Genomic DNA, 70,397 nt, shown 5'->3' with positions numbered 1-70,397 from the left:
TCCCTTCAATACGAGCTTCGGTATGCTGGGAAGAGAGGTCTAAGGAAAGAGTCCTTTTTTAGTTCCCAAGCCAGCGGGTTCCACATACCTGGGCGTGTTCTTGGTGAGGGTGGAGCGCACTCTCTGCGACAGGGAACTAGATGAAGGAGTCTTGAGAAGCTGATGCTCAGGAGTGGTCACAGGCCCCAGTAAACTCACTTCAATCAAAGTTAAGACATATTTTTAAAGGAAGGGCAAAAAGAAAAGCACCCTTGTGGGTGACCAGTTTTCAGCTGAATACCCTATGAAGCACTTAAGAGCTAAGGTTAGAGACCCAAGCAAAGTCCCAGAGATCATTTTTGTCATCGTCTGTAACACACCAGTCTATCTTCTGAACTATGTAGGCAACTGCTCAATGAATAGCTGACATTCACTTCCTGATTTAGGCCATTCTCAAACTCCAACATTCACAAACCTAATGTTTGACCACTTGATTCTTACCTATATTAGAAAAAACAACGGTCTTTCTTAAAAAGGATCTTGTAAAAATGAGAGGTCAAGTCTCCAATGCCAGTAAAGTTGGAAGAAACCAAACTCAAACATTTTTGGTGGCAATACAAATTGGCAAAAGCCTTTAAGAAATCAAGTTGGTGAAACATAAAAATGTTCAAGCCCTTTAATTCAGCGATCCCCACTCCTGGGAATTTAGTATTAGGGGAAACAGAGGTATATACATATAATGCTGATATCAGCACTATTAGTAACTATGGAAAATTCAAAAATAACATCAATTCCTAATAGAATGTGTTAAGTAAATTACTATTTACAACCATAAAAATGATAAAATTATATAGGAACAAAAAACATTCTCACAATATGCTAAGTGAAATAAGATCAAATTCTATCTGAATTGTTATTATATTTCTAAAATATCCATATGTATAAGGAAAAGAAGGAGAACCACGTTCCATAAAAGTGAAAAAAGAAGTTAGGATGGTAGAACTGTACAAATTTTCTTTTAATGTTAGAATCCTCATAACAAACTTAATTTTATTGAAGAATATGAATTCTAAATAGCTCTAGCAAAGGCAGGGAGAGGGTACATGGCCAAAACCAGAGAGGGAGTCAGACCGGGCCTTACCTTTAATATCTGGGGTCTGTGGTGTTGAAAAGGCATTTGAGTTTTCAATGACATGCATGGGGTCAATGTTCTCTTGTTCCACCATCATGAACTGACTCCAGTATTCCAGGGGCAGTGAAAGCAGGCGTTCTACCACCTAAACAGCCACCAAACAGGTTAGCACACTTCCAAAGCTTAGGGCCTACCTCTCACCACTCTCTCATGTTATCATGTCAAACAGGTTTATATATATATTTTTTATATATACAGTGCACTTGCCTACCTTGGGCTGACGCTTGATGTCCTGTAACATTACCACTGGATCTGGATTGGGCACAGCATGGGCAACTATGGTAGGCCCAAAGACTTTAGCCAGATTGGCCACATCCATTTTAGTGTTTGGGCTCTGAGCCACTCTAAAGCAAGAGAACACTCAATTAGAAGACTTGCTCTTCTGCTTAAACACAGACCAAAAGATAAGATCTACCAGAAAACAATTCACCCTTCACATTCCCTCCCTAACACCCAACCCACATTATGTTCCCCTTGGCAAATTCCCAAGCTCCCAGAAGCAAGTTTCTGCTGTACTCACCTCTGCAAGTGAATCATGAGGAAAGCTAATGTGTCTCTGTTGGCCTGGGGCAGTTCACCAACAGCCTGGTACATGGCAGCTATGCTGTTGTCCTCATCTGTGAGTTCTGCAAATGAAAAGAGAACACCAAGAGCCCTAGACTTCTTTCCCTTGACAGCGTGCTTCCAAGTGATCGACCACAAAGTCTCATCTATACAGTAAGCTTCTGAAACTTCTGATTAGGTTCATGACTGCATCAAACTCCAGTTTCATTAACAAGCAGGACATTGGCCAACAGCTCAATATTAGAAATCAGAACCTTTAAAAAAAAAATCGGCTCCTGCAGTTAGGGAAAGCAGCTAGCAACCCACAACTGCAGTGACTACAATTACCAAGAAGGTGTTCGTTTATAAACCATGGTCAGGGGCCTAGAATGGACCAGGTACTATTCTAGGTGCTCAGGTAAAGCAGAATTAAACAAAGACCTTGCCTCATGGAACTCACATTCTATTGGAGGAGTGAGTCAAAAAGCAGGTATCTATCAGTTAGTGCTATATAGTAGAAGCTAGAAAGTAATGGGCGCAGTTATTTTGGACAAGGTGGTCAGGAAAGGTATTTCTGAGGACAAGATACCCACAAAGAAACCTGAAAGAAATAAAGGAGCAAATCATGCAAATACATTCCAGGCTGAGACAATAACGAATGCAACGGCCTCAAGAGGGGAGTAAGCTTGGTTATGTGCTAAGAACTGCAAGCATCCCGGCGTATCGGGAGAAGAAAGAAGGGAAGGTTGTTGAGATAAATGATTCTAGAGACGTAACCAGGAGCCGAATCCTACAGGTGGAGTCTTTGGGGCCATGTGAAGGACTGTGGATTTGATTTTGAGAGCAATGGGAAGTCACTGGAGAAAACTAAGGACAGAAGAGACATCATCTAATTTAAATTTTGGAAAGACCCCTCTAGATACTGTTTGAGGATCATACAGAGGGCCGAGAATAGAAAGAGGAAAATCAGTAAGTTCTTTTGCCACTCCAGGATGACAGATGTCAAGAGTGGTAGCAGTAGGAGTGGCAAATTTCAATTTTAAGATAAATTTTACAAGACCTTTGCTGACAAGATCCACAGTCCTTCACATGGCCCCCCTGTCAGTACCTTATATAGTTTAGAGAAGAAGAGGACAGGCACCAAGAACACTGATATAGTTCTTCTTCCATCAAAGCATGTGTGCATCCACAATGTTGCAGGCATTGTACTGAGTGGTACAAGAAGAGTCAAAATTTCCTGCCCCTATGGGACTCACATTCTAGTAGTAAGAGCTCCTCTTACCTGCCGCCTCCATGAAAGTCTTGTTTAGCCGAAAAGTCAGAAGGGGTTCTTTGAGGTTTCGGAGGAAGTCCTTCAGGAGGCTACAGATAGCGTGGATATCATCCACTTTGCTGAGGAGGGGTACAGTTTTCACTCTGAGGAATTTCTCTTTCAGCTCTTTTACTGTCCGGTCACAGCCAGAGATCCGATACAGGCCTGTCTATTATCAAGGTGACACTTTCAGTTAAGAACTCCTAATCATTAACACAAATAACAAATTCACACTCTCTGAAGGTAGATTTTTTTTTTTTTTTTTTTTAAGAGGGGGGGGGGGGGGGGGGGGGGCGGGAGTGGGAAAGAGGGAGAGGGAGAGAGAATCTTAAGCAGACTCCATGCCCAGCTCGGAGCCTGACACAGGCCCAGTCTCACAACCCTGAGACCATGACCTGAGCGGATATCAAGAGTTGGTGGCTTAACTGAGCCACCCAGGAACCCCTGAAGGTCGACTCTTACCTCAGTCAGCCCTCTCTGCTCAATCTCATTTACGCAATGGACAACAATGGAGGGGATCATTGGAGAAGTCTGGGACACATAATCTGCCAGCATTCCCTGAAAAGAGAGAGTTTTAAATTATTATTTATACCACTTAGACCAGCAAGTCAAGACTAGTAGGAAGAACCATCTCCAAACTAATACTCAGGCTGGGACATCAGGTTATTCCCAAACCATATATTAGAACAGAGACTCTCAGCTGTATTTTTCCTACAACCCCAACAGGACTGATCTATGGTCACATATACCACACTCTTGCATGAACAAGTAATAAGACCACTAGCTACAACTCTGTCCCTGCTTCTCCTCTCCTCAAGGGCCTCAGAAAGCAAGCAATAATGAGATTACAGGTATGGTCTTTAATATGAACTAATTTATTATTCTAAAAAAGAAAACCTTTTTTACCCTTTAATTTTTCTTAGAAAAATTATTTAACACAACTCACAGGTGATCGGGACACAAATCTATCTGTAGAGGAGAACTCCATGGTTCTCTATCAGAGTAGAAAAAATTTGTAACCAATTACATGCACGAATAAGAACTGTTAAGATTAAAGAAAAGTAACATTTGATTTGCTAGGGGCTGGGTAGCAGCATAATCATTTTGTTCTGAATCTTGTTAATGTTATTCATACAATAAATAATTTCTTAATAGATTGAATCAGTTTTTAAAAATAAGCAATTGAATCTTAATAGCTTAGTATGGGATACCTCTAACATAAGAGGAAGTACATTCACAGATGAAATTATATGATGGCTGGGATTTGTTTCAAGGTAATTCACTGGACAGGGCCAGGAGGAGGACATGGGGGTACCGATAAATCAAGACTGGACATGAACTAGTAATCACAGAAGTTGAGTGATAGGAACCAGAGGTTAGTTATCCTAATCTACTTCTGTATATGTTTGGAATTTTACAAAACAAGAATAGGATGTGGAGCAGAAGGAAGAAAAGAGGAAGAAAGGAAGGGGAAGGGGGCGGGAGGAAGAAGGAAGGAAAGAAGGAAAGGGAGGGAGGGAGGATGAGTAGGGAAGAGGGGAGAGGATGGAAGGAGGGAAGGGAAGAGAAGTCTGGTATAAAAAAGTTACTAAACAGACAAACCCAAGCAGGACTCGGCTGCAAATTAACATTTTATCATTTCTCTTCATCATTTGTGGGAAAAACTATGCTTGGCATCACTAATTTTAGGATAAAAACTGACATTAAGCTTTGAAAAAGCTAAAGAAGCGGTAACACGAGGACGGCCCCCATAGGTTCTACCTCTCCAATCTTGACAGGCGTTCCTATTAGGGTAGGAATGCAGGGAAGGGGACAGCGGTCCCGACATTCTGGATGAGAGACCACACGACAGTCTCGACACTTCAGAGACAGCTTGCCAAATTTTATCCGCTTTCCACATGGAACACAAGATTCAGGTTTAATAACCTGAGGACAAAAGAGGACAGAAATAACAGAGGGGTCTGAATTAGAAAATTATCATCATCAACAACCAGCATTTAGTAAGCACTTAGGATGTGCCAAACAACTTCCTAATCTCTTTACAAATACTTGTATAATTCTCACAATAGTCCTACAACACAGGTTTTGTTCAGAAACAGAAGCCAACAAGGCTGTGTAATTTGCACAAGGTCATCCAGCTGGAAGGGGGCAGTGTGCAGTAGTGGAAAGAACCTGTTGACAAAATCTCCATGTTAACTCTGCCACTTGCTGTCCTGTGGCTCAAACAAAGCAGTTAACTCTTCTGAGCCTCAGGTTGCTTGGCTTTTTATGAGGAAATCCAATGGGACAAAGGTAAAGTGTGCTATATTCAAGCATACTATGTAAATACATATCACTAAAAAGCATAAACAACTGCTTCTGCAAAGCTGCTTTAATGTACTCACAGAATGGAAATATATAGACCCTCTGTAACCAGCAGTCAGCCCTGAAGAGTAGAACTGAAAGGAGATCTGACATTTAACTTTCTAACACTAAGTTATTTAAATCTGTTCCCAGTATATATTACTTTCACAATAAAAAAATTAAGTGTGCCCAAAAGAAGAAAGAGCGATCACATCTACCGTCTTAGAGACAAAGTCATGCAGGCGCATCCCTCCATTACTCTGTGGAGTGCTGGAACTGTCTGTCTCAGTTCTTGGCTCCAGCTGCCTATTGCTCAAGGTGGAGTCACTATTCCAAGGTTGCAAAGTACCTAGAAAACAAGCAACTTTAAGCTTCTTAATATTTTGTTCCTTGTGAATTTTAACCCCGATTTTAATATAACTAGTAGACAACCAGTAATTTGTAACCATAATCAGAAGCGACAACAATGGCTATGCAGAAAAAATCATTTCAAGAATAATGAGTTATGAGGCACCTGGGTGGCTTAGTCGGTTGAGCATCCGACTCTTGGTTTCGGCTCAGGTCATGATCTCATGGGTCCTGGGATCAAGGCCCATATGGGCCCATGCTCATCGGGGAGTCTGCTTGAAGATCCTCTCCCTCTGCCCCTCCCTCTCTCTCCAATAAATAAATAAAATTAATAAATTAATAAATAATAAATATTAAAAAAAAAAAAGAAAGAAAGAACATATTATGTGTGAGTGGCACAGGCCAGGCTAGCAATCCAAAGGTAGAGTATAACACAGTGCTCGGGCCTTCGGAAAGCAGGAGCAAGAAACTACCCACAATATCCAATCCCTGCCTCAAAGGGTTCTAAAAAGCCAAGTCTCCCGAAATTTCACCAGCTGTTTTACACAGGCGATTTAGCTACAAACCCAGTGGACCTGTTTTCCTTCGGCTTCTTGTCCAGTATGGCACAGTCTCAATTGTGGACACAGCTTCGATGGGCCCGCCATCATTGGGAACTGTCACTGTAGTTTTTGCAACTATGGATTCATTCCCCTGAAACAAAAGTAGAAATGAGGGAAGGACAAACATGTGAAACTAATTTCCCCTCCACTATAGGGTAATTTTGGAGTGGCTGAAAAATTCCTGAATCTTGGTCAGGAACTACAGACCCAGCTCAAAAACACTCCGTTGAAACCTCATACTTTCGAACAGAAATATAGGTCACAGAGGCATACATACAAGCAACTAAGAAACAAATACAAAGCTGACAGTTGTTTACTCAGTCAGAGTGATTCCATTCATATGGATGATAAGGATCCTATTATTACATAGAAAAACTCACCAAATCTCTCTCTCAAAATAACGTTGCAGGGTTGACTCAGGATTCTATTTATTTAATTATTTATTTGAGACAGAGAGACAGAGAGAGGGCAAACAGGGGGAGGGGCAGAAGGGGAGGGAGAGGGACAAGGAGACTCCCCACTGAGCAAGGAGCCCAACGTCGGGCTTGACCCCAGAACCCCGAGATCATGACCTGAGCCAAAGTCAAATGCTTAACCGACTGAACCACCCAAGCACCCCTTGACTCGGGATTCTTCATGGCTGGGGCCACTAACCTCTGATGTGTTCACAACCACAATTCTCTTGGCCTGACTATTCTTACCTGGTCTACTGTGGAGCCAATGGAACGAGTCTTCTTTACAGGTCCAGGGGGACCATCAATGAACTGTCGGCTACTAGAGCGCTGGAAAGGAGACAAAGACCAAGGAGTTCAGTGCGAAACAGAAGTTCTGAAGCACGGAAAATAAAATTATTCCATTAGACAACTTGGGTGAAAGTCCTAGGTACCACGGCTATGGTAAATAACAATATCCTCTCTCTCATTCTATTTCCACATGAAGCTTAAGTTGTACCAACACAAAAATGCCCTCAGTGCCCTAAAAGAAACAAACAAGCTTTGGAAAAATTTAGATGACAGCACCAGAAAAAGTCGAGCTGTAGTCCTATTTAAGGACATAAAGTCTTTGGAAACATATTAAGTACCCTAAACAAGCACACACAGAGCTCTGCATATCCCATTATACACACATTTCATCTGAAAATTCTATTAGAGTACAAAAGTCCTGCGTAAAAATTCCTATGACAACTCAAAACAAACTCAAGTATATCCTTTTCCACTCCATGAATGAACTAAGGCAGCCAGAACAGTGAAATAGGAAAGGTTCTGTCCTGAGTTACTACCCTGAGGATCATCCATACCACCCCCCAGCATGAATTCATTTGTAATGGGTGTTTAACTATGGTTAGAGCAACATGTCAGGAATGCTGTATCATGGAAAATTTTCTAAAGAAAACTCCTTTATTGTAATTTTGTAAAAACAACAACAAAAACTAAACAAAACCATACGTACCCTCTTTTCTCTCTTCTTCAGTTTGAAAGTCTTTACCAAAGAAGAATCCCAATCCTGTTGACAATTACACTGCATTAATTTCTTTCTGTTATTAGGCCTCCCCTAAACCCTGTGCAAATAAATTTACAGAGAACTTTAAAGGCTTTTTGAGTCAGACTGCCTAACTTACAATTTGGGCAAAGGGGAAGGGAGGGTCTCAGGTGCTGTAGCTACAGAGCTATGGTAAGTTAACTTGCTTTCTTTCCAAAATTGAAGCTATTATAATAGAGTCAGGAGTCAATACCACAGAGGCAAGAAAAGGTTAGAGAATCAACTTCTGTCGTGATTATCTTCAGTGCCTGGTCCTTTATTTCTGACTATTTCTGTAATTAGTTGTAGAACTCACAGAATCTCAGGCACTATACTGATCGGGTTAGATGTCCTTCTTACTCTTAAGGGATTGCTATCTAATCAGACGTTCTGTACAATGTAGCCACTTAAAAAGTTCTAGTTCAGGTTTTACATTTCCCAAACATCCCTCTTCCTTGGGCCCCAACAAAGACATTCACCACTGGAGAATTATGTTTTTTACCGTGGTCTAGTTTCACTTCACTTAGTTTAACCATTTACATTCATGTGATTTCCTTACTCCTAATAATCCCTGAAAACACAAAACCCAGAAACAGAAGTACATAGCAACTGGTAGCTTAGCTAAATGAAATCTAATCTCTCCAATTCCTGGTCACGTAATTTAATTTAGCTACTGATTATTTGATTCAGTTTGGGTTACAACAGATACACCCTAAGTAGGTCTAGCTCCAAAATCAGCTATTAATATAGCTGTTTTTAGATAGTTTTATTATATATCCCAGACCTATTCATATCATTCCTTATTATTTATCTATAAAATGGCAATGATTTCCCCAAACACTGATTTAGGACAGAACACTCCTAGCCCATATAACAAGTAGTCATCACTTCTTTCACTATCAGAAAACCAACCACAAATAACCTCCTGATTTATTGCTTTGTTTGCTAGTTTTCGGCCAGTAAAACAGGCAAGATATACAAACCAATAAACCACCAGTCTCTGAACATCAAAGACTGAAATATCAAGAGATGACCTTTTATGCACAAACACCACCATAAGTTAAGAAAAGGGTGCTGTCCGACAAAAGCAGGGTAACAAAGAGTTTAGACCAGTTAATCACAGTTGAACAAAGCATTACAGAGTGCCTGGAAACTTTGTCAGTCTTCTGGCTGAAGCTCCAGAGCACTGGTTTCCTTCTAATTGTGAAGTATGACTAAGTTTTCTTCAAGAACCAAACTAATTCTGAATAAGGCACAAGTCTATTCTCTCCAAGAGCAGCAAATAAACCCTGCCTGGGTAGAATCTTACTAAATTTTTTTTTTTATTGCTAGCTGGGGCTTTTGAATAAGCCAAGATACAGTCAATTAGTACATGTAGCTCACAGATCCATTAAATAAATTTAACCTCATACCAAATCCTGAATTCTATATTCTCACTTCCAGAAACTAAATATATAAGCCAGTCTCTTATAGCCTGTGTGGATTTTTATTTTAAAATGCTAGCACAGGGGCGCCTGAGTGGTGCAGTTGGTTAAGTGTTTGACTCTTGGTTTTGGCTCAGGTCGTGATCTCAGGGTCTGAGATCGAGCCCTGCTGCATCCAGTTCCACTCTCAGTGCAGAGTCTGCTTAAAGACACTTTCTCCCTCTCCCTCTGCCCCTCCCCTACACCATGCGTTCTCTTTCTCTCTCTCTCTCATAAATAAGTAAAATCTTTAAAGAAATTAATCAATAAAATAAAATAAAATAAAATGCTAGCTCAGTATCTCTAACACATCAACTAATAAAACAGTAATAAAGGAATTCCAGAAGAGAGGACAAGAGAGATTCCTGAGGGAGCAGGGGTAAGAAAAATAGACAATTCTCAGAGATCAAATGTTTATTACCAGCGATTCGTCAGTCTTGTCAAAGCTGATATCTGATAAAATGGAACCAGATTCGTCAATAGTTGACAATCTAGATGAGAGAAACAACACAGTATTAGATACAGAAGACTCTGGAAAATAAAATGCATGAACGCTCAGAACGAGTCACAGTGGTCAGGTAACACCAGCAATTTCATAGCAGTGCCTTCCTATGGCGACAACTACAAGTTCAAAGCCTAGTTGTGGTGGCTGCTTGCTATGGTTTCCATGGGAGAGCGTGGCTGTGCATGCATGAGGACACACGCAGCACAGCTGCTTTTTCGGCAAAGACCTCACAACAGCAGTTGAAAGTTACAGTCAGGGCGCCTGGGTGGCTCAGTTGGTTAAGCGACTGCCTTCGGCTCAGGTCATGATCCTGGAGTCCCGGGATCGAGTCCCGCATCGGGGGGTCCCTGCTCAGCAGGGGGTCTGCTTCTCCCTCTGACCCTCTCCCGTCTCATGCTCTTTCTCACTCTCTCTCTCTCTCAAATAAATAAATAAAAAAGAAAGTTACAATAGCATGGGTGCTACTCCCTGCTGAACAGGCTACTAAAAATTCATAGGCAGAAGAGTGAAGTTTAATCTGATCCCAATTGTGGGTGCTTTCTACAAGAAAGAGTATTACCCAGCATTAGCTTTTGAAGAAATTAAGCCCATATATCCTCTCAGTTATAAAGATTCCCCATAAAACAACCAGGCAACAAAATAAATAGCTCGAAGAGTGCTGACCTTTCCCTACGTATTGTATTGGGGGTGTTAAATTCTAAGCCTGGTTGAGACTATTTTAAATAGTGATGCAGTGGAACCAAAATTATTGTCTGGTCTTGGCTCACAGAAGGCCTTCTAAACCAGAAGAGCTACAAGAGCTCTCTGGAGAGTAAACACTGAAAGTACTGCTGAACTGCCACTTTCACCTTTAGGTTTCTTAGCAATGAGTGGGATTAGTGATTGATGTGCAGTTTAGCACCAACATCAAAATTTTACCCATGGTGAAACAACATCCTAAGGAAAGATCAAAAACAAAAGAAGATAAAAGAAATTGGGAGGCCCCTGTGCCTTTATTTCCCACCCACCCTTCCTCCAAAGTCGTCTTCTGCTTTATTCAGCACACATTCCAGAAGCAGCCTATTTAAGAGTTCAGATAGCAAGAACTTGTGACAGCAGCGTTGCTCGTGATCAGATAACAACAGATGCGGTTTCCCCACCTTTTGTTCCCAGCATTGCCGCTGGACGGCTGGCCTCTGTTGAGAAAAGCCAGAGCTGATTTTTGCTCCTCACTTAGTTGAATGCTGCCAGATGTGTCACACATGAGCATCTCTCGAATCAGCTGAATCTGTCTTTCCTGCAGACCAAAGCAGAGTAAAACATCCTAACTAACCAGGAGAGAAACTTCACCTCAAATTTATGGGACGGGCAGACCAGAAGACATTAAAATACAGCATTATGCAAATGAGCCTTCAGGAAAGCTGCTACAGCAATAGCATATTAATTCACATCAAGCCCAGATTGGGTCTCTGATTTCTGACTGGTAAAATGAACTCCATCCAGAATACTGGGCTTTCTGCTACAAGACTTTTGGGTCAAGCTGGAAATCCAAGACAGTATTGCAAAATGAGAGTCCCAAAATAGATTTCGCTAGCAAAAACAATTTAGTGTCATTTTATCAGGACAACTATTGGCTTCCTCTATGGATCAAAGCAGCCACCCACCTTTCTAAATGGTGGAGCAAAATGCATTAAAATGGATACAAAGCTGTGACACACTGGAACCAGTCAATTTGAGCTTACTGAGGCATTTAACACTGTACCAAGATGGATTAGTGCCTCTTCATGAAGGCCTTCCTTTGTACCATGACCCATCCTGGTACATCAAAATGACAGTGTTCCACGTTAGTCACATTGCTCAACTGACTGAATACATCTAGCCCCTTACCCTGAATTAGGAGCAGTAATGATGGAAAACCTTAGAGTTGTCTTGCCTGTATCAATAACAAAGTACTAGCTATTGACAAAAGGATGAGGCTATTCTGGGCAGCATGAGACATAGCCAACATCTTGTGACAGACCAAGCATGCTAGGAATTCCCTGCCTAATTTTAATTCTTTAAATTCTCATCTGAAATCTAGTAAGTAATAGTTTCAAGTCTAAAAGAGAAAAAAAAATTTAAATTTCAGCCTATGAAGAGCAGGGTTCCTACGCTGCAATTTCAGCTCCAATCAAGGCCAACTTGTCAATGGATGGGTTGCTTTTAGTTCTTTAATGTGGAAGAAGAAACTGAGTATAACTGGCAGGTGGAAACATGACCAAATGATGCCGCCCCCTCCCCCCACTGCCACAGTTCTGGTGTAGAGAACAATACACACCAGCTTTTCGCAGTCAGCCTCAGCTCGCTGTCTCCGTTTGATCTCGACATCCACCTGATTGCGTGCGTGCTTCAGTTTAACATCCAGAGCACTACGCTCAGTCTCTGCTTTCATCAAAAGATCCTTGTACTTCCCCAGCTCGTGGTCTGTTCTCTGCCACTTTTTACGGAAATCCTCAAAGTCCTTTGCCAACTGGATGAATTCTAAGGAAAGAGGGAAACTTCAATAATTTGAGCTCCAAACACAGTACTAATGCTCTAATGACTGAGTCCTCTAGTCAGTTTTCCTCCAAATATATAATGAAGGGACCAGCTAAACTCTAGACAAAGCCAGCTGAAAATAACCAGGAGCAGATCCTGGATATATGTTCATCACCCTGCATGACAGCTTTGTGGAGAGCAATTCCTGTTTCAATTGGCCACTTACTTTGGCTTAGCCAGTGGCATCTGCTATGGAATAAGTAACTCATTAGTCACCTGGTTCCAGATGTAATACCAACACTGAAAGCTCCTGAACAGAAGGCAATCAAAGGGGGATACCTTTGGGGCAGCTGTCGCGCACCAGGACAGTTACAGCTATAAAACAAAAACAGCCTCCTTTAGAGTCATGCATTGCTGCATCAGAGAGACGTTAAACAGCAAATTCAAATGTAACTGCTGTAATATGCTCCAGTAGATGTAGATTAATATTATAGATGTCTAGGCCTGCAATTCCATTCAACTATATAATTATACAAATATTGATTTGAAAGTAAAGAGCCAATTTGCTTGTGCTGTTTAACACTGCCCTGAAGGGTGTATAAACGTTTCAGTGGGAAAGACACAAGAAGAACAGATTATACTAACTTTGGGTGAGTCACTGAAGGCGGAATGTGGACTCTTTCCACATGTCTGCAGAGAGAGCACAGTGCCTCAAAGCATGATAACCCTGGTGGCATTCACGCTTGCCACCTGCTATTGGCAAAGACTGTTCTACACTGCCTTCCTATTTTCTTGTTACCCTCGATCTATCTCTAGGCATCACTCCCCACCACCTTCATGGAGGAAGTTCCCAAGGTGTACATCTGCTGCTGGCCAAATTAACCCAGTTTACAGCTGAAACTAGGCCACAGGCACACAAAGCTAGCAGATTCTTGGGTAGTAAGGGCACCTTTCCTGTTTGAATTTAACCTAAGAGCATAGAAACAATGAACATAGTGCCCTTTTCAGTCTTAATAATTGGACTAAATTTCAAACTTACAAATTAGACTGCCAATTCAATCTAGAGAAAGCGTCTTACACAAAGGACACTTCAGTTTGTAACAAACAACAGGTTTTAGCAGAACAGGATATTATGACCTAGTTATCTTAGACAATGCAACTATCAAAGATAAATATATGGGGCGCCTGGGTGGCTCAGTTGGTTGGGCGACTGCCTTCGGCTCAGGTCATGATCCTGGAGTCCCAGGATCGAGTCCCGCATCGGGCTCCCTGCTCAGCAGGGAGTCTGCTTCTCCCTCTGACTCTCCCCCTCTCATGTGCTCTCTCTCTCTCATTCTCTCTCTCAAATAAATAAAATCTTAAAAAAAAAAAAAGATAAATATATGTACACATATACATACATATATATATATATAGCTACAATTCAAATAGCTTTAAATAGTATGTTGGTTTTGTTAAGTTTAGAACACATAACTAAATTTTTTTCCTTCTTAATTTAAAGAAAAAGAAAATACATCCTTTTGCCAATTTAACTATTTCAACAATGTAGATTCACAAAAAATTTTTTTAAAGAGCTAGTTCTTAGCCATGTTCACTCTGGCAATTCTTCAAGTACTACACTTATGATTTGTGTACTTTTCTGATGTATGTAATAGTACTTCAATTTCAAAAAAATAAAGAACAAGAAATATACTTTTCAACTACACGTCTAAAAACTTTCTAGCTCCACACTGTGGTCCATTAAATGTTTCTAAATATAGTGCTCCATACACACTCAAATACCTACTGAATTAAAAAACAATTTTGAAAATGAAAAGATTTCCACTTGGGGCGCCTGGGTGGCTCAGTTGGTTAAGCGACTGCCTTCGGCTCAGGTCATGATCCTGGAGTCCCGGGATCGAGTCCCACATCGGGCTCCCTGCTCGGCGAGGAGCCTGCTTCTCCCTCTGACCCTCCTTTCTCTCATGCTTTCTGTCTCTCATTCTCTCTCTCTCAAATAAATAAAATCTTAAAAAAAAAAGAAAAGAAAAGAAAAGATTTCCACTGGACCTAATTTTGCTCATTTGTTTGTTCTTTAGGACACTCCTTTTTTAAAAAAAAGATTTTATTTATTTATTTGAGAGAGAGAGAGAATGAGTGGGGGGAGGGGCAGAGGGAGAAGCAGACTCCATCCCAGGACCCTGAGATCATGACCTGAGCCACCCAGGCACCCCAAAGACACTCCTTCTTGATAAACCTTATTAAATTTGGGGTTTAATCCCTACTCATTGTTAATTGGCATATATTATAAGTCTAAGTGAATTGGACAATGGAACTCAAACCAAATAAACTATCAGTTCATTTCCAGGAAATAGTTCCTATTTTAATAGTATGAATGATTCAATTACTAGTTCAACTTGGTTTGTGTTAGACCAAAACCAGAACATTTGCATACCTAAGATATTACTTAGGTACATTTCTGTTATGAACTAAGTTTGCCAGGATGGGTCAAAATGGCACGTTAGATCACAGATCAGGAAAAATTCTGATATTGGAGATCAATAAACATGGTATTTTTTGGGTCAGTTTGTGAATCACAATTCCAACTTGGTACTAGCCCCTGTCATGAAGTACACGTTCAAAAGATGTATTAACTTCCTTTAAAGAGTTATGTATATATTAAACTATGAAATGCATCTATCAAAAAGGAATTAAGGAAAATTTCCTTAAAACAAATTGAGGATAATCTCTGATTCATTAAAAACAAAAGAGCAACAACAACAACAAAAAAAAGGATTTGATTCATTGTTCAGCAAATAGATTAAAACCGTCCCAGAGGGGCGCCTGGGTGGCTCAGTTGGTTAAGCGACTGCCTTCAGCTCAGGTCATGATCCTGGAGTCCCGGGATCGAGTCCCGCATCGGGCTCCCTGCTCGGCGGGGAGCCTGCTTCTCCCTCTGACCCTCCCCCATCTCGTGCTCTCTCTCTCTGTCCTTGTCTCTCTCTAATAAATAAATAAATAAAAATCTTAAAAAAAAAAAAACCGTCCCAGAGATCTTGTTTTCTCAGCTCACTCTTCCTGGTGCCTTTGCACAGGCTCTTCCTTGGTTTTCCCCATCACTCTCTAAACTTCTTAAGGGTAAGGGTGCTGTGTCTCTTTTATCTCCAGTGCCTTGTAGCACACAGTAGGCACTTAAATATTCATTGAACAAATAAATGAAGAATTGCTGTTCAGATCAAATTTAAACTCCAGGCATCCAAGCCCACCTCACCAGTCTATTCAAACTTACCTCCCACCACTACACAATACCCCTTCTTGTCCCTGCTCCCAGAACAGACCCATGCTTATTTCTGCCTTCTCCCTTGTGATCAAGCTGTGTACTCCAAACAGAATGCTCTACCTACACTCTTCTTTATGTATCCATTCTAGTCCCATCTGTTCTATGAATCCTTTCCTAATCCGTTTGTTCCACATTACATTTTTCTATACTTCCCAAAAGCATATATTCTGACACTTGTTTATCTTCTGTTTCATAAGAAACCTATCTCTGAAACTTAAATACCATAATCTCCTGGAAGATAGGCACCAAGTCATATACACTGTAGTATCACCTACTGTACACGGCGCTGCACCTACACCCACTAGCATTGTGTTGGTACAAAATAGGTACCTGATAAATATTAAGTTCTATTTATTCCCAATTTACACACCAACGACATGAAAAAAAATTCAGGCAGCTCATGATAAAATAAGAATAGAAGATAAAAACAATGTAGACCAGGGAAATCAAAGATAAGTAGGTTATTACAGTCATTTTATTTGAATATTAACCTTCACTCTGATCTTTCAGGAATCTTGGACTTAGCTAAAAACAACAACAACATGAACAAACCTATACAAGGAGAGAGAAAAATGAAGTGACCGATGAAAGACAAGAATAAAGAGTCAGGATACTTAACCATGGGAGGAATTCCTAGGATCAAAGAAGAGGACAGAGACTGAGGTGGTTGTATAAAGGAGATTCTAGAGTCTAGAAAAGATGAAGCCACCCTATTTACTCAAAAGCCAACATTCCAAGTTAGGGACTTGGAGAAGGAGGCAAAACATACCTCTATTTTAGAACAGGAATCAATGGGAAGATAGAAATGTTTTTATAAAACAAGGATACCTGTAAAAATAAATATCTAACTTTTTCGGCATAATCACTTCCAAAGTATTTTCACAACTAACTAGTCTCTCATTTTTTATCCACAAATGCTCACAGCACTCCCACAAAGATAAAGACATTTGAATTCCTATTTTACAGATGGAGACAAAGACACAGAAATGAGTTAAAAGCCAGCCCGAGTTATTGGGACTCCAAACCGTAGATTCCTTCCTCTGCTCCCATATCCTATCAGCTGCCTCCTCATAGAGATCTTATTATCACAGTCTCTTCTACCCATTTCCCCTTATTTCCCTCTTCACAAACACCATTCTACTTAGGGCTCCTTCTGCCTCTTCCCTGAGCTATGGCAACCACATCCTCATCGGTCTCCTGGACTCCCCCTCTGCCAGAGTCATCTTCCGAAAGCTCTGCTCTGATTATGCCACTCCCCCCTTACTCCTATTCCCCTCAAGCCCCACACCCGCTTGCCTCCACCCTAAATGCCCTCCTTCGTCTGTGTCTGTTGGGATCCTGCCCTACATCTACGGCTCCACCCCACTTTCATCCATGAAGCCATTTAGTCAGTCATCCCTTTCCCTCAACTCAACATGTGCTAGAAGCTGTTTTAGGTTCTTGCTAAATATTTGCTGAATGAGCCTGAATTTTAAGATCTCTTATTCAATACTCTTCCCCACTGGGCTCCAAAGTAATCCATCTTCTAAGATGATGTGACCTCAAAGAGAAGCCTAATTAGTATGCCATCATGGTTACTGAGCTGGTTATCAGATGATAGGGTCATGCAACAGCTATTAAGAGAGAGAAAATAGAATATTGTTTTAAAAGGTCTGTAAGTGGATAAGAACTACTAAAAACATCAAATAAAGAAAATGCTGAATGGCATAAGCAGGACACCATACTAAGTACTGTGAAGATCAATCAATCAATCAATCAATCAATCAATAAATAAAGGTTAGAGACACAGTTCTTACATTACTTTTTTTTTTTTTTAAAGATTTTATTTATTTATTTGAGAGAGAGAGAATGAGAGAGAGCACATGAGAGGGGGGAGGGCCAGAGGGAGAAGCAGACTCCCTGCCGAGCAGGGAGCCCGATGGGGGACTCGATCCCGGGACTCCAGGATCATGACCTGAGCCGAAGGCAGTCGCTTAACCAACTGAGCCACCCAGGCGCCCTTACATTACTTTTATACCAATGAGACTGACTTAAGAGCAACACTTACTAAATTAGGTATTAATGAAAATCTGAAATGGAAGATGACAGCAACCCAAAGAAAAGCTGATAAAAAATAATTCCTTAGATCACTTAAGTCAGGGCCATCAGTCCCCCTCCTTCTGCACTAATCTACTTCCCAGACCATCGTTCTATCACCACCTCCTTTTTCTCCCCAACTCTCTACCCAATTTCAATCCTTTCTTCCTAAGAATCAAATACGTGAAATAGGTGAAAGCAGATGAACAGTCCCTTCTTCAAATAGAAATTATGACATTTTTCTCCTCTTCAATTGAAAATGTTTTATAGCACAGAGGGAAAGCCCAGGATAAAAAATATAGACAACAACTACTCTAAAGAAATAAGCAACATCCTTGGAACTTCAGATTTTACCCAGTTCTTGGTATGAAAGTGAAATTGGCAACTAATGCCAAGTATTCAATGGAAAGAGACTCTTGATAATGAAAGAAATCTGGGTACACCCACTTAAGAACAACTATAGGAAAAAAGCGACCAGTTAGAATGAGTGTCCATTAAGCTCTGACCATGGATAAGTGACCATCATTTTCCTTTTAGGAAGCCCAAATGAAAAACAATTTTTAAGATTGGAACACACTTCAGCTTTGCAGAAAACCCAAATCTGAAATCTGTTTTTTCTCTTCACACAGGCCAGCTCAGGATGACTTACGGAGTTCATTTCCTTCACTGAGAATCTCCACCCGGCGTGCAAGCTGCTCAAACAGATTCCGCAAATTCAGCATCGTCGTATCCATCTTTCTGCCAAGAAATCAAATATACATTAGGGGTCCTGCCTTCTCCCCCAGACAAAAGATTCGGTAGCAATCCAATATAGCCATCAGTGACTAACATCTGGACTCTTCCATTTGTAGCTACCATTATAAGGATTTCAAGCCAACAATCAGTGTTTTGTATGATCTTTATTATAAAAACAAAGTTGGAATGTTTAACACTCATTTGAAAATCAGAAAAGCACTTCAGACCTCCAAATATAACATCCCCTTCCTGCCTACTTCTTTTCCTCCACTCTGCAATCACTCTGGAGCTGTGAGGAAAGCAATTAAGGACAAGCATGTCAGTTGATTACTAGGTGACCAACTATAAAATGTGGCTCTTAGTCTATTGATTAATATGCTTTTGCCACTTTAATCCTTCTGGACTTTGAAGACCTTCAACGTTAACTTAAAAGGTTTATTTTTAATTTCATTTTTAGCTAGTACCCCTATTGCAACTGCCTTTTAAAACGCAGGACATGGTCAGCACATTTCCTACCAACGGCTCAGATGACGTCACACGAGTGATTAAGTGAAGAAATAGCCAGCTCAGCAGCACAAGAATTATTTCTGTAATGCAGGGCTCTCTGTTGGGACTGTGTGCAGGGACTATGTCTAATAAATTTATACTAAGTATAGGCAAAGGATTATGTTGTACCACATTCTGGCGTCAAGGAGACAATACACCACCTTCACAGTTAGAATGGCAAAGTAAAAAAATCATTTGCTACTGTGTTCTGTGAAGTGAATTTCAGGCTTCATATTTCCCCCCAAAGACCTGCTGATATTACATTAAAAACGGTGTCCTTACAGACAGTTCTGTTCTGAATAGACTTTAACTGGAAACACTTTGAGGAAATAAGATCTTCATTTAACAATCAAGAAAAAAAGACATCAACTGGACGTTACAAAAATTATCAAGGAAATGAAATAAAAAATAAATTTCATTTGAAAATTGAACGTCCTTAGAAATACCATTAAAGGATTCTTGTGTTTCTCCAAATCACCCTTCAACATTCTGGTCTAGGTCCTTATTTCATGCATCTAAATAAAATTTTAAGAACTCTTTTATGGGGGCACCTGGGTGGCTCAGGTCATGATCCCAGGGTCCGTCCGGGGATGGAGCCCAGCATCAGGCTCCCTGCTCAGCAGGGAGTCTGCTTCTCCCTCTCCCTCTGCCCGCAGCTCTGCCTGTTTGTGTGCTCTCTCTCTGTCAAATAAATAAAATCTTAAAAAAAAAAAGAAAGAAAGAAAGAAAGAAAAAATAACTCTTTTATGAAGGTTTAGTGATTTTACAATGTCTGTAAGATTGTGCCATAAGCTATGAGGGTAAAAAACGAAAAACAGAAAAACCCACAAAGGACAAAGGGATATATAAACAAAGATATTTTCTACTAAAGGCTACAGAGTTATTCATTTGTACTCAAATGATGGTTGGTCTAATAGCCAAAAAGCTTTCAATTCCAAGCTTGGAGGCAACATATACCTGAATCAGAGCTGGAAACCAAGATTTTCAAATGGCAATGTATCTGTTCCAAGCTACATAATCACAGCAAGCTGCTAAGCAACCAGACTAACAAATTTATTACAAAGATCTTTCTCTAAACTAAGAACAAAACTAAAAGAATAGCATGAAAACTGGCAGGAAGAGATCTGGAAGCCGTGGAGATGCCCATGGATTTAACAGTATGACAAAACAGGCACATATACCCAGTGCTACAGGGCAGGAGCAGGGCATTCAGTAGTTTATTCAAATGATGATTTCCTTTGGCTCCAGTAAAAATGGGAAGAGACTGATCAAGTTTAATGTAGGGCACTGATTTCCATTATCTCAGCAGTCATCTATACATTCTGAGACTAAGACAGTGAACTCTGCACATAGGAAAACTTCTAACTGCCCAAGAATGCAGAAAAGGAAGATTTCACAATGCAACTAGAGTATTAAAAACTGGTTGTTAAAAAAAAAAAAAAAAATCAGGTTTGTTTTAAATGACAATACAACAACCTGATCCTTTGTCCCCTTTAAAAGAAATCCTCACGGGCGCCTGGGTGGCTCAGTTGGTTAAGCGACTGCCTTCGGCTCAGGTCATGATCCTGGAGTCCCGGGATCGAGTCCCGCATCGGGCTCCTTGCTCAGCGAGGAGTCTGCTTCTCCCTCTGACCCTCCCCACCTCATGCTTTCTCTCTCTCTCAAATAAATAAATAAAATCTTAAAAAAAATAAAAATAAAAAATAAAATAAATCCTCACATTTTCTCAAGTTCCTCTAGCCCACTATTCTTCTCGCCTATGTTCTTTGTGTATATCACTCCCTAGAGTGAGGGTTGGGAGGTATGCTCTTGAAAACACAACCAGATTCCTAAAAAGACTAAAGACACAGAGAACCTACCTGGGGACATCTCCTCATCGTAGTAACGGTTATCTCATACAACTACCTCCATCTACGTAATTGTCCAAACATGCCTGGTACCCAGGAGGCAGCTGTTTAACTGAACTGCCAGTGCTCTGCTATAAAACAACAGAGGTAACCTTCAACTGTCAGACCATCAGACTCTCCAGATTTAGAGTTTTAGGAAGGGTTTATGGATTTTTTTCTATTCTTCCCTCTCGACACCAGATATTCCCTAAAATTCAATCCTCCAATCTCTCGAAGAACTTATCAAACTATCCCATGTTAGTCATTACAGCTCTCCAGATGATCACCCATCCTTCTCCAGCCTCTCTCCTAACTGCAGTCCTATAGCTCTTAATTTGCTGGGGATGCCCTGGAGGTGAAGCTTGATTCAGAGACTTTGTTCTATATCAGCAACTACTCTACCCACTGACCTACTCCACCAACTCTCAATTTTGATTTCCTTATTATTCACTCAGTTCCAAACCTCAGAACCACCTTAAGTTACTCCCTTTCTGACAAGTATGATCACCATACCCGTGGACTCTTCTCTCATGTTCTCTACCCAACCACTAAAGGAGTGTTCATGTGGGTGAAAATGTGACCCAACAGAAAAATTAGGCTGTCCTCATTCACTTCAACTGACCTTTTCCCCACTGCTTTGCTCAGTTGGCATTCAGACACATACAACTTGCACTCTTAATTTCACTTTACCACATTTCTACCCTATATCCCAGGTAGACTGTACATGTGAGAGGAGAAACCTTACCTTTGGCACTACTGTATTACACACACACATACACACACACTCAATATTTAAAAATAAATAATTGACAGGGGTGCCTGGCTGGCTCAGTCAGTAAATGATCTCAGGGTCATGAGTGGGAGCCCTATGTTGGGCGTAGAGTTTACTAAATAAATAAATAAATAAATAAATAAATAAATAAATAAATAAGAAAAGAAAATCAGAGAACACATACACACACCCATGAGTCTACTGTCAAAAGAATTTCCATTCTTCCTGAACATCCATGTGTAATATAGATGAAAACTGAAACAAGAGTTTAAAAAAGGCGTGGCTTGGACAGAAGCCCTGGGATAAAGTTTTAGTTCTTCTATTTGCTAGTATAACCTGGGGTAAGTCAAACTCTGAGACTCATTTAGAAGTGGGAACAATAACATTTGGCCTATTGACCTCACAGAATAGCATCAATTCACTTAGGTAAGTTTTATAATGTATAAATTGAACCTTACTATAGGGTATTATAGTGGGTATGACATTTTTTTTGGTTTTTGTTTTGGTCTGATAGTTGTTATTTACATCCTACCATAGTGATTACCAAATCATAGCTGGAACCCAGACCAAGAAGAATGGAGAAGACAGCAAAATTTGACCAGGTCTAGGCTCTTTAGCAAGCTGTCTTACATTGAGGCTTGTAGCATCTGAAAATAGCTTTTCCTCTAACACAGGTTTACTTAGGGTAATCCAAAAACGGCACTAGCAAAATATAATCCTCTTCTCTTTATATGCCAGGGGACCATGTATTTTTATTAATGTTCTATAGAAGTGACATTCAGGAATTATTTATAGATGACAAAAATATCTTTCTGCATCAGTACTAACTCTGATATCTCTGCCAAATTGTAACTCAAAAAGCTAAAATTTACTCATCCTATTCAATGTCAATTAAAAATGATGTTAATTTTCCTGTTGGGTCACATTTTCACCCACATGAACACTCCTTTATTTCTCCCCCTTTATTATTTAGCTCCGTAGCTAGGAGATACACTTATGTGAAAGGAAACAAAAACAAAGTCATATTGTAGTACATTGCTTTGTAGCTGTAAAACAGCTGTCACTTTTCACTATAGAGGCAGCTGCCTTTTGGGAAAGCTGAAATGATCCCTGTGTATAGCAAGGAAATCAGTTTGTGGAGCACTTTAAACAAAAAGGTGCTAGAGAATCTCAGCTGTTATTGATGAGAAGCCCCAGAGGTGGAGAAGTCACTATGTTACAGATTCCCAATCTGTGAGTATCCCTGAGGGAGCAATTTCACTTCACCAGGAAAGAGTCTCAGCTTGATGTGATTGCTTTGAGTCCCCAATTTAATTTCAATCACCCAGCCAAGAGACAGACATCGTCCTTCAGAATAACAGATTATTACAGATCTTAACTGCAGAGTATCCTGGGAAAAGTCTCTATCCTCTTCTTCCTCCTAGAAACAACATTATTAAGAGACCTATACATCACATTTTAGATCCATCAAGGGTGTTAAATATTGTAAGACAAAGCAATGGAAGGTTGTCTGAGTTTTTCAGGAAAGAGTTTTAATGAAAAACATTCTCACAAACATTACTAAATCTGGAGATTCCCAAGAATTCAGCAATACAGGTTTCCCACTGCCAAAGAAAACCATTTCCTAAGAAAGTCTCAATACTATAAGATTCTTTCATATGAAAGCATTTCAGAGCAATTCTTTTTCCCAAATGTCCAGCTTCTGCTTTACTGTATAAGAAGACTCTATACAACTGGCAGACAGAAGGAATATCTTGAAACCTAATGTTCTTATGAACAAATGAATTGCAGAAAGAGTAAACAGAATGTTCTCAGTCCAACGTGAATGAAGACTAAAATAAAAAGATGAGTTGAATTATTATTTCTCAGAAAATTATTACCAGTTTAGTATACTAAGGTCTCTTTTTTTCCTTCCTATTCTGTGGATTCTTCCCATTCTGCAGTGTTCCATTCTTCAAGGTCTGGTGTCTTACCAATTCACTAAAACATTCCCTAACAGTTTCAGTCCAAAATTATTATCTCTATTATTGATAACATTCATTTGGCAGATATAAAACACTGCTTCAACTGTGACTTTTCTAAGTTCAAAAAAATTAATTTTTTAATCGTGAAAGTTACATGCATCTCCTTAACTAATCTTTGCCCATTATATACTCATATCTCATAATATTGCAATCATAGATTGATATAACTTTGTGTTTTGCTTTTCTCCATCACGTTTCCATTAAGTTACAAAAAGTTGATTAGCGGTTATTTAACGATCCTCTTCTTTGGATATTAAAGTAATTTTCAGTTTTTCAGTTACATCTACCTGGAATCTCCTGCATGGTCACTCCCTCACCTCCTTCAGGGATTTATTCAAATGTCGTTTTCTCATTGATGTCTTTCCTAACTACCCAATTTCCAATTGCAGCCTTTACCCCCTACACTTCTCTGCTTTATTTTCCTCCAAAGCACTTGTCTTCACCTAACATACTTTCATATTAAATTGTTTATTGTCTGTCTCCCCAACAGTTTAAGTTCCAAGAATGCAGATTTTTGTCTGTTTTGTTCACTGCTGAGCCCCTGTACCCAGAATAGGGCCTGACATTTGGCAAATGATTAATAGACATTCACTGAATGAATTAATTGAACATCACTGTGAACAGGTTTTTTTCTTTAGGTGGCTGTATTCCTTAGAATAGATTTCCAAGGCTGGGATTACTATATCATAGGGTAAAAACCTCTTATAGCTCTTGATAAATATTGCCAAAATATTTTCTAAAAGGGCTATACTAATGTACAGTATACTCAATAGGGTAGAGGCCTACTAGATTCACCACAGTTATCTTCAGTTCTGTCAGCCCAAATAAAGTGCAAGCTCCTTTAAGGCTAAATAAGATTGTATTGTACTTACATTATGCACTGATTAAATACCTGTTGAATGATTAAGCTATAAGAAAGGCGCCTTTTCTAAGCACTTTCAATAACTCGAAAAGCTCACCCCACACATTCAAAAGAATGATAATGACATTTCTTAAAAAAAAGCCTTATCTTCTCACCCACCCTACGCTGCTAAACACTCCCTCCGCCTACGAATGAAATCCAGGGAAGAGAAACGTACGTGAAATTGTAAAAGTAAGGCCTCGTTTTTCCTAAAGCTAAGAATTCGGACGGGACAGGCAAGATGTCATTGCTTCAGCCAGCCTACCTGGATACACACAGCCCACAAGGGAGAGAGGCTCCACTTCAAGCCGCCCCCGCCTCTCAAACACCAGGGCTTCTCCCTTCCAAAACTCCTTGCTCCTCTGAAGAGAATGGGGGTATTACCCCACCCACTCTCAAACTCTGTATGTAACTTAAAGTCACTTCTTGGGGGCGGTTCCTGCCCTGTTCAAGCCACCACCTCAAAAAGACGCCCCCAGCTTTCCGCAAAACACAGCTAGGAGAAAGAAGCCCCCCACTCCCAGCCACCCATTCGGGCCGCAGCCTCCCCGACCCGTGGAGAGCCCCAGAGGAGGGGCTGTAGGGGCCGGTCTTCTCCCTGAACCCGCGGTGGCCACGGCTCACCACCTCGCACACCCTCCCTCCTACCACACACCCAGAGTCAGACGCACCTGTTCCCGCAGCCTCTAGCGCCCACCTGGCCGGGTCCGCCTGGCCCCACTTGGGCCGCCTTCCTCTTACTTCCCTCCGCACCTCACCCAACGGCAGAGCGGCACCGCGCCTCCAGCTGGGGTTTGAAATCCTGCACCAACCAATCACAGAGAAATTTATTCCTCCCGCGCTGCCCCTCGACGCTGCGACGCACGCAAAAACGCCAAGGGGTAAGGAGGGGCGGGGCCAGGGCCGGGCATGCGCTTGCTGATAAAAACGACGCCAAAGGCAGCCATTTTGACTAAGGTCAGCAGATGGGCGGGGGCGTTGTCTGTTTTCAGGGTCTCTCCTCCCCAGACCCCTTTCCTGAAGCCGTTCAGGATACCATGTTGACTAAGGGCAAGTGATACTTCCTGAATGGCCTTGCTGTTTTTTTCCCCCCAGGCAGGAAAATAGAGCTTTTGGAAATTATCAATTGAACAGTGTCAAGTCCCGCTGTTGAATAGGAAGAATTCTGGAAGGAGATAGAACAGTTATTTGTAACCATATTTATTGAGGTATACAATACCTTAATTCATTAGTACATTCATCCAGGTTTTCACTTGACACACATTTATTGAGTCCAAGCATAACTAAGCGCTATACTAGGTATCAGAAAAATAAAGATGAGGGGTGCCTGGGTGGCTCCCTGACTTAAGGGTCTACCTTCGGCTCAGGTCATGATCCCGGGGTCCAGGGACCTAGCCCCACATAGGGTTCCCTGCTCATTGGGGAATGTGCTTTTCCCTCTCCCTGTGCCCCTGCCCCCAGGGCGCGCGCGCGCGCGCGCGCGCGCGCTCTCTCTCTCTCTCTCTCAAATAAATACATAAAATCTTAAAAAAAAATTATATGATCTTTGCTTTCCAGTAGCCAAGAATGGAAGAGACAGCCCAAGGGAAAAAAATAAATGCAAAAATAAAAGTGCTATAATTCCATTTAATAAGTGTTCACTTAGAACTTGGCATTGTGCTAAGCACAGAGCTTTCTTACTTTTTCATGCAGACTCACAGTGAGAAATACATTTTACATTACAACCAAGTATCACAGAAATCTGCTCATCCTTACTACAATGTAACGTGCTCTGAACTTTTCTATTCTCCCCCACCCCCACCTCCATGTTGGTTGTCTCTACATCATTGAATTCATTACTCAATAATGAGTGGCTACCTGCAATTTTAAAAAATACTGGCTAACACATACAAGCAGTGTGGTCTATCTAAAAGAAAGGTCACAGGTTTTATAACCAGAAAACTTGACTCCATTTAAACATTTTCAGCAAATACTGTTGGAGCCCTTCTGTGCAGGAGGCATACCACCGAACCAGTGGCATTATCACTTTGTAACCCTTCTGTACTTCATGTTCTCCAACTATAAAACAGAAATAATAGTACTATCCCTATCTCACACGTTTAGTCCTAGATCAAACAAAAGAGTGTGTGGAACACGATCAAAGTTTACACTTTGTAAACTGTAATACAGATTGTTGTTAATATTATTAGGGAAGATATGAAGAAAGTAAATATTAACTGTATACCTATTATCCCACTTAATCCTCCCCACAACCGTTAAGATCAGGAGCACTCATTGATTGCATTAGTCTGTGCCTCCTTAGATACCTATCATATGATAAGTTTGAGGACACAATATGTGTAAAGTGCTTTAGAAGTACAGATGAGGAAGCAGTTAATCCTATCTGGGGAGTGGGAGTGTTAGTAAAGCCTACAGAGACTTCATGTCAGTTGGGACTTGAAATGTAATAGGAATTTGCCAGATTGAAGGGGGTGGCACCTTCCTAGCAATGTGAGGATCCTGTGACCTCTCAGGAATGAGTCATGTGTATATTTAATAAATACACAAGCAGGGGCGCCTGGGTGACTCAGTTGTTAAGCGTCTGCCTTCGACTCAGGTCATGATTCCAGGTCCTGGGATCGAGCCCCGCATCGGGCTCCCTGCTCAGCGGGAAGCCTGCTTCTCCCTCTCCCACTCCCCCTGCTTGTGTTCCCTCTCTCGCTGTGTCTCTCTCTGTCAAATAAATAAATAAAATCTTTTAATAAATAAATAAATAAATACACAAGCAAACAATTTATGAAGGTTTAGGGTTGTGAAGGAACATTTACCTCAACCCTCAGGTGATGTTGGGGGTTCAGTGACTGTGATGCCTTCTTAAGCAGCTTTGGCTTGAGGAAGGGAAGAAGCAGCTAGAAAATATGTAGAGACCACACTAGGAAGGAATTGGACTTTGTCCTGTAATAGACACAATGACAAGACAATGGGGTTCGGAGGACTTTGACTAGGTTTGCCTTTTACATGGGTCATATGCTCAGCTGGCATGGAGGATTGTCTGGAGAGGGAAAAACCTGAAAGTAGAAAGACTCTTCCTGTGTCCTTAGGGAAAAAAAGACATGGCCAAATTAGGCCAGTGGCAGGAGGGATGGAAAGGAGGGGCAGATGGGAAAGATATTCATGAAATGAAGTGCATTTATTAAACGATTGGACCTAATGATTAGAAAGAGAGAAGAGGGCGCGAAATGACTCAGTTTTCTCTCTCTCCCTTTCACCTCTTGTCCAGTTACTGAGCGCAACTGTTAAGTATCTCCTGTGTGCACACTTGTCTCCTCCCTACCGCCACCACCCTAGTCCAATTCAGTAGTCCTAGCCACCAATGAAATTGTTTACCCCTCTCTTACATTCTTTACACCCCAAGTGATCTTTTAAAAAATGCAACTCTGATCATGTCTCTGTCTTGTTTAAAATCATTAATGATTTCAACTTCCTCCTCAGGAAAGACCAAAATCCCTACCAAGGCTCCCCTAACCTGGCCTGGCTTGCCCCTGGAGCTGCACTTGCTGACCCTTCTAGCATTTCTTTGCACTTCTCCCTCCCCACCCCCACTGCCTTTTCAACTGGCTAAGTGCTACTCACCCTTCCAGGGCAGCTTAAGAGTTTTCTGTCTGTTTGAGAGGTCTCTGAGGCCTGGAGCCATGGCTTTGTTAGAAGCTCCCTTAGCACCCTGCCCCTCCACACATGTCACCTCATTTGTACTGGGGTTCTTCCAGTTACCAGTTATATGGCCTTTCACAAGTCATCTGTGCCTTTGCTCACTCGTCTATAAATGGAAATCATAATAGTACCTATTTCATAGGGTTGTTGAGAGGAATAAATGAGATACCATGTAAAGCACTTAGCATAGTGCCTGGTACACAGTAAGTGCTCAGTAAATATTCCTTATCTTCCCTACTAAACTATAAACTCCCAGCGAACTGAAGATGGTATTCCTCTCATTTACTGCTATATTCTCTTGCTTTTGCAGCTCCAGTAGCCATCTGAGTGAGCAGAAGTGAGTTCAGTGGGATGGTGGTAGCCATGAGGGTTGGACACACTGTCTGCCCGCCTACACCTCCCTCCACCCAAGACACCACCACACCCCTCCTGTTCCACTCAAGCCCCTTTCCTGTTGCACAAGCCCGGGGAGAAGACACGGAAAAGGTAAGGTTGTGTGTGTGTGTGTTGGTGGGGCGGGGGGCGGGGAGGAAGGTTCTTAACCCCCTTTCTTCCCAAACTACAGTTCTCTGGTGCGGGAGGCATCCTGGGGCTGCACCTGTTAAGGGAAAATGTGAAAGCTGGTGCCAAAAAGCATGGGTTTGATTCCCGGCCCTGCCACTTATTGGAGGCGAGATCTGGGCTTGGTTACTTAATCTCCTGCTTCTCGAGTCTCACTCGCCGGGTAGTTCTGCGGTGCCAGCGAGGTAATGGCTGTAAAAGGGCCTTCTGCCTCCTAACGCGCCGTCGGAGGACGCGGGAGCACCGGGACGCGCCGCCCTCGCAGCCGGCGGAGGGAGGGCGGTCACCTGAGCCCGCTCCCCCCCCCGCCCCGCCCCAGCCGCCCGCGCCGCCGCCTCCCGCCGGGAGCCGCTAATGGGATTTATGCTAATGACGAGGACGCGGGTGACCGCCCGAGCGCGCCCGCGCCCCGCCGCCCCCGCGCCCCACCTCTGCAGGGCCGGGCCGCCTGCCCCGAAGTCGCGACAGAGGAACTGTCACCGTGGGTCCCCGGGCGGTGGGAAGAGGCCTGGCGGGGCGAGGGGAGACCTGCTCCCCTCTCTGCGGTCCGTCTAATCACGCCCGGGTGTGCGCCTTCATCCTTTCTGCCCGTCTCGGTTTCTTGCCGCCCCGTTCCTTCTCTGATCTCCATCTCTAGAGGTCTCACTCGCTACCTCCATTCGAGAATTGTTCTCCCTGTCAATTAAACCGAGATTTGTGGGCACTTTGCGTTCCAGGCAGTGCGCTAGGCAGGGAGGTGGGGGTGCGGTGGGGTACAAAGCGCGCAGAGTGCAGAGGTGGATTGTGTTCTGGCGTTCAGGGAGAGCCAGCCGCACTTCTGGCTGAGGATCAGGGAAGTCTGCCCGGAAGAAGAGGCATTTGAACTGAGCTTTGAAGTTTGGATAGGATCCAACGGGGAAGGGAGTAGGAAGTGAAGTGGTCCGAAGTTCTAAGAGAAAACGGAGAAGTTAGTTGATCCAGTGTAGCGGAAGTGCAAGGATCCTGACTGGTGAGTAGGGGTAAAACTGGTAAAAATTTTGACTTCACAGTGTTAGGGGCCTTGAATACCGCGCCAAATAAGTTCAATTTCATTCTCGAGGCACTAGTGAGTCATTGAAGGTTTCTGAGCAAATAACAGGACTGCCTTTTTTTTTTTTTTAAGATTTTATTTATTTATTTATTTATTTGAGAATGAGAGAGCAGGGAGGTGGGGGAGTGGGGGAGGGGCAGAGGGAGAAGCAGACTCTCCGCTGAGTGGGGAGCCCCACCCATCCCAGGACCTTGAGATCAGGACCTGAGCTGAAGTTAGACGCTTAACCGTAAGCGACTGAGCCACCCAGGCGCCCTGTCAGCCTTATTTCTTCCAGTTTCTCTAAAAGAAGCAGCAAAGTAGAGTGGTTAAATGGGTGAGCTCTGGGTTATACTGGCCCTGGTTCAAAGTCTACTTCCATCACTTACGACTTTATGGGCAACTTGACTTCTTTGTGCCTCTATTTCCCTATCTATTAAATGGGGATGAGATGATAGCGTGAAGGGCTGTTGGGAGGATTCAATGAAACAGTGTTTGCAAAACTCTCGGTACATTGCCTGGCACATAGTGCTCCAAAGGATCAGTTACTATTATTTTGTGTGTCTCCCTGTCCTCCTGTCTCTTTCGTCTCTTTTGTCTCTTTCTTCTTTTCTTTAAACAATTTTTAAAAATATTTTATTTATTTATTTGAGAGAGAGAGAGCACACAAGGGAGAGGGAAAAGCAGACTCCCTGCTGAGCAGGGAGCCCAGGGAGCCCAACGACACAGGGCTCTATCCTAGGACCCTGGGATCAACCTGAGCGGAAAGCAGATGCTTAACTGACTGAGCCACCCAGGCATCCCTCTTCTCTTTCTTTTGATGACCCTTCTCCCTCTCATCAAAACAAAAACAAATCTTCCCCAATCCATGGTTTCCCCACTTCCTGCCTAGGAACCACCTTCTCACAATGAATAAATTCAGTCGAACTAAAAATTTAGTCGAGGGCGCCTGGGTGGCTCAGTTGGTTAAGCGACTGCCTTCGGCTCAGGTCATGATCCTGGAGTCCCTGGATCGAGTCCCGCATCGGGCTCCCTGCTCGGCAGGGAGCCTGCTTCTCCCTCTGACCCTCCCCACTCTCATGTGCGCTCTCTCTCATTCTCTCTCTGTCAAATAAATAAATAAAATCTTAAAAAAAAATAAAAAATAAAAATAAAAATTTAGTCGAACTAAATCAGACTGTAATAGAACCAAGGCCCCTTCAGAAACACCAGAGCCTCTCCCAAGCACCCAGAAGCCTTGCTTAGGGGAGGGGTGTGGTTATTGTACTGAACTCAACTCCCCCCAATTCCAGTCTCTTTAAAAAACAGAGACTGGAGCTCCTGGGTGGCTCAGTCGTTGGGCGTCTGCCTTCGGCTCAAGTCATGATCCCGGGGTCCTGGGATCGAGCCCCGCATCGGGCTCCCTGCTCTTCGGGAAGCCTGCTTCTCCCTCTCCCACTCCCCCTGTTTATGTTTCCTCTCTGGTTGTCTTTCTCTCTGTGTCAAATAAATAAAATCTTTAGAAATAAAATAAAAATAAAAAACAGAAACCACAGCTCATTTAACCCCAATTTGTCCCATCTCTGACAACATGCCTGACCTTCAGTAGGTCCCTGCTCTATACGGGTGGTTCTCAGATGTTGGTGTGCATTAGAATCCCTTCCAGAGTTCTTGTTAAAACACAGATTGTTGGGTCCCACCATTAGAATTTTTTTTTTCCCCACCATTAGAATTTCTAATTCAGTGGGTCTTTGGTGGGGCTTGAGAATTTGCATTTCTAACACATTTCCAGGTAATTCTGATGCTACTGTTCTGGGGACCACACTTTGGGAACCACTGCTCTCTAATAGCTATGGAATGAGAGAGGAAAATAGCTGGTTCTTTAAAAAGATCAGAGATTTATGTAAATCATAGCAAGTATGGTGCGACACCCTCACTAGCTATGTGAATTTAAACAGATCTCTTCCCTTCTAGCTTGTTTCATCATCTGTGACATGAAGAGTGGTTTAAATCTGTGGTTCCCAGACTGTAGAGGACATAGAGTGATCACAGGAGATTCTGCCCTTGACCCTATGAAGACTCTGAGGAACCCTTTATGTGTAACTGTGATTGCTGGGGGAAAAATAAAATACAAATGAGTTTTAATGATGCAGTCCAAAATTCAGTCATTATGTATTTTCTCAACCAACAGATATCAAAAATACAACTGTTGGGACACCTGGCTGGCTCAGACAGTAGAGCATGCAACTCTTGATCTTGGGTCGTGAGTTTGAGCCCCACATTGGGCGTAGAGTTTACTTAAAAAAAAAAATACGACTGTTAACATGTCAGGATCATGGAAATTTTTTTGGAATTAAAAAGGTTGGAAACCTCTGGGCTAAATATCCTCTGAAGGCCCTTTCAACTGCCATCCTACACAGCTGCACTGGTGAATGGGCTTTAGACCACCAGGGGGTGCTGAAGCCCCATACTGTGTGGAAACTGAGGCCCGAGGGCCAGAGGGCTGTTCCCAACTGAGATAGGGTGGGACCAAGGTTCCAGTCCTGAGTCTGTAACCCACAGCCGGGACCTGTTACACATAGGCTCTGTAAGAGAGATGTATCTCCAGAGTTGGGGGAGGTAAGGGACCCAGAGGGGACAGTGACCCGTGTCCCAGGGCACTTAGCACTGTGCATACACCTGTGGTAGTGAGTGGTAATTCCCATCTGGTTGGACCTTGAGCTCCAGTTCCTAGCCTGCCACATAGAAGGGTCCTCACATTTTACCTCAGCTATCCCCAGGCAAGGGAAAGGGACTGAGAGAAGAAAAGATACCAAGCAAGGCACAGATGGCCCTCCTGAGTGGCTTTGGCACACAGCTCAGGGATGCAGGGAACTGATGAAGACCTGTGGAGGCAGGGAAGCCTTTCTGAAGGTGGAGTTGAGGACAATCAGAGAGGAGCAGGAAGGTCAGTTCAGGCAGGGAGTTCTGTATAAAAAGGGAAATAATTATCGCTTGATAATAGGAGGCAGCAGCTCGCAGCAAGAGGGGACAGGAGAGGCCAGCACCCTCCCTCCACTCTCTCACCACACCCCACACCCCACCCCAGACCTGCAGAACCCAAGGCAGAGCTCTGACCCAGCTCAGCCTCTCCAGTCAGGGATTTCTCCCTGGCAAGGGCCAGAGGGAAGGGGGCTCCCACACACAAATCCCAGAGGCTGAGACTGTCATACTCAACCTGTCAGGATCCAGAAGACTTTCCAGCCCAACCTGAAGGTATACACAGATAGACAGGCACTCACTGTGATGGGACCCAGAAACTCTACACGCCCCCCCTCCCCCGCCGAACTGACTCTTTCTCTGTCTCTCTCTGGCTTGATCTTAGCAGAACAAATGAAGAAGGACCCAGGGCCCACAGCCCCCTTGGGCCTGAGGACTGTACCCTCACCCCTTACTGCCTTACTCTTGCTCTAGATGGGCACCCGCTTCTCCCTGGCCAAGCTCCGCTCATCGGCTGTTCCTCTCTTATGTATCCCAGCTGGCTCTAAGCAGTGAATTCCTTCCCACAACCACTCTGCCCTACACAGCCCCTCTTCCCCTTTGCCTGGGCTCTGGGTACCAGCCCTGACCCCCGGGCTGCATGTCTCCCAAGCCTTGTTCCTTCTGCCCTCCCACACTTCTGGCCCTTCCACGATACCTTTCTGAGGTCTGCCAAGCCTGCGTGCTCATCTAAGCAGAGAAGACCAGAAGGAGAGGCAGAAAAGCAGGGGGCATTCATGTTGGCAAGGCTTCTCTGGACAGCAGAGCGGACAGCAGGACAGACGGGGGAGGCCGGACACTCTGGAGAGGGTAGGCACACCCTACCTTCCCCCATCTCAACATGACCATCTCCCAAGCTTAGAATTTTGGCTCCAACACAAAAGCGTGTGTATACACACACACACACACAGGCGCGCGCGCGCACACACACACACACACACCAGGCCTGTCTGCTCTGCAGAAGTCTGCTTCCCTGGGGCCCCTAGGACCAGTTTCCCCATTGCCCACCAAGCCTTTCCCATCTGCTTTCACAGGGGAACCCTCAGTCATGGGTTCCCCCCAGACATCTCCCAATTTTTGAGTCTTGCAGGCTTCTAGAGATGAGACCATATCAAATCTGGGATCACTGCAGCTGCCCCATTTACAGCCCAGCCCCTGCATCTCCCTCCCACCTCAGTGCATCCCTCCCGCCTCTGTGAAGCCTTCAAGGCTGGGAGGGAGGTCAGAATAGAGCCCATCTTGGCAAAATGAGAAAAGATTAGAGCAATACATTTGCTGTCAATGGCAATAAGGCTGCCTGAACAGGGGAAGAGGAATATTTGATTTCGGGCTCTCCAGGGGTCTTGGCGGAGGAACACTGGCAGCCTGCAGCCTCAGGCCTGATGGAGTGGGGAGGGCTGGTCCCAGCCCAGCCACCTGGGGACCCCAGAGTCTTAGCCTTCCCATCTCCATATCGACCCCATCCTCTGCAGTCACCTGCAGGGTTGCAGCTCCCTCCTCCCTCCCCTCCCATCATTTCTCCCTTCTCACTGCCAAACTTGTGCTTTCCCCAAATAGTTTTTCTACCCAGTGCAGGGTGATGGAGCAGAAAGAACCCTGCTCTAGGGGCTGGAAAGGAGGCCTGGGTTCTAAGCCCCCTGCAGCGTCTATGAGGGACTTCAGGCAAGTCATTGAGTGTCTCTGAGCCTGGGGCAGGGTGGGGTTGGGGGACCACAGGGCATGTGGCATCCTGAGGTCAGCTCAGCCGTTCACCACTTCAGTGCTCTTGGGTCACGTCACTTAACCTCTCTGAGCTCCCATTTGTTCATCTATAAAGTGGGGATGAAGCAAATAATAAGGCCTATCTATGTCCTAGGGTGGTGGTGAGTGTCAACAAAGCCTCAGGATGAGAAAACTGTAAACAGTGTGGCATAGCATTGTGTCCTTGTTACATGGGGATTCTGGTATGTTCCCTGGCCAAGGATGGGCCTGAGTTTCATCCAGAAGCTCTAGAGGGTTCCTTCCAGCTTTAGGATCGTGGCTCTGGGCCCCACCCACCCCAGTGGGCAGACGGAGTAGTTTCTCTGGAAAAGGCAGATGAGGGGATTTTTTTTTTTTTTTTTTTTTTTTTTGGTCAAACAGGCCTGAACTAAGGAGTTGACTCTCCTGGGCCAATCCTGGAAGACATTCTGGAGGGGGAGGTTTTAGAAGCGCTGGTCAATAGTGTGTCTTTCCAAACTCCTACCCTCATATTTATAGGCTAACTGCCCTCTGGAGTTGTGCAATGGATGCAAATGAGGCAACTTCTGCCCAGCCTCCAGGCAAATGGACAAGGTGCTAGGCAGGGGAGGGTGCAGGGAGCCTAGGGGATGGAATTAATATTCATTTCCAGGCTGCCCAGAAACATCTGCAGTGTTTTTCATATGATATCTGGTCTTTACATCAGCCTGAGAAGGAGATGTAACCAACACGAGGTTGGATAACTTGCCCATTTTTATATGCCGGAAGGATGTGTGACTCAGGTGGGCCAGACAACATCACTCCATGCTGCCTCCAATTGGAGCAAAAGGTTTGAAGCTTCAGTCCCAGGCCTGGTTCCTTTGGCTGAGCTGGAAACCTGGGCAGAGCTTTAAGAGGATGGCACTACTTAGCCAGCTGAGCACAGAGAATACTTTGGGAAGTGTAGAGCCCCGCACAAATGCATTATACCTTCATGTGCTTCTTTTCCAGTTCCAACTTCATTTCCCACTGCCCCCCTGCATGGTCCTCCCCTCTGGCCAGATCTCACTTTATTTTCCGCCTGACACATCAGGCTGATTCATGTCTTCCCCTCCCCCTTTGCCTATCTAGATCTCACCCATCCTTTGAGGCCTCCATGAAGCCTTGCCTACCATGCAAAATGGCAATAAGGATAGACTTCCTTGATTTACTGTTCACTTTTTATGAACGTGTCCTGATCCCACAAGAGAGTCCCCAACTGATATCTCGTAGTTCCTGCAGGTCAGGAAGCTGGGCATGGTTTAGGTGGGTGCCTCTGGCTCATTTTCTCATAAGACTGCAGCCAAGGCGTCAGCAGGGGCTCCAGTCTCGTCTGTAGTCTCCACCGGGGGAGGATCTGCTTCCAAACTCACACACGTGGTTGTCAGCAGGATTCAGTTCCTCTTGGGCTCTGGGGCCTTGCTGGATGTTGGCCTGAGGCCTCCCTCAGTTCTTTGTCCCCATTTGTACGGGTAGGCTGGTAACATGGCAGCCAGCTTTCCTCAGTGCAATTGAGAGAGCACCCAGGACAGAAGCTACAGTCTCGTTGTAACCTAATCTTGATGTAACGTCCCATCACCTCTGCTGTATTCTAGTCACTAGAAATGAGTCATTAAATACAGCCCATACTTTAAAAAAAATTCTTATCTAGAGGAGAGGGGGGTGGGAGGATGGGTTAGCCTGGTGGTGGGTATTGAGGAGGGCACATTCTGCATGGAGCACTGGGTGTTGTGCACAAACAATGAATCATGGAACACTTCATCTAAAACTAATGATGTAATGTATGGGGATTAACATAAGAATAAAATAAAAAAAAATTCTTATTTGAGTATAGCTGACACACAATGTTACATTAGTTTCAGGTGTACAACAGTGATTCAACTTCTCTATGTGTGTGCTGGGCTCCCCACAAGTGTGGCTGCCATCTGTCACCATGCAACGCTCTTACAGTACATCTGACTCTATTCCCTACGCTGTGCCTCTCATCCCCGTGACGTGTTCACTCCATAACTGGAAGCCTGTATCTCCCCCTCCCCGTTTTGCCCACCATGCCTCCCCCCTACTCTGGCAACCATCAGTTTGTTCTCTATATTTAGAGGTCTGATTCTGCATTTATTTTGCTTATTCATTTGTTACTTTAGATTCCATATATGAGTGAAATCATATGGTATCTTAGTCTGATTTATTTCACTTAGCATAATACCCTCTATGTCCATCCATGTTGTAACAAATGGCATATCTCATCCTTTCTTAAGGCTGCATAATATTCTTTACACACACACACACACACACACAGATCACATCTTCTTTATCCATTTGTCTCTTGATGGACACAGGTTGCTTCCATATTTAGCTATTGTAAATAATGCTGCAGTAAACACGGGGTGCATATATCTTTTCAAATTAGTGTTTTTGTTTTCTTTGGGTAAGTACACAGTAGTGCAATTACTGGATCGTAGAGTAGTTGTTTGTTTTTGTTTTCGTTTTTTTGATCGTAGAGTAGTTCTATTTTTAACTTTTTGAGGAAACTCCATGCTGTTTTCCACGGTGGCTGCACCAGCTTGCATTCCCACCAACAGTGCACGAGGGTTCCTTTTTCTCCACATCCTCCCCAACACTAATACAGCCCATACTTGAGGGGATAGGATTACACAAGGGCATGAATACTGGGAGGCAGTGGCCAGTGGGAGTCACCTTAGAGGCTGCCTATTACAATGGTGATGGTGGTAATGATGATGGTGGAGGAGGAAAGATGGAGAGTATGATTGCATCAGGGATGGTAGGGTGTCAGAGAGTGAAAGTATTAGTGTCCAAATTAAAGTTGAAAAGTGGTTCCTCCAAACCAAATCTGGGCAGAGGAGTGCCATTGACTAGAGCCAGATACACAAGACCCGCTCTCCTCCACTGCACTCCAGCCCCATCCCAGGCCCATGTCCATATCCCTTCCCCTAGAGTCCTCCCTCCCTATTGCTTTCTTTGCCAATCACCCCCACCCTAGGCTGATGTTCTCCTTTAGGCAATTAATGAGCTAAGTAATGGCCAAATCGAGAGCAATTACCACCAGCAATCAAAGGAAGGAAGAAGAGAGTGGTCAGAGGCCCAAGGGAGACAGAGAGGTGCTGCCAATTTGGGGGCTGGGCTGCTGTTCTCGCAAGTTGAATAAAGCCATCCACCTGACCCTATACTGAGTCCTCACGTCCTCAGTTCTCTTGCTCCACATTCCCATAGGACAAAGCCCACCGCCACCATCACTTTATCTTCCCTCTCTCAATTCTTCCCATAGGCTTTAGGCTAGAGCTTTGCTAAGCTCAGGGTAGCCCATCCTCTCCAGTACCCCCTGCCTCTAGCTCCTTCCTCTAATCTCTCCCCACTTCTGACTACCTGCTATTTCTTAAAATCCCCCCAATATTACCTCTGTTCTTTGATAAGGACAGAAGAGGCTCATCTTTTCTGATGTCTCATACATTCCATGACTATCACTAAGCCCCCTAATCCTACCCCAGTGCCAAGGTTTTTAGGTCTGGTAAGCCAAAATAAAGCCTATTATCTGGAAAAGTCTCTTTAAGCAGCCAGGTGATATTGGGTGTCATGGACCCAAGTCTTCTTGCAGTAGAATCATCAGGTTGAGTGACAGGGGTAAAATATATTAGATTGGGACTAAGAAGACCAGGATTCTAATCCCAGATTTGTCACTCACTAACCATGCCACTTCTGCTCAATGTCCTCATCTGTTTAATGGTGGTAGTTGAGGGTGGAGGGTAGATCAGATGACCTCTGAAGACCCTGCCAGTTCTGAACTTCTCTGGTTCTAATTCCCATGAGAATGGTGGAGGTTGAGTGGAGGATGATGGCCTGGCTACAAGGCCAAGGGCCATGTGGCTGACAGAATAGTGTCTGCAAAGGATAGTCAAACCTGGTCATAGTGGGGAGCCTTTCGCTCTGTGCCCCATAGGGCCCCAGGGCCACCCCAACCTTCCTTTCCTGAATTTGCCCAGGCTCCCCACCCCCAGGTGCATGACCTTAGAATTGCTGGCCCCGGCTCTGGCCCTCATCAGCCTGTCCAGACAGTCCCCATCTGCCACTTCTAAGATATCACTCACCTCTTTTGTTTCCTTCCTTCCTCCCAACACACCCATATTGTCCCCACCCTCATTCAGACCTTAGCCTCTTCTCTCCTGGACCTCCAGAAGATACACCTGACTGTCCTCATGCCTCCCACCCACTTGGTCTGTACCACACCTCTCTCTCCTGGTTCTTCTCTTTGACCATCTTCCTCAGTTCCCTTTCTCTTCCAGCCTCCTTTCCTGCCTCCCATCCTGCTGCACACCCCTTAAATTTGGGTGAACTCCCTAAGGCTTTGTCCTTGGCCATCTCAAAATGGTAACATAATAACAAAAGCAAAAACAACTCAGATTTAGTGGTTCTTATACGCCACAAAGGACCTTCACATGTATTTTTATTTGATTCTATGAGGTAAACTGTTCTCTTCCATTAAATAGAAGTCAATTTTGCCTTCATGGAGTCTCTGAAAACTGTCCTTTCCTTTTTATTTCCATTGCCACTGCTTTAATTCAAGCCTTTAATGCCTCATCTTAGACCCTTGCTTCAGCGCCCTAGCTCACAATAGTGTAGGTCTTAGCAGCAGAGTTGAAGGGAAGGATGTAGTTCCAGTTAACCAATTGACCAAGGGCTTTAGACTTAGCTGAACCAGACCAGGCCCCACTCCGAAAACAGTGGGCTGTACTGTAAAGATAAGGCACTCAGAAGTAGAATTATTCTGGGGAAAAGATTAGGGTCACACACAAAAATTCAGAATCTGTGATTGGTCCAGGCATAAAGAGGACAGTTCCCTGATGAAATAGGTGAAGGGCTGCATAATGACGTCCAGGAGAATCTCTCTGGAAGCCCCACCCTACCAGGACCCTGTGCCTGGTCCCAGATCAACTCCAGGCAACCCAATCTGCACCCTCAGCGTGCTGGAGCCGGTAAACCTTGACTCTCTAGGTTAAGTCAGGAAAATCCTGCCCCAGGAAGAAAAGAGAATAAGAATGAAGAAAATAATATTAGAAATATTGAACAAAGAAATTTAAATTCATGATATTGTTTTTGTAATGGGCTTTTGAGGGGGGACAACCATTGTAATATTATTTGGGTTTTTTTTAAGATTTTATTTATTTTTGAGAGAGGGAGAGAAAGAGAGAGCGAGTGGGGGGAGGGGCAGAGGGAGAAGCTGGCTGGGGAATGGGGGCTGAACAGGGAGCCCGATGTGGGATGCAAGACTCCATGCCAGGACCCTGGGATCCTGACCTGAGCCGAAGGCAGACACTTAACCGACTGAGCCACCCAAGCACCCAGTAATATTGTTTGTTTTGTCTGCTCTTTAAGATGTTGAAAGTTTTTAAGAAAACCTGATTTATGAAGAGTTGAATTAATTCCATTTGCAGTCAATGTTTAAATATTTGGGGAAATACAATTTGCCAAATTCATAAGTTTTTTTATTTATTGGTTGTATAAGTGGTATGAGAATATTTAGGGAAATGTTAATAATTGAGTAAAGATTAATAAATTGGACATCAAAGTAGAAAAAAAATGAGTATTCCCCTCCATGCCCCAAAGTGCTTGAGACATTAAAGAATTTATCATCCTAAACTTCCCATCTGTGATTTCTGCTGTCTTCAATTAATTCCCATCCTCTTGCCAAGACCTCTGTGACCCCATTTGCTCACCTATAAAATGGGATAATATTACCACCTACTTAGAGGGTAGCTGTGAGAATTAAATGAGAAAATTGCTTCCATAACACTTAGAACAATACCCAGCGCACAACAGCTCAATAATGTTGGCTATCTTTATCTTCCCCCAGTACCACTTTAATTATGCCACCTCCTGCTCAAAACCCTGCAATTGCTCCCCAATGACCCCAGACAAATGCAAGCTCCTTCCACGTGTCAAGAACCTTCATGTCCTCACCTCTGCCTGCTTCCCAACCTCGGTCCTCACTATTCCCCCTCACCCACCAGACAAAGTTACTATCTCTTTGCTTCACCCTCAGCCTCTATGACCATTTCTCCCATTTCTTCTTCCTCCTAAAATGCCTTGCCTCCTTCATATGCCATTATGGCTACCTCAAACTCCTACCCATGCTTCAAAACCCATCTCAAATGCTCCATCCTCCAGGACACTTTCTTGGTCATCTTCAACTCTCTTCCTCCTTGGAGCACTTGATTAGTAGTTCTTTCCTGGCAAGCATCACATTCTGTCATGCATCACAGTCCACTACTTATGTGTCTGGTCCTCCCAGTGGAGCCATAAGCTCCTTGAAGGTGAGATTCACTTCTAATATTGATCTTGAGGGACTCATGGCTGCCGGGCCCAGGTCCTGGTGCGTTAAGAGGCGCTCAGTGAACAGGTGTTAGATTCCTCTAGCTCGGGGGTGATCGTGTCATCTAAGCAGAAGCAGCAGGGACCTCCAGGCTCCCCAGGCCTGTCCCCACCCTCGCTGGCCTATGTAGACCCTAGAGGCACAGGAAACCGAAGGAGCCAGCAGTCTGTGTGTGCCAGGGCCCCTGGGGCATGTGGAAAAATGGCAGAGCCACATTCCAGGAGCATGTGGAGCTCTATCTGCTCAGCTCATCAGCATTCTCCCAGACATTCAACCCCTCAGTCAGTCAACCTTTTTTTTTTTGGATTCTCCTGTGCCAGGCCCTGTGTGAGGTGTGACAGACACTAATGCTGGCGCCACTTCCCTAAGAGGTATGCCCATGTGCCCAGAACTCCTGTGTGTACACACATGTGTGCCCACACGTGCGCCCCACGTGCCCAAGGCTCTTCTCCTGACAAGCCGAGCAGTCTGTAAGCCCAGGCTGAGAGGGCTGCCTTTTACCCTGTTTCCAAACAACTCCCTTTTCTGCGCCAGAGCCCTGCTTCTCCCTTCTGTTTGCCCCTCGCCTCCTCCTCCCTCTGTTGGGGCTGCCGCTGATGATGAAATTTGGCTTGCAACACCCTCTTCCTCCCCTTCCTGCAGGCCTGGGAGAGGATTAAGCCGCTGGAGTCTGAAATCGGAACGATCCCAGCTTCTGCTCCCCAGCACCTCCCCACGCCCCCTCCTTCTCCCCACCCATGCAAAACCAGAAAATTAATCTCCCCTTCTGCCTGTGATATGGCGGGCTGCATTACAAGCTGGGCGTCAAGATAAAGCGGGGAGCCGTGGGACAGCGGCCCAGCTCAGGGGCCCCGGGTGGGGCCGGCCTGGGAGATAAGGGCCTCCCAGCCCCATGAATTATTCACTGGCACTTCCTCCTCCTGCTCAAAGGCTGCCCTGAGCGCTGAGATTGCGCCTTCCAGAGGGGCCTGGGTAAGGTGGGAGGAGGGTCTATGGGGAAAGGCATGGGCTGTGGAACGGTCCTCCTGGGGTGGGGATTGGGGGGGCGGTGGGCAGGGAGAGGAGAGGACTGCGCTCAGCTGAGGGAGAGCTCACAGACATAAGTGCCCCACTGGGCCAATTGATGCAGAGGATGGAGGATGTCCCCAAGCCCAAGGGACCCTCAGACCCAGCTATGGCCCCCAGGGATGCTCCTCATTTATGCAACTCACTAAACACTTTTGAGCAGCTATAAGTGCCAGGCCAGGGCCAAATCCTGGCATCCTGGAGCTGCAGATGCAGTCCCTGCCCTCAAGGAACCCAGGATCCAGGGCATCTACTGAGTGTGGGTAGAGCACAGTCACCGCCCCCTTCGATTTGCCTTGTCCACAACCCTTACCTCCTTCCCTCCCGTGGAGGTCTAGATAGCTACTACCCACTCTGGGGAAGCACTTCACTTTGAGGAGGGGGTGCGAGGACAGACCTGCTCTCAGGGCAGCCAGAGCTCATGAAACAGAGACCAAGGCAGCTGGTGCAGCAGGGAATGGGAGGTCAGTGCTAGGGTGAGGGATTAACCAGGGAAGTTTCCTGGAAGAGGAAAAGGCCCAGGCACTCTGTGGGTCTTTTGTTTCTCCTTTGTTCACTCTTCAAAGAGCCAGCATTTTAAAGCAGGGATGGGACCTTAGAGGTCTCTTCCCTATCTTGCAGTCTCTATTACCACCTTCTCCTCATCCTTTCTCTCCCCCTCAATCTCTCTTCCCTCCTCCTCCCCCACCCCCACCAACATCTGCCCTTTTAATCTCTGCCTTGGCCCCAATCTCTCCACCTCTCTCTTGCACTCTGCCTTTCTCTGTCTCTCAATCTCTCTGTTTTCTCTTTAATCATCCCTTTCTTTTGAAGCCATGACTCCCTGAGTGTCATGACACACAAATTAGGATGTATGATGGCAGAAAGGTGCCCATCTGCTGGCCCCCTTCCGTGGGGAGGAAGGGAGAAAAAAGAAGAGTCCAGCATGGTCCTGGATGTGCACAAGAACTGCCAAGACCCTGAGAGCGTCAGCAGGAGCAGTTTGGGGAGAGAGCCCCCAGAGAAGCACTGACATAGGAAAGAGACAGATACCACCCCTCCGAAGAGCCAGGAGTGAGAGGTGCTAGGAGAAGGTAAGGACCAGAGGAGACCCCTTCAAATTACAGAGGTAGGGACTCAGCCTGGCAGATGACCTTGAACCCCCTGTCTCCTGGAGCCCCGCAGCACTCCGTATGAGTGAACAAGCCACATTCTCTGAGACCCACATTCAAGTTGGAGAGGAGGAGTGATGAGGGGAGAGGGAAAAGAGGTGGAGAGTGAAGTGGGGCTAGAGTAAGAGGAGGACATGGGGAGAAGGGTGAGCCCCAAAAGATGGAAGAGGCAATGACTTGGGTGGGAAAGGGAAAGGGAGGGCAAGCTAAATGGGGGAGGAGAGAGATCAGAGACAGGACAGGTAGAAGAGAGGAAAACAGCATGGGGTTGAAGGGAAAGGGCGAGGATAGCAGAGAAATGAGCCAGGAGGGTAAGAGGAGCATTTGGACCAGAAAAGAGAAAGCAGGGGGGGGAAGATGAGAATCACAGGGGGCAACGTGGAACCCAGAGGGGTGAAGGAGGAGTGTGTTGATGGGTCCCATCAGCCTCAGGTCCACAGCCCCTTCCCACCCGCCTGCTAATTAACTCCTTAATTGTCTCTGCATTTGCTGAGCTGGCAGATGAAGGGGATGCAGACAGATTGGGGCTTGTGTGATTTCACGCATGGGGGAGCAGAGAAGAGCTGCCTGGGAGTCCCATGGGGCTTCGCCCCACTCTTTGCCCTCCTCCCTTCCCCCTTGTCTCTGAGAGGCTGGAGGGTGCTTCTATACCTAGAGCAGATGGGGCCATCAGCAAAGGAAGTGTCCATGGGGAATTTGCCCCCATCAGCCTCTCTGGGGTGAAAATAATACTTGCTACTATTGATGGAACACCTACTGTTTACTAGGCACACATTATTTCATCCTTGTGAGCTTTAGCCAGATAGCCACTCTGAAAGAGTGAGGCTCATGCAGGTTGAGTAACTTGTCCATAATCACACGGCACTGGTGTGACAGAGGTGGGATTTGAATCCCAGGTCAGCAGAAGGCCAAAGCTCTGGTGGTGGGGGGTGGGGGAGGGTTGGGGGGCTGGGGGGGTCCTGGCCAGATGTCTCATGCCAGTGGAGGGAGGAATATTTCCAGGCCTACTTTTCTCTCAGCCCCAGGGCAGAAAGGGCACTGAGGTCTAGGGACTATAGGAGCCAGAGAGGAGGAACGTGTGGGCAAGGGACTGGGAGGAGGCTGAAGGAGCTAGAATCTGTTACATCCTGCATAAGAGGTAGGTGGGTCCAGAGAAGCAGAAAGGAGCAGTGGGACACTAATCACAGTCCTTGGATCCCTCAAGTGTCATCTTGCTGAAGTCAACTTCCCCTTTTCCTCATCCTTGCAACCCAAACCCCTGTCAGTATGACTTGCCCCTCTGCCACTCTATGCCGGCAGCCCTGGCCCATCCCTCATTTTCACTCCTGGCCTTTGCACTAGAGTCACTTGTCAACACATCCACCTCTCCTTTGACACTGGAAAATTTTGAAGACAGTGACCATGCCACTCCTCACCATGTCCCCAGGGCCAATCCTGGGATTTCACACAGTGTAGGTTTGCCGAAATGTACAGGGCAGGGATGGGGGGGCATCTGTGTGGGGGGAATCCATCTCACCTCAAATGAAGAGGAAACAATAACATGATGTACTTAGGTTGTGCATAAGAAAGAACTTCCAGGGCGCCTGGGTGGCTCAGTTGGCTAAGCATCTGCCTTGGGCTCAGGTCCTTATCCCAGGGTCTTGGGATCAAGCCCCACCCCTGCATTGAGGCCCGCCTGGGCTCCCTGCTCAGCAGGGAGTCTGCTTCTCTCTCTGCCCTTCCCCCCAACCCCACCCCCACTCGTGTGCTCTGTCTCTTTTTTTTTTTTTTTAAGATTTTTTTCTATTTATTTGAGAGAGAGAGAATGCACACACAGGGGAGAGGGGCAGAGGGAGGGGGAGAAGCAGGCTCCCCGTTGAGCAGGAAGCCCAATGCATGAGATCCAGGGCTCAAGCCCAGGACCCTGAGATCATGACCTGAGCCGCAGCCAGATGCCCAACCGACTGAGTCACCCAGGCACCTGCTCGCTCTCTCAAATAAATAAAATCTTTAAAAAACAAAAAAGAAAGAAAGAACTTCTGAGTCTGGGCCTGTCATACAAGGAACCATATTGAAGCCTTGATTCGACCTGTGGATTCTCAAGATCGAGGTTTCTCAAGACTGGCTGCTATTTATTAGAGGTCTTGAAAAGTTGGGAAATCTGAGCCCCACACTCAGAGATTCTGATTTAATTGGACTAAGATGGAGCCACAGCATCACTTTAAAAAGCTTCCTAGGTGATTCAAACGTGCAGCCTGGGTTGAGAACCGCTCTCAGATTCTGGTGCTTTTATGGCTGGATCTAAACACTAATGCTACTAATCATAGTTACTTATTGGGGATTTACTAGGTACAAGCTAATGTGCTAACACTTTCTATGCATGAGCTTATATAATCCTCAGAAATTCCTGTGAAATAAATATTATCCCCATCTTACAGATGAGGAAACTGAGCTCAGAGCGGTCAAGAGACCTGCCCATGCTAATGAATGACAGGGCCAGTTCTGGAAGCTGAGATTACCTGATTCACAACTTTTATCTTCCCTCAGACTCTTGAGGCTGCTCCTTGGCCTCGATTAGTCCTTGTCTGCCTCCACCTCACCTCATCACCTTCCTTCCACCCCCGCTGCTCCCTCAATAACATCCCAGGTGACTGAAGCAATTTGCAGCCATTTGAGGAAGCTCCATGTGTCACTCAACCTGCGAGGGTGGGGAGTTATGGGAATTACAGATGCTCCAAGATGGTCCTCCTCTCCCCTGAGACACTTGGAATTCAAGAATCCTGCCCCATGCTTCCCCCGTCCCTGTTTGGGGCCAAATTTCCACTCCCAAATGCCCCCTTGGGTCGATTCTAAGTATCTGGAACAGTGCTGCCACCCAGTGGCTGCCCAGGGACATGGCAGTCCTCCAGCACCGCCTGGTGCTGCTGGACAGCTCCCCAACTCAAGACCAGAACTCAAGATCCTCCCTTCCCTTTGGTAGCACCCTGAGCAGGCCCCTAGTAAATGGATCCCATTCTCCCTCCTGGGGTCCTAAGCCCACACCCTCTATAGGGATCTCCAGCTCCCTTCTCTGCTTTCTCATGTACCCCCTGCCCCCAACACCTCACTTCTCATCCAACTTCTTTCCATTGTGCCACTCTTCTCATTACAAGTTCTTTCTTCTCACTTAAAGCCCTGGGAACACATCTCTCACCTTCCTTCTGCCAGAGCTGTGCCAACCTGCAAGTGGATTGAAGGAGTTGCTAGAGATAGAATTCTGGTCCCCCCCCCCATCATCTGACACCATCAGACCTCAGCCGCCTCCGTGCTAAGAGCCCCTAATGAGCATCAGCAAATTAACAACTTCCCCTTGATTGCTCCTTCTCTGTTAATTGGATAGGGAGGGCCCCCCAAGGCCTCTCAGGGAGGAGAAGGGAGGGAGAGAGAGAAGGAGAGAAGTGAGAGCTATAGGAGCAGCCCCCAGGCCTGGGCTTAGTGCCCCAGAATTCTGCTCCATGCCTGAGTACAGCTCCTCCTTCCATCCCTTCCTCATCCTGTCCATCCCCACCATCCTAACCCTCCACCTTCCCACCTCATCCCACCCCCTTCTCTTTCCCTGCTTCTTGACTTCTGTCCAAATTCCCTTGACCTCTGGCTATCTCTTCTTTCTCTATGCTCCTTCTTTAGAGGTTTGGCAGTGAGGGGCTACAAACATGTCACCCTGTAAAGGCAAGCCCAAGGCTACAAGGATGGGGTTTGGGCAGCCAAGCTGTGTTTGTTTACATATGTGCATGTGTGTACGTGTCACACATAGGTGGGAGCAGGGATAAGAACAGGCGTGAATAAGTGTAAGCTCCTGAGTGCCTACCCTGTAGGCCAGACCTCTGGGATGTGTGGTATCTGTGGGGTGTGTGTGTGTGACTGTGAGTGGCGTGGTGTGACTCTGGTCTTATGAGTGTCTCTGTCTCCATACGAGCAAGTGCTTGAATCAGTCAAGTGTGACTCGGAGCTTGCGTGTGTGTGTGTGTGTGTGCGCGCGCCCCCCCCCCCCCCCCCGCGCGCGCGCGTGCCACCAGAGGAAGCAGCAGCAGAGGCAGGAGCATCGATCCGGAGACAGCGCGGGGAGGGGGACGCTGGGGGCAGACTCCCTCCCTCTCGCGCGCGGGGGCACGCGTGCGCGCGCACACACGCCACACATAGTCACACACACAAGCCATAGGGCCTCGCAGGCAGGGAGACGGCTCCCGGACCGGAGGGAGGCAGAGCCGCGGAGAGCGGCCGGGAGGAGGGGGCGAGGCAGCCGTGGAGGGGGGGAGCCCTCGGTCCCGCTCCCGCGTCCGGGGGCCCCGCGCGCACACCGGCCCAGAGACACCCTCGCAGACACTCGTAGGCGCGCACGCGCACCCTCTCCCCTCCCCCCGCCGCCTTCCCTCCCGCCGCCTCCCGGCCGGACGATGGATCCCTGCAGATCCCGGGGCTGAGAGCACCGCGCACCGCGCCGAGCCCGGGCGGACCGAGCCGAGGCTGGCGAGCGAGCGAGCGCGCGCGGGCGAGCGGACGGAGCCGAGCCGAGCCGGGCCGGGCGGGCCGCTCCCTGCAGGGCTCTGCGCGGCGTGCCGCGGCAGCCGCGGGCTCCCGCTCCGGGCCATGAGCCCCTCCGCGGCTCGGCGCTGAGCCCGCGTCCGGCCCCGCGCCCCAGGACCCGCCGCCGCTTGCCGGGTTCCCGAAGCCCCCTCAGGTGGGTCTCCGATACCCCCGCCTTTGGCTGCGGGACTCCCCAGCGCCCCGAAGCCAGGACTTTCCTCCCCTCTCGCTTTCCCCGGCTGCTGGGGCGGCTCGCTGGCTGGGGAGGGGGGCGGGGGCCGAGCAGGGGATCTGGCTGCGTCGAGAAGCTGGACTGGAGGGGGGTTGCGTCCGGGGCGGGGACAGCTAGCTGTCATAGGGAACCGCGGTCCCCGCCACCATGCATCCACCTCGGGCTGCCCTCCACCCCCCACCCCCCACCCCCCACCCCAAACATAGACACAGCCTGCGCCGTTAAAACTGGAGACGCCCGCAGGTGAGGACTCGGGCTGGGCCCCTCCCCCCCTCCCTGAGGGGTTTTTAGCCCAGGTTTAGCCTACCCGGGTGAAAGCCCGGTCCTGGGGACATCCTTGGCCAGGAGCTCCTGACCCTGGGTTCTGTCCGTCTGGGGGAGTTTTCGTCTCCAGGATGGGGTGGACATTCCTGTCCCAGAGTGACCCCACATCTGGAGGGAACTCCTGTGCCTGCCTGTGGAAAAATATTGGGACTTCCCTCTCGCTCTCGGATGTCTACAACTGGGGTCTCCCCTGGCCTGGGAAAGCATTCTTTTGGCCTGAGCTGACCCCAGAGCCCCTGCATTTGGAGGAACCCTTTTCTAGGAGTGCGTCCCTTGGTCAGCCACCTCTGGGCTCACACACGAGGGAAGTCTCCTGCCCCAGAAGCAGTGACCTCTGGCGATGGGGATCCCGAATGGACGCCTTTGCAGGGACCTCCATGTGTACTCTTATCTCAGCATAACAGACTCTCCCCGCCCCCTTCCCCAGGATCCCCTCGGTCAGCATGGAACTGAAGGCCGAGGAGGAGGAGGCGGGCGGCGTCCAGCCGGTGAGCATCCAGGCCTTCGCTAGCAGCTCCACGCTGCACGGCCTGGCGCACATCTTCTCCTACGAGCGGCTGTCTCTGAAGCGGGCGCTCTGGGCCCTGTGCTTCCTGGGCTCGCTGGCCGTGCTGCTGTGTGTGTGCACCGAGCGGGTGCAGTACTACTTCCATTACCACCACGTCACCAAGCTCGACGAGGTGGCCGCCTCCCAGCTCACCTTCCCCGCCGTCACGCTGTGCAACCTCAACGAGTTCCGCTTCAGCCAAGTCTCCAAGAATGACCTGTACCACGCTGGGGAGCTGCTGGCCCTGCTCAACAACAGGTGGGCGGCTCCCACCTGGCTGCTCGCTGGGCTCCCGGAGTTGCATGCACCCCAGCTCCTGGGTACCCCCCTCAGGTGCTTGCCTCTCGAAACCCACTATAGAGCCCGGACCCCCCTGTCTTGTCTCTCGGGCACCCCCAAACCTGCCACTCACAGCAAAGGAATCAGGGTACTGCTGAGCAACGCAATTAAGGGCACCCTATCTCTGATCGCAGCATAGTCCCAAACAGCTCTGCCCCTACCCAGCCTGAGCTGTGAGACATCAGCAGCCTCTCTGGAGTGACCTTTGCCACCTTCCTGCCAGTGTGTCTTGATCTCCTCCTCACTTGAGGGCTGGGGGCAGACCATCTTTAAAGGGTGGAGACTGTAGTATAAAAGACAGCCCCTGCCTTGATCTCTTTGCCCACCCCTCCCTTACCCATGCAGCCACTGCACATCCTAACAGCTTCTCAGACCCCATGGGGCAGGTCCTCTGGACACACCCAGCTCTCCTGTGCCTATGCCCAGGCCAGATCCCCGGGGCTGATAGCTGACCCCAGATGGATCCCTGCCACCACCTCCCCCACCAAGGTTGGGTATGGGACCCTGGAGGCCAAATGGAGGCAGGGACTGAAGGTCATGCTGATCCATTCACCGCTCACTCCTGGCCTCCAGGTATGAGATACCGGACACACAGATGGCAGATGAAAAGCAGCTGGAGATCCTGCAGGACAAGGCCAACTTCCGCAGCTTCAAGCCCAAGCCCTTCAACATGCGCGAGTTCTACGACCGCGCGGGGCACGACATTCGAGACATGCTGCTCTCCTGCCACTTCCGGGGGGAGGTCTGCAGCGCTGAAGACTTCAAGGTGGTGAGTGAGTCCCCTGGTGTGGGGCAGGAGTCAGTCCTGCCCCCTGAGGAGGAGGAGAGGATTAGGAGCCCGAGGACCTCCCATCAAGCTTGCTACTCCGGAGAGGAAGCTGTGTGTCCCTGGGGTTTGCTTCTGTCAGGAGGGGACTTGGTTCAGCACAGGGGTCCATTTGCTCTGTGTGAGGGCCTCAGCATCAGCCTCATGACCACGATGACAGGAAAGAGAGCGCTCAGTGCACAACACACAGAGGTACACACACACACACACAGAGCTTGGCTCGACCCCCACCCCATCACGCTTACTTTTTGGGCCACAGGTGTCAGAGTTGGACGTGGTGGTGGGTAAGCTGCAGCCTTGTTACTTGAAATGAGGTCTAAGGACCATCACCAGAGAGATTGAAAGAACTGCGGGACTGAGCCACCCCACTTCCCAGACCTACTGAATCAGAATTTGCATTTTAGCAGGTGATTTGAATTTAAGTTAGAGAAGCACCGCGAAACATGGGAAGTAAGGGAAGCTTTCTCTCACATAGCTAGACAGGTAATTCTGTGCCACCCCCTCCCACACACACATGCATACTGTCTGATTGGGTTCCCCCCTGGCCAACAAGAGCCAGTGTCTGAGGAAGGAGAGATTATTTGGGGTACACAGTGATGGCCGAACTGGAGGCTCCCTTTGCTGCTGCTTCTTCTTCTTCTTCTTCTTCTTCTTTTTCATCTCTTTGCTTCTTTTTTTTTTTTAAAGATTTTCTTTATTTATTTGACAGAGAGAGACACAGCGTGAGAGGGAACACAAGCAGGGGGAGTGGGAGAGGGAGAAACAGGCTTCCCGCGGAGCAGGGAGCCCGATGCGGGGCTCGATCCCAGGACCCCGGGACCATGACCCGAGCCGAAGGCAGATGCTTAACGACTGAGCCACCCAGGCGCCCCCATCTCTTTGCTTCTTAAAATGGAGATGCCCCTCAGTCAGTTAAGCATCTGCCTTCGGCTCAGGTCATGATCCCAGGGTCCTGGGATCAAGCCCGCATCTCACTCTCGGGCTCCCTGCTCTCTGGGGTGCCGGCTTCTCCCTCTCCTTCTGCCTGCTACTCCCCCTGCTTGTATGTGCCCGAGCTCTCTCTCTCTCCGTCAAATAAATAAAATATTTAAAAAAAAAAAGAATGGAGCTGCCCCACAGACCCACCCACCACTCCCCACAGATGGGGCTGCCTCAAAGCCAGCATCCCGGGGAGGGTTAGGGGAACTGACTTGTATCTCATGTGCCAGGTGATCCTGGGCAAGTCATACAGGCTCCCAAGAGGTTACAACCAGACAGAGGCTGGAAAGGGACCAAAGGACCTGAAGCCAGATGTGAAAAATAACACCAGATGAGAGACTGATGCTCGTAACTCTTCAGAATGCTTTGTAGGCTCTTCTTCAATCCCCTGGATAAATAGCCATATTATCTCTATTTTACAGATGCACAAACTGAGACACAGAGAGGTGGAATGAGTTGCCTGAGCTCAAGTAGCTGGTTAGTGACAGGTTCAGGATTAGAACTCATGTCTTGTAAAGATCCAACCTAGTGTGCTCTTTTTGTTACTGTTGCTGACCCTGCAGTCCTCGTGTTCACTTCCAATTCTGGTGATTGCTCTTTGAAAACCCAGTCTCCCCTAGGATCCCCTAGCTATCCATGCCCGCCCCTAATTCTCTGCTCTCAGAGACTCCCTTTTCTCCCTGCTCATTTTCTCCCCTGCTTGCTTGCTTCCTCCTAGCATTATGGGAGCATGAGCCGCATTTGTTTGTGTAGAAATGTTGGAGCCGTGGTCATGCTTGTTTTTTTCCTGCTGAGGTTACACAAGAATTCCCAATCTCTTTAATCCCTGCTCTGCAGACCAGTTTCGTGGGCCTTTGTCAATCCTGCCAGACAAAGGTTACATGACCATACTCCTTGCTGAGCCAAGCTGATGGGGAGCATAGGGTGATGCATTAACCACTTCCCTCTTATCCTTTCTCAAAACAGGGAAAGTCCTGGATTCTCCAGAGCCTGAGGGTTCCCAGGCTCACCAACTATGCACCAATGAGTAGTAGAAGTTAACTGAGGGTGAAAGGCAGAGCCTTCCTCCTCTGCAGCATACCCAATACACAGCAGAAGGGAGCAGCAAGGAAGAGAAAACCCATTAGCTTGGATGGTTTGTAGTATTAGATGAAGGGCAGAATACTTGGCTCAACCTGAGAAGGTATAATGTGGGGGTACAGTAGTCCATAGAAAGTGTTTAATTGAGGCTCCATTTGTCCCTCAGGTCCAGAAAGATTCCAGGTGATGATGCTAGGACATGTTAGGTTCATGAAAATGGAGATACTGAAATGTGACTGGTCCATGTTATCTGAGGGGACAATTCTAAGTAGTCAGATGGAGATACGACTGGTTCACAAAGTTCTGGAGCAATCTGAGTTCTTCCTCTTGCGTGAGGTTGGGGCGGGGGGAGATATGAGAGCTAGTAGCCTGCAGGCAGGCCCAGCACTGACATTTCTGGGTTCTGGGTTGTCAGGGAAGACTAGGTTTTTTATGTTTTTGAGCCCATGTCAAAGACTTGACCCGGAATCTGGCTGCACCCAAGGCTCTCAGCCCCTCCTTCTACCCTCTCTCATTGACCTCCCTGTCAATGTTTCTGCGTCAGGAACTCTACCACTTCTGCCTTTATGGATGTTCCTACACAGATGGGAGTTTGGTTGTGAGTCCACGTCTGACAACTCCGTGGGGGCAAAGAAGGGCTCCGGCACCCTCCTCCAGCTCCCTGGTACCAAGGGGCGTAGACAGGCTCCACTTTCTCTCTCTTCTCCTTTGGTCTAATAGTTAACATCTGCCTCTCCATCCTTGCCATTCTCTGCTAGGTCAAAAGGTGTGTTTCTAGCCCCTGGACAGATGTGGCACTGACAGAAAACATTTGCCTGTTGGGTCAGAGCTTAGGAGAGACCGTCTTGGCATCTTCTGCTGCTTTGAAACAGAGGTTCTAACTGGAAGTCCAAGCCCTGGCTCAAAGTTTTTGCAAAATAAAATGTGCACAGGTACATGTGAAGTCCACTGTGGGTTTCCAAGGGCCAAAATCATCCAACTTGTGAGAACCCTGCTCATGGAGGACAGTTCAGGAGGCATAGGAAGGGGCATATTCTGGTCCCTCCTCTGGCAGGGGTCTGCAGTGATGAGTGTTCCCCCTCAGATGTGCTTCTGAATCCAGGTCAACCGCAGGGGGATGGACTGGTGGTCACAGAGTGTTTGACTGGGTCCATCCCCCAGCTGTAGCTGAGTCAGCTTGGGAGAGTGGGGATAAATATGGGAAACCTGGGCTAAATCTGGGAGAAACTGGTTTCAGACTGAAGAGGCAGAGGGTCAACCTTAGTAGCTCTCTTGAACTACCAAAAAAGCAACCAACGACCCACTCTCAAGGACCCCTCTTCCCTGGCCACCCTTTTCCTTTGAGGTGGGATGCTTGGTCGCCAGGGCAACGGGTCTGAGGCTCTGCTCTCCCACCCCACCTCAAGGCCAGTCAGGCCAAGGCAGGGCAGGGGCTCCATGGAGGGGGACCAGGGGCGCAGCTGTGTGCCCGTGTCTGGGTGGGGGCCGGAGGGAGTGAGCACAGTCGCAGCTGGTGCCAGCCTCCAGCTGCACCTTATCTGTCCCTGGCAGTGGGAGCGCCTATGTGGCTGGAATGCTGAGCAGCCCCAAGAGGAGGGGGCTGGCAGATGGCTGCCCAGTCAGCCCTATGCCATCCTCCTCCTCCAGCTGAGACCCAGAGCCTTTGCCTGGGGGAGAGAGAGCGGGGAATTAATTTCTGGACCCTGCAAGAGAAGGAAGGGGAGGGCAGAAAATGGAAATCTTGGGGGTGGGTCTGCAGTGGAGACAGTATTCTCTCTCAGGAGGGGGTGGAATTGGGGGACAAGGGATAGGGGACACGAATCCTTGAGGGGGTCCATGGGAGTCCCCCCAGGACCCTGGAGTGGAGGCAGGAATTCCCTAGAGGAGAGATGGAGTGAGGGGGGTGGGCACGGAAATCCCATGAAGGTTCTGGAGGGGGACAGGACTCTTCTGGAGCATCTACAGGGATGAGAAGCTGATAGAAGCGGTGGGTGTAGGTGGGTGATCCTGGGACCTGGAGAGGGGTGGGAGAGGCCATCTTAAAGCAAGCTGAGCCAGGGATGGCAGGTCCCAGAGAGAGCCAGGCCAGCATGAGGGCTTCCTTATCCCCGACTTAGCTCTGCCCCTTCACTGACACCCCTCACACCCACACACCCTAGCTTGCCTCGCCCGCCTCCCACCCCATAGCAGCTCAAACCAGGAGTCCCTGGGGAGGGCCCGGCCTCACTACCTGGGTCTCTTCCCTCCAGCTAGCAGCGAGTGGAGGGGCTGCTGAAGGAAAAGGCTGCCCAGACTGCTGTAGAGAGGAGGGGGGTCCTGAGGCACCCTGCCCAGGGGCAGAGGCTTGGTGGTCTTTGTGCGGGGGCGGGGGGGAGGCAGGAAGGGGAGCATGCACAGATTGCAGCGGGACAGAAGAGAGGCTGGAGTGGCGAGGTTAACCTTCCAGACTTATCCTTCCTTTCTCTCTCTCCCTCCGAAGTATCTGAGGTTGGAGGTAGGAGACTGGAGTGGAGCCAGTTGCAAGAATCCAGGGGACCCAGGTGGGGTCTCTCTCTCTCTCTCTCCCTTCCTGTCTCTCTCTCTCATACACCTATACACACCAGCATCCTTTGGATAACGTAGTTTCCTCTCTCTCACCTCCTCTCCCTCTCCTTCCTTCCTTCCTCCCCTGCCGTTCTGGACTCCACCTCTCTCCCAGACTGCAGTTAGCTAAGAGGCTACTACTCTCAGTTAATTGATCTCCGGGCTGCTGGCTAAAGTAATAGGGAATTGATGTAAGTAACTAAATGCCTCTGGGGGCAGAGTCAGAAATGCAGGGGTGGGGAGGAGGAGTGCTTCCAAGCCTTGGGCCTTTCTCCTGCCCCAGCCTGCAGAAAACTCAAAGGTATGGTCACTGCTGCACCTGGTGTGTGTCCAAGAAGCAGGGGGGAGGCCTGCCGAGAGGTCCCACGTTTTTGCTGTGGGTGGAGGGTGCTTCTGAGCATGCTTCGACTTTGTGGAAGGCAATTTCAGTTCTGGGGGAGAGGTGGCATGATGTGGGAGAGCCGGGTTGTTGGAAACGCAAAGGTCCGCTTGGTTCCTTCCTGTGACAGAGTCCCTTCGAAGTGCCAGGCCCCGCGCTGGGCGCCAGAGTGTAGGGGCGAACAGACAGACCCGGTTCCTGCCCTCAGGGAGCTTAGAATGAAGTGCGGTTCCCAGGGAGGCTCTGAGCTGAGCGGTGGGGATGGTAACAAAGGCAGCCGCAGGGAACAGGGAGTCACGTGCCAGGTAGCACAGGACCCTGGACTTCTAGGTGGAGTCCTTCCAATCTCCCCAGCCCAGCTCAGCGATTCAGAAACTCCAGTTTTATAGACTGTGGGGCGTCTCTGCCGGGCTGTCCTCCCGCAGCAGGTGCGCGGCCCACCGCTGTCCAGCAGGGGTCATTGCCTGCCGTTGGCAAGGCCCCCAGAGCACAAGCCTGCCAGCACTGGAAGTCTGAGGTGGCGGCTCCGGGAGCTTCTAACCTCGGGCCGAGAACCTTCCAGTCAGGACCCTTGTGTGGGGATTCTGGGAGGCAAAACTGGGAAGCAGACAGCAAGACTGAGAAGTGGTGCCTAGTTCTGGCGGAGGATGTGGCTGGACACTGGGACCCCCTGGGTTCTATTTTAGGCATAGTTCCATCTGGCTTCTAGGCACAATTTCCTGTGAGGTAAGGAGGCCCTAAATAGATGGCTAAATGATTCTTTGCCAAGGGGCAGCCCCTCCTCCCGCCTCTGGGACTCTCTGGCTAAGCCCGTCCTGGCCCATGCATGGAATGGCTGTGCGGTACGGACTTTCCCAGACACATGGATCAGACATGAGGAAGCTCATGGAAAACTGTAAAATGAGCATGAAACAGCTGTGCATTCACCTAAAGGGGAAGTTCCCTTAAGAAACTGTAAGGGGAGAGACTCTGCCACCCCAGGCTCTCCAAGGCCACTCCCGGGGGAGAGGGAGGGCAAGTGGTAGTTTTTCTGAGCTACTGTGAGTTCTTGGAAAGAAAACCCTTCCCACCCCTCTCACCCGCACCCCCTTGACATGGCTGCAATCCCGGCAGGGAGGGGGCTGAGAGGTTGGGCCATGCAGCTTAGCGTGTGCATCTCTAATTGATGCGTTGCATCAGCCAGCCAGGCTGGGGACCTCCCTGGGGTGAGACTGCTGCAGTGGCCCTGACCATGGACAGCGGCCGACTCAGCCTTCCTGTGACACGCTCACTGCATGTGTGCCCCGAGTGTGCAGGAACGTGGATGTGGATTAGGGTGTGTAGTGGACGTGTGTGGATGTGCTTGGGGGCGTACGCAGCTCACTTAGTGCGGTTGTGGGAGGGAACCTGTGTGCAGGCAAACCTCTGGTCGCATGCAGAGCACATACCAGCAAAATTAATCATCTCTTCTAGTCGTGCTTTGCAATTTACAAATTCCCTTTACTTTAGCTCATGATCCTCCTCATTCTGGGAGGCAGGCAGGTATTAATATCTTCACTTGAAAGATGAGGAAACTGAGGCTCAGAGATGTTGGGTGACTTGCCCGAGGTCACATAGCCGGTGAATGCCAGAGTGGGACCTTGACTTCAGATCTTCGAAGTCCAGCTTCTTGGTGTGTGACTGTAGGAGCAGGTGTGTGGAGCAGGGGGAGGAGGGTGTCCGGCCCCCAGCTTGCCATGCTCTCTAAAGAAGCTGGCGGCAAGACGCAAAAGCAAGAGTGCAAAGGAGAAGGAACCCAGACTTGGGCTGGCCACACCAAAGCCTTTTGACTCCTCTGCCTTTTCACTGCACCGTTTGGCCAAACCCCAACCCTATGGATGGCCCACCACGGGCTTTCCTCAGGCGGCTCTGGGGCAGCCAGGCTCTGCCAGAGGAGGTCACACAACAGGCCAGCTTGAAATCACCTTGTGCTCATGATCAATATCCTGAAATGGGTGGGCAGTGCCCCCTGGCAACTCCCTGTTTTCCGGGTCACCTTGCTGGCCCCAGTGACTACTGCAGACTTCTCCACTCATCTCAAACAGCCACCCTTCCTGGCCCGCCTCGCGCCCTCGGCAGATGACCTTGTCTTCTGCTTCATAGAGAAGATAGAAGCCTCAGCCAAGACCTTCCCCCTTCTCGGAAGGGAGCATCCCTCCTCTCTAGGCTGAAATCTCAACCTAATCTTTCCATCTGATCTCTTTCTACCTGTATAGGAATGTTACCCTAAAGATTCTGCCTCTCCCTTGTCTACAGTCAGTCTGTCCCTCTCCAGTGGAATCTACCTGTTGACACTGAAACATGCTTAAGATTCTCTCATCTTGAAATATATAGCTACAACGACAGCTAACATTTATTGAGCACTTACTATGCATCAGGGTTGAGGTTAACATAAAAACCAAAAACCAAAAACCAAAGGTATCTCAACTCCCCAGCTCCCTCCAGCCCCTCCCCCCCATTTCCTTTCCCACACAAAATTCTGAAAAATGATATATATATATATTCCACTGTCTTCATTGTCTCATCTCAAACTCACTGTCCAATCCACTTCAGGCTGCCTTCTGCCCACCCCCAGCACTCCACCAAAACGGTTAGAGCTAAGGCCACCAGCGACCTCCATGTGGCCAGATCCTGCAAACATTTTTTATTCTTAATCTCTCAACATTCAAAATGGTTGACCACCTCCTCTTTTTTAAATTGTTCTTTCCTGGGGTGCCTGCGTGGCTCAATCAAACGTCCAACTCTCGATTTCAGCTCAGGTCATGATCTCAGGGTCATGAGATCGAGCCCTGTGTCTGGCTCCGTGCTCAGCACAGAGTCTGCTTGAGATTCTCTCTCTCCCTCTCCCTCTGCCCCTACCCTCAACCCTGCTCATCACACACTTTCTCTCTCAAAAAAGAAAAAAAAAGTGTAAAAGATTTCCAACACCCCAGAAAGTTCCTTTGGGCCCCTTCCTGGTCAATACTACCCCACAAGAGTTAACCATTATTCTGACTTCTGTCAGTACAGATAAGTTCCACCTGTTTTGAAGTTCCTAGAGTATAGTATCCTCCATAAAGTATGCACACTTCTGTGCCTGTCTTCTTTTGCTTAGGATTTTGTCTCTGAGATTGTCTCATTTTGTGTGGTGGTAGTTAGCGCTTTGTCAATGCTGTGTAGTATCTCATTATATAAATAAACCAAAATGTATTTGTCCATTCTACTCTTGCTAGACGTTTGGGTTGTTACTAGTTTTTTGGCTGTTATAAATAAAGCTACCATGAACATTCTTGCTTATGTTTTCTGGTTGTTCTGTGTACTCATATTTTGGGTATATAACTAGGGGCTGTGGTTAAGTCACAGGTTGGGATTCTGTTTGGCTTTGGTGGATATTGACAAATCAAGCTCGATCTCTTTCCCTCCCTCCCTCCCTCCCTCCCTCCCTTCCTTCCTTTCGACTTTCTATCCTTGGGCCATCTTGTCTTCACTCATGACTCCAGTCAGCATCTAGACCCTGGCAGGCCAGATGTGTGCTTCTGTCCGGCTCTTTCCTCCCAGCCTCTGCGCCGGTGGCCAATCTCCCTCTTCACATCTCCACTTGGATGTCCCCGAGGCTCGAAAAACCCAGCATGTGCAAAGCCAAATTCAACATCTTATCTCCCAAACTAGTCCTTTCCTTGTGTTCCTGGCCTAGTGAGCCACCCCACCATTCAGCCACTTATGCAAACTAGCAAGCATCCCTACATTCCATCTCCTTCACCTCCCTTAACAGGATCTGCCACTCTTGGCTCCTAAACATCTCCACCCTATCACCCCATTCCAAGCCGGTCCACTCCCTGTCTCACCTACACCCTGCGATGGTTTCCTGACAGGTCTTCCAGCACCTCCTCTGGCTGTTCCCAAGTTGTCTCTTCAAAACACTGCTCTGATCACTTGAAACCCTTCCATGGTGCACCTCCTATTGTCCTTGGACCAGAATCTTTGCTGTGATCTTCAAGGCCCCGGAGGGGTCTGGGTCCTGCCTGTTTATCCAGCCTGTTCTTACCCCGCTCTGGCTCTCCGGCTATATTCTCCTCCTCTGAGCTCTCCACCCAATCCACCTGGGGTCTTCAGGGCCTTTGCATGACTCTGCCCTCTGGAATATTCCCCCACCCCACCTCATACAGACGTAATTACTCCTCCTTATTCTCATTATTCTTTAGATCACAATTCAAGCATCACTTCCTCAGAGAAACCTGCTTTGATTCCCTAGGGTGGGTCAGATCCTTCTGTCACTCCCTCCCATAGAGCCAAATTATCTTTTCATAGCACTTACCATGATTTGCAATTAAATATTCACTTGTGCAATTTTTAGAAAATGGTGTCTGTCTCCCCCATTAGACAGTAAGCTTCACAAGGGCAGGACCCCAGTCCATTGTATATTCTTCATGTGTCCTCAGCACATAGGCACTCAGGAAATAGTTGATGAGTAAATGAAAGAATAAAAGAGGGATTTGCAAGGGGATGATCTAACTCTAATCTCATGCCCACCACTTGCTCTCCATGAAACTTGAACAGGTCACTGTGCCTCAGTTTCCTCATTTGTCAAATGGGGGTGAGGTTACTCAAACCTGCTTATTTCACTAGGTTGTATAAGGATCCCATGAGATAGCCACTGAAAAGCATGAAACATTTTACAGATGTTGGCAGCAGCGGGGCGGGGGGTGGGGAGGTGTGTTTAGAAAGAGATGCGGAGAAAGTCAGAAACCACTGAGTTGCCCCACACAGTTTGAGAGCGGTCCTGGGTAGGGATTGACCGGGCGAAAGCTTGCCTCCTTGGACAGAGGGTTCAGAAGTGGGTGTTGTCCTGCATGGGTGTCTGCTTGGCCACTTCTCCTGGGGCCTCTGTGTGCTTGCGGGTCTGCATGTGATGCTTGAGACTGTCCTTACCTCCCATTACTGTGAAAAGTTTGGATTGGTCTACTGGAACAAGATGAGGCGGGAGAGGATGTTAGAGGAGGGAGGAACTGCGGTTGGTGTGTGTGTGTGTGTGTGTGTGTGTGTGTGTGTGTTTGTTGCCCCACAAGGGAGCTGTGTGTGGTGATGTGTAGGTGTGCAGTGTGGGTTTTTGTGTTGGTGTGGGGGAAGACGGGTCCTGCCATCCTGGATGCGCTGTCCTCTGAAGCTTCTCTGGGTGTGCATGTCCTTCTGTCTAGTGAAGCCGCGTGGTGGAAGTGTCCCCTGCCTTAGTTTCTTCCCTCTGGAGGTCTAATCTGCTTCCCCTTCCAGGAAGTCTGAAGGTGGGGAACAGTGCCCTCTAGGGGGTGTGGAACACATGGGTAGCTGCAGCCTCCCCACCCCCAACCCAGGCCTAGAACTTACCTCTGAAACACAGCCTGTTGACGTGCAGAGCCCTCTGAGAGCTGAGGTCTGGTAGGGGGGAAGCAAATGCACACAGGGCCGGAAACAAAAGGAACCCCTGAGTTCATGCAGAAGAAGCCTGAGGACAACAGCTGGAAGTGGGATGAGGGTTTATCTCTCTCCTCATCTCTGCAGTGACCTCGCTGGTTGCCCTGGGTGTTCTGGTCTTCCTTGGTTCTAGTTTCTTCACATGGTCCCTGCGTCTTGCTCTTTCATTCTCATAGTCTCTGTCCTCAAGGAGCTATTGGTTACTACTCATGCCTGAAGGGACTTGAGCAGAATTGGGCCCTTCATTCTGTTTCCTGGGTGGGTACTCACTATGCCCTGTGCAGTCAGGGAAGGCTTCTTGGAGGAGGTAACGTGTGAGCAAGGTCTTGAAAAATGAGGAGAAATTCTCCAGATGGAGTCCAGGGAAGGCATGGAGCTGTGGATGAGCCTAGCGGGTCTGCAGAATGGGAGAAGGGCATGGTGGCTAGAGGCTAAACTGCTGTGGAGGGGTGGGGAAGGGAGGCTGGAAGGTAAATTGCAAAGGCCTCACATAACTTTACCTGAGATGGGGGTGATTTCACCAAGAGGCACTAAGGAGTGAAGAAGGTCTCAGGGCTGGAGAACGGTCAGAATTACATACAGAATTATATAAAGTGGGGAGAAACTGTGGGGAGGCAGGGAGTTAGGGAGACCAGGTAGGCCAATGTTTAGGCAAAAGAGGTGGAGGCCAGTCTGAGGGCAATGGGGAAAGGATGGAGAGGAGCCAGATCTCAAAGGCTGCTCTTCTTTTGGGGCCTCTGTGTCCCTGGCAGCGAAGTTGAAGCCAAAGGTCCCACATCAGTCAGTTCTGCTGGAACTTGGCATCTTGCCTCCCATCCCCAACATACTCTAGGGTCCCCACATGCAAATGGAGAAGGGAAGAGGTGTAGGAGCAGGGAGGGAGAGGAGAAAAGGAGGGGAAGGGGGACTGGGGCTGTGGGATAGTTAAGGAATCGCAAGGCCCAAGTAGACTCATCTGACCCCCACTGCTTTGTCTCTGGCCCTGCAGAGGAAGGGTTAACATGCTTCCCCTCGCTCCCTCCCTCCCTTACACTCCTCCCCTCAGGTCACCTTCTAGGCCCTGGAGACTTGACTGGTGGCTCAAGTTCCTCAATCAGTGGCCCTGAGTAACCAGAGCACAGAGGGGCCAGGGACCTGGGGTCAGAGAATGGTAACCTGGGGGCAAGGGGACCCTCAGAAGGGCTAGGGCTGAGGGTTTTGCGGGGCACCTCAGGTTGGTTCCTGACACTCTCCACCTGACCTAGCAGATTGCTCTGATCTCAATTTCTTCCACCTACCAGAAAGGATTCCTCAAATTCCTCTCCTGGACCAGTGAGGGGTGGGCAAGCTGGGAGGGGGAGTGGTGATCTGCCAGGAAGCCTTTCAGCTGCAAGAGACGGGGTCCCTCCCCCCTGGTGCCGGGAACTGGCCATAACTGAGTCTGTGGTCAGTGAGAGACCTCTGCTAATGGAACCTGGGCTGCCCCCCAAGCCACAGAAGGGAAAGGTGGAGGAGGGGAGAGTGACCTAAGTGCAGCTCAGCATGGGGGAGGGTGCTGACTTGAAGCTCAGCCAGGGTCAGGGGAGGGAGGGGAGGTTAAATGGGGTCAAGGACTGGCTGGAGGGAAATTGGAGGTCAAGGCAATGATTGCAGGGGAATTAAGGGTTCAGGAGGTAACAGAGTAAATTGGGGTCACGGTAGTGACTGAAAGGGAACTGGGGTCTTAGGAGTGTATTGGGAAAAGGTGGGGGTGTGGTCAATGAAACAACTGGAGCGGGGGAGATTATGAGTCAGGGGGAGTCAAGGAGGAATTAGAGGTCTGAGAGAGTACAGAGCTCCAGGGTCTCAAGGGAACGGCTGCACCAGGTGAGAATGGGGGTGAGGACCCAGAATTGGGGTAGGAAGACCGAGGGAGATGCTGAGGAGCAGATGGGAGGGTGATAGGGAGGCTTGAACGTCATGGGGGAGGGGCAGGGACTGTTGCTCCGGGCTGTGGGAGCAGAAGAATCTCCTAGGGCCCATCTCACCTGGAGCCCTGAGGCTTTTCCATGGTTTCCACTGTCTTCCACCCTCTCTGTCCTGCTGGAGCTGGTGACCGGAAAGGGGCTCTGGCCCCCCTCCTCTCCATCTGCCTCCCTTTCCCACTGCCATCCATTATTCATCAGCCCAGATGCCTGCCCTCCCTCTTCCCCCTCCCGGCTGGGCGGGCAGGTCCTCCTCTCCACGCCCCGCCCCATCTCAGCCACTCTGCCACCAAGGCCCCGGTGAGGAAGAACAGCCGGCTGGCTGGGCTGCCGGGACCTGGCTGACTCGGGCTGGGTGGCTGGCCCTGCGGGATTCTGCCCGAGATCCTATCCACTTCTCCCTTCTCCTGCCAATCCCCCAAGGGCCAGGAAGCCCCTGAAGAAGATGCCCATCCAGATCTTCTGCTCTGTGTCCTTCTCCTCTGGAGAGGAGGCCCCAGGGCCCTTGGGAGATGTTTGGGGTCCCCACCAGCGGCGGCGGCAGCAACAGTGGGACAACTCAGAATCAGAAGAGGAGGAAGAAGAGAAGGAAAAGGAGGCAGTGAGGAAGGAGCCTAGAGAGGGGGACTCGCCCATGGATTTGGTGGCCTTTGCCAACAGCTGCACCCTGCACGGCGCCAGCCACATCTTCGTGGAGGAGGGTCCGGGGCCGAGGCAGGCCCTGTGGGCAGTGGCCTTTGTCCTGGCCCTGGGCGCCTTCTTGTGCCAGGTGGGGGACCGTGTCGCCTATTACCTCAGCTACCCGCACGTGACTCTGCTGGACGAGGTGGCCACCACGGAGCTGGCCTTCCCGGCCGTCACCCTCTGCAACACCAATGCTGTGCGCCTGTCCCAGCTCAGCTACCCCGACTTGCTCTACCTGGCCCCTATGCTGGGGCTGGACGAAAGTGATGACCCTGGGGTGCCCCTTGCCCCACCGGGGCCCGAGGCCTTCTCTGGGGAGCCCTTTAACCTGCACCGCTTCTACAATCGCTCCTGCCACCGGCTGGAGGACATGCTGCTCTATTGCTCCTACTGCGGGGGGCCCTGTGGCCCTCACAACTTCTCGGTGGTGAGTGGGGGCCCACGCCTGGCACCGTCCCCCAGGGGTGTCTGCCACGGCTCACCCTGAGCGTCGCCGGCTGGGGCTGGGGCTGGGGCTGGTGGCCATCCTGCCCCTCCCCCACCTCACCTGCCCCCCCCCCCCCCAGTAGTGACCACAGCAGGGACTTGAGTGCATCCTCACTTGGTCTTTCAGTGCTCCTCCTACAGTGTGTGTATGTGTGTGTGTGTGCGCGTGTGTGTCCGTCTGTCTGACTGTCTGAGGGAGAATAACAGTCTTCCTCTAAATCTTCCCCTCCCCGCAGCTCTAGGTGATCAAGGATCCTCTTCCCTGGGGAAGCCCTCAATGGGGAGTCAGCCTCCTGCTTGCCCTCCCACTCTGGAGTTTAGGGTCTTCCTTGCTGAGAGACCAAGTGGCACCCCATCCGCTCCCCAGTTCAGCTTCCAGTTCTGTCTGGCCTGACTCTTCTACCCCCGCCAGGTGCCAGATGCCAGACCTTCCCTTCCCACACACTACACCCCCCCCCCCGTCCCCCACTTCCGCCCTGGCGCAGGAGCAGGTGGGTGTCATCATATAAGTGCGTTGTGGACCAACTGCAGACAGGGATCTGGAGGTTTGGGCCACTGGGCCTCAGGCAGGCCAGGAAATAGAGGAACATGGGATAACGAAGGAGTCAACCTGGCTTCCTCTGGACCTAAGGGTAGAGCAGACACTTCTCACATAGAACCACCAGGTGGCAGCAGCAGTCCGCGGGCCCGCAGCACAGCTCAGCCCAAGCAAGGCTGGCGTTCTCAGCCCCGTGGAGTCCCTCACGCCCCCAGGTGAAGGGTAGGCAGGGGTGTGTGCTTTGAGCCTGTGACAGAATGCCACAAAACCTGGTAGCGGGCTGGGAGGTTAGGAGTCGTGGGAGTTCCCTCTCTACCTCATCTGTGGACTTTGCCTTTTCTTTTCTCGATGGGGGCGGAGGTTGTTCTAGGAAGGGAGAAGGGGACTAGTACCCCCCACACCACCAACCGCTCTGGTCTGGCCTGACACTGTCTCTGTCTTTCTCTGGGCTATGTCTGTCCTTACCTTCTGACTCACTCCGTGGACTCTGTCACCATCAGGCTGTAGGAAAAGCACACTCACCCCATTTGTGGGAACCTGGAAACATTCTGAGAAACTGTGGGGAGAGGGCTGTAAAGAATTGGTTCGCTCTTCCCTCTGTGGCTGTCATCAGAGCCACGATAAGGGCTGCTCGAGGCCTGGAGTGGGAAGACTGCCCCCAGGGCAGAGAGCTCCTCTGAGGCCCTCTTAGTTCTGCACAAGCATTGCCAAGCATGCCTTGCCCTGGAGGCTCAGTACCAAATCCAGTACCAAAGCTGGGACTTGGGTGAGCATGGTCCTTGCGATGGCAACTGGGTCTGCTCTCAGGTTCTGGTGATGACAGGACAATGATGGACACAAGGGGCTAATGGCTGGAGAAAATGAAAATGCTTAGCTTGGTTTGGGGGAAGGACCTTGGGGAGAGCAGAATTTCAGATGCCTGGGGCAAAATCCAGGAGAAGAGAAGATCTATCTCAGAAGGCCCTGGGCGCTTGGGCCTGAAGAGAAGGTCCCAAGGAGGAACCGGGAGAATGGCAGTGATGGGATCCTGGCGATGGAGGTGTGTATGTCAGGGTCCCAGCAGGAAGAAGACTGCCACTCAGTTTAATTGAAAAGACTCGAACAAGGGGACTGTTTATAGAGCTGTGGGCAGAGTGAAGGAAACTCTGCCTGAAGGGGCCTGAGGCACCTGGTGATAGTGGGAAATTGTCACCAACAGGCTAAAGGGGCACAGGGGAACGGCAGTGCTTTGCAGGGAGCCCTCCTGGCAGGATCTATAGTCTCAGAGGATCGAAACCACTGCCAGAGCATTCTCAGAGGGGTGAGGGGTGGGGAAGGATGCACATCTTGATCGAGAGCTCCCTCCTGCCCTCTGATCCCTCACTGATAGCTCGCGTTGGCCAACCCAACCCGAAGCCTGTCCAAGTGGCAGAAGAACATGGGCAGTGCACCCCACAGGGATCAGCTTTCCTGGGGCCCATATCAGGGCAAAGAATGGCAGAGAATGAGCAGGAGGGAGGACAAATGGAGAATGCGCTGCACAGAAGGGACCGTTCCTGAAGCGTGTTGAGATTCCAGCAGCGGAGGGGTCTGGGGACAGCCCTTGGTAAGTAGGGGGTGCTGGCAGGACTCTCAGGCTCTGCACTCTGCCCTTGCCAGGTCTTCACACGGTATGGCAAATGCTACACATTCAACTCGGGCCGAGATGGGCGTCCACGGCTGAAGACCATGAAGGGTGGGACTGGCAATGGGCTGGAGATCATGCTGGACATCCAGCAGGACGAGTACCTGCCTGTATGGGGAGAGACTGGTATGTCACTTCTCTCAGGGGCCCCTTCCCATGGCCCTAGCCATCAGCCTCCACCAGGGGACTCCTGAGATCCACTGTGGGACCTGAGGCAGGACTCAGGCTCTCCTCCCTTCCTCCCAGCATCTTGCCATCTCCATCTCCGACTCTACCTGACTGCCACCCTCACAGTTCTCTAGCTACCCCTTCCTGGCTCAGTTACTCTCCAAGGTAACCAGCCATCCCTTTCCACCAGTGGCCGCCACTCGCTCTATAAATAACTCCCTCTCTTCTTGGGCTGCCTGCTGTCAGTCTGGTCTCAGGGGACCTTGGGGTTGAGAGAGCTAGGGAGAAGGGAGATGAGGAGGGAGAGAAATAGAGAGTGTCTGGGAAAGAATTTGGAACACCAAGATGCACAACCGAAGCCAGGTAAGAAAAGTATGTAGGATACAAGGTTCATCAGGGCAGCATGGAGCTAGTGAACCCGGAAGGAGGCTGGGGATGGGCTAGGGCCCCTATAGATTAACCCCTCCCCCAGTGTCCCAGTGTGCACTGTGCTTATCCCTAGGAGAGGTAGCATGGCCCCAGCTCTGAAGGAGGTTAGGGAGTCAGAAGCCCTCCCAATCCACCCCCTGCCCCTCATTCCCATAGATGAGACGTCCTTCGAAGCGGGCATCAAAGTGCAGATCCACAGTCAGGATGAACCTCCCTTCATCGACCAGCTGGGCTTTGGTGTGGCCCCGGGGTTCCAGACCTTTGTGTCCTGCCAGGAGCAGCGGGTGAGAGGGCCACAGGAGGCTGGTCCCAGGGTGGGGTGTTGAGGGATCGAGATGGAGTGGTGGGTAATCAATACAGGAGGGACGGGTGAGCTAGGGCCTGGGTACCGATCTGATGAGTGAGCAGCATGAATGAACAGGAATGCTCTGTAAACTGTGAGACCCTCAGAGTCTGCCGAGGGACAGGGAGCAGGACTCCCGAGCTCTGCGTCTTGTCAGAGAAGTCCATCAAGGTGACTCGGGGAGAAGTCCCCACACCCCCCAGCTCCCCGGCTCTCCCAGCAGCTCATCTACCTGCCCCCGCCCTGGGGCACCTGCAAAGCTGTTACCATGGACTCGGATTTCTTCGACTCCTACAGCATTACTGCCTGCCGCATCGACTGTGAGACACGCTACCTGGTGGAGAACTGTAACTGTCGTATGGTGCACATGCCAGGTCAGGCCCCAAAGCTCCAGACACGATCTTGGGGCCCCTCAGCCTGCACTGCACTGCCCCTCGCCAGCTCCCCACGCATATCAACCTCCTGCCAACACAGAAGCAAGATTAAATGCCTTCTCCCCAGCCCAGTTCTAACCCCATTCCATACCCCTAAAGCTCTTGTCCCTCTCACCTCAATTCCTGCCTGTACCCACAGAAACGTGCGGGAAGGGGTCTAGGAGGGATGGACTGTGGGGTGGGTCACCTGCAGAACACGCTGGGGGCTAGCTAGTCCTGCCCTCCAGCCCACTCCCATCTTCCAGTTTATAGGCTCTTGGTACCACCATCATCACAAGACCCTTTAATCTCCATCCTGCACCACTGTCTTTTCTCCTCTGTTAGGGGATGCCCCATACTGCACTCCAGAACAGTACAAGGAGTGTGCGGATCCTGCTCTGGGTGAGCACCCCTGCCTTGGGGCAGTCTGGGGGAAGGAAGGAGCCACATGCATAGGGGTTTCAGACCAAGTTCCCAGAAGCTTCAAGTAACTCCTGGATCAGGCTTCACTTGAACTCTCTTGTGTCTGACTTTAGCAAAGCTGGGAATAGCATCTCTAAAGGCCCCTCTGAAAAATGAGCAGGAGTACCTGGGAGGGGCCCTCTCTCATCAGCATCTCAGCTGCTTGACCCCCGAGGGCCCTGAGGCAATGAGATATAGGATTGAGAAATACCCATGGGGAGCACAAGGTGGGCACAGGGCAGGCACAGGGCTGAGGTGAAGACAGGTCAGAAAAAGAGAAAGGGGCCCAGGTTTCCTTTGGACAGGGCCAGAGTGTTCATGTTAGGAAGGTGCTGGCTGAAGGGCACCACTCAGCTAGTGCCTCTCGCCTGGTCGAGCACAGACTTCCTGGTGGAGAAGGACCAGGAGTACTGTGTGTGTGAAATGCCCTGCAACCTAACCCGCTATGGCAAGGAGCTGTCCATGGTCAAGATCCCCAGCAAAGCATCAGCCAAGTACCTGGCCAAGAAGTTCAACAAGTCTGAGCAGTACATAGGGTAAGGGCTCTGACTGTGCAGGGCAGGGCCCTTGGGCTGGGACCGTAAAGGGTATGAGGGGGCTTTGAGGGGCCGGCAGACAGGAGGAGTTGGAGATGACAAGGGGAAGACAACCAAAGAGTCTGGGATGGGCATGGAGGGCAGATCAAGTTGGAACAAGCAAAGGAAGCACCTCTCTTTGGTGCTTCATTCTGTATCTTCATCTTCACTGCTGTAACTGGGATCACTCTATGCCTGCCAGTGTGCAGAGCGTCTTTTCGTTTTTGCCATCACATTTGATCCTCACGACAATTCTACAAGACAGGTACCGCCATCAACATCTCATTTTATGGATGCAGAGACAGATTCAGAGAGGGTAACTTGCTAAGGTCATCTAGCCAGTGAGGGACAGAGATGTGACCTGAACCTAGGTCTCCTCCCCCAACCCCTTTGCAGGGAGAACATCCTGGTGCTGGACATTTTCTTTGAAGTCCTCAACTATGAGACTATTGAGCAGAAGAAGGCCTATGAAATTGCAGGGCTCCTGGGTGAGCTGCTCACGGCACTGTCCCCTTCCCATGCCATGGGCATGGTGCGACACCCTACCACCCAAAGCAGGCTGCCCACCTTTGTCCCACACGTTCCTTCCTCCCCTGCCATCCCCCCCCCACCCCGCCCCGCCACCCAGGGCCTTTCCCCAAACACTGTTGTCTTGGTATGTAGTGGGAGGAGGGGGCTGAACCTTCTCTTAGGGCAAAGTGGAAGAGACAGGCCTGTGGGCATGAATGGGGGACTATTTCATAAGCCTTTGAAAATTTACCCAGAGAATGAATGTTGGGGTATTTTATGTTTTCTGAATAATATCTGTTCGCTTTAGGAAAGTAGAAAAATGCAGAAAAACATAGAGAAGAAAGTAAGAACCCCACCAGAACTGCTTTGTGCTCCTTCCGTACAAAGGCTGTCGATCTTTTTGCAAATACGACTTGCCTGCCCCTGTCCCAGTGAGCTCTGCTGCTTCCAGGTGTCCTGACACCATTGACCTCCCCGTGCCCCCCTGCAGGTGACATTGGGGGCCAGATGGGGCTGTTCATTGGGGCCAGCATCCTCACGGTACTGGAGCTCTTTGACTACGCCTACGAGGTAAGCGGGGGTGGGGCGTTGGGGTGGGGTCACGGGGGGGCGGGGTTCTAGCCCGCCCAACCACTCACCACCCCACCTCCGTCCCAGGTCATCAAGCACAAGCTGTGCAGAAGAGGAAAGTGCCAGAAGGAGGCCAAAAGGAGCAGCGCGGACAAGGGTGTGGCCCTTAGCCTGGATGACGTCAAAAGACATGTGAGGGAGCGAGAGAGAGGTGCCCTCCAGCCCCGCCCCTTCCCCCCCCAGGTCCACCCCCCCCCCCCCCCCCCCCCCCCCCCCCCCGCCTTACCACCTTTTCTCCTCTGACTCCCCCACGCCCCAGGACCACCTGTGGCCCTTCTGATAACCAGTCCCTGTCCTGTGCCGTTCCCCTAGAACCCGTGTGAGAGCCTCCGGGGCCACCCTGCTGGGATGACATATGCTGCCAACATCCTACCTCACCATCCGGCCCGAGGCACTTTTGAGGACTTTACCTGCTGAGCCCCGCAGGCCACTGTACCAAAGGCCTAGGTGGGGAGGGCTAGGACAGTAAGGGGGCCCTCGGCTGCGCCCCCCCCACATCTGCCCTGGGGACTCACTCCCCCCTCCCAAGGTAGACCCCCACTCCTGGGCAGTCCTTTCCTCTTATCTGTGGTGAGGAAGGAATCTTGACCATAGAGCCCTCTCCCTGCCTCTATCCCCATTCTTTTTATTTTTACTGAAACTAATCTAAAACAACAACAACAACAAACTAAACTTAACTAAAAAGAGAGAAAGGGGCAGGTGACCTCAGGCTGCCCCTCTCTGCTCCATGCTGCCTCCCCCAGCTCCCAGCCTGAATTCTGTCTGTCTGTCATCTGAGTGTCCACCTACATTCTGCTGCCGCCAGTCACCAAAGCCCCTCCCAGTGGGGGGTGGAGGGGATCCTTGGGGTCTGGAATTTGGCCCCAAACCAGAGAATGTACCTTGAAGGGGAGGGCTAGTGGGGGGGGGCTTCCCCAGCCTTAAGAGACCCTCTCAGCCCAGTGACCCCCCCAATCCCAAGTCTCCAGGCAGGAACGAAGACCCTAGTCCCATCCCCACCCCCTTACATGTGAAGTCTCTAGGGAGTTGGGGGTGGGGTATCCCCTGAAGAAGTGGATGATGGGGAGAAGATGTGGCCCTGGTGCTG

The 70,397-nt window shown here is 48.6% G+C and overlaps 2 protein-coding genes across 4 annotated transcripts in view; one reads left to right on the top strand and one right to left on the bottom strand.

Annotated features, from left to right (window-relative positions):
• Positions 1-25,362, bottom strand: part of RACGAP1 (Rac GTPase activating protein 1) — a 26,778-nt gene extending 1,416 nt beyond the window's left edge. Inside the window, exons 1-16 of one of the 2 annotated variants that reach the window (XM_035002703.1) lie at positions 25,232-25,362; positions 18,346-18,434; positions 12,102-12,304; positions 10,945-11,081; positions 9,722-9,791; positions 7,769-7,822; positions 7,021-7,101; positions 6,293-6,410; positions 5,588-5,718; positions 4,788-4,952; positions 3,489-3,584; positions 2,997-3,195; positions 1,692-1,797; positions 1,383-1,515; positions 1,121-1,256; positions 89-197 (exon numbers count right to left, since the gene is read on the bottom strand). In XM_035002703.1, coding sequence (XP_034858594.1) covers positions 89-197; positions 1,121-1,256; positions 1,383-1,515; positions 1,692-1,797; positions 2,997-3,195; positions 3,489-3,584; positions 4,788-4,952; positions 5,588-5,718; positions 6,293-6,410; positions 7,021-7,101; positions 7,769-7,822; positions 9,722-9,791; positions 10,945-11,081; positions 12,102-12,304; positions 18,346-18,430 — 1,823 coding nt within the window. In that variant the 5' untranslated portion in view covers positions 18,431-18,434; positions 25,232-25,362. The remainder of the gene's footprint in view (positions 1-88; positions 198-1,120; positions 1,257-1,382; positions 1,516-1,691; positions 1,798-2,996; positions 3,196-3,488; positions 3,585-4,787; positions 4,953-5,587; positions 5,719-6,292; positions 6,411-7,020; positions 7,102-7,768; positions 7,823-9,721; positions 9,792-10,944; positions 11,082-12,101; positions 12,305-18,345; positions 18,435-25,231) is intronic. The other variant, XM_035002704.1, reaches the window with a different exon arrangement.
• Positions 25,363-48,732: 23,370 nt separating this feature from the next.
• ASIC1 (acid sensing ion channel subunit 1) lies at positions 48,733-70,049 on the top strand. Of its 2 annotated transcripts, XM_035002695.1 has the most exons (11): positions 48,733-49,094; positions 49,749-49,944; positions 65,756-65,906; positions 66,534-66,661; positions 66,944-67,094; positions 67,479-67,535; positions 67,978-68,131; positions 68,567-68,658; positions 69,171-69,250; positions 69,338-69,442; positions 69,623-70,049. In XM_035002695.1, exons 1-11 carry the CDS (start codon positions 48,733-48,735, stop codon positions 69,725-69,727), a joined length of 1,581 nt encoding a protein of 526 aa, XP_034858586.1. In that variant the 3' UTR covers positions 69,728-70,049. The 2 variants fall into 2 exon arrangements, with proteins under 2 accessions (XP_034858586.1, XP_034858585.1); XM_035002694.1 differs by lacking the exons at positions 48,733-49,094; positions 49,749-49,944 and adding an exon at positions 62,532-63,520.
• Positions 70,050-70,397: the final 348 nt, after the last annotated feature.

This window comes from Mirounga leonina, unplaced genomic scaffold (genome assembly GCF_011800145.1).
Source record: "Mirounga leonina isolate KUSES-001 unplaced genomic scaffold, KU_Mleo_1.0 Mir_126, whole genome shotgun sequence".
NCBI classification, from domain to species: domain Eukaryota; kingdom Metazoa; phylum Chordata; class Mammalia; order Carnivora; family Phocidae; genus Mirounga; species Mirounga leonina.
The sequence above is the reverse complement of the archived record's forward strand: the minus strand, read 5'-3'. Positions and strand labels throughout refer to the sequence as shown.

Excerpts from the sequence above, each read along its gene's own strand:
- ASIC1 (XM_035002694.1), top strand. The coding sequence starts at position 62,855 with ATGCCCATCCAGATCTTCTGCTCTGTGTCCTTCTCCTCTGGAGAGGAG. Across the intron at positions 65,907-66,533 it reads GCCTGTATGGGGAGAGACTG|ATGAGACGTCCTTCGAAGCG; the intron begins GTATGTCACTTC and ends TCATTCCCATAG. Across the intron at positions 68,132-68,566 it reads AAGTCTGAGCAGTACATAGG|GGAGAACATCCTGGTGCTGG; the intron begins GTAAGGGCTCTG and ends ACCCCTTTGCAG.